Genomic DNA, 68,179 nt, shown 5'->3' on the forward strand with positions numbered 1-68,179 from the left:
CCATCCTCCTTCCCCGCGCCGCTCCCGCGGCTCGGGCGCCCCGGGGGGCTCGAGGGAGGCCGCGGGGGGAGGCCGGCGTGCGGGTTCCGCGGAGCGCGGCGACGCGCAGCGCCCGCCGGGGCGGCCTGTTCGTCCCGCTGCGGTCACCCCCTCCCCCCGCCGCGGGGAGCCGTCCGTTTCTTCTCCTCCCGCCCTCCTGGCGCCGCCGGGAGCGGGGACGCGCCCAGCCGCCGCCGCGGGGAAGAGGAAGCGCGGCGGGCGCGCGCGCGCTCCCCCCTTTCTCCTCCCCTCCCCCCTTTGCCGACCTGTGGCGCGGCGGCGGCCGCGCTCCCCTCCCCCTCCCCGAGCGCGCGTGCGCGAGCGGCGGGAGGGGGCGCGCGCTGCTCGCCGCGTGGGGCCTGCGCGCTCCCGCGCCGCGCGCCCGGCCCCGCCCATGCGCTCCCCCCCCCCCCCCCGCACCGCCCGCCCCTTCCTCTCCGCCGGGCCGGGCTGGATCTTTCCTTCCCCCTCCCCTCCGCGGGGACGACTCCCCCCCCCCCCCCCAAACTCGCGGCGGCTGCGCCTCCTCGCGGCGGGCGGGCGGGAGCGGCCGGAGTTGCCCAGCTCCCCGCCGCCCGCTGAAAAGGGCCTTCCCCTTTTGTCCGTGTCTCCCCCCCCCCCGCAGCAGCAGCCCGAGAGCTTCCGCTGTGCTGCAGGGACGGACGGCGGGGTGTTATTTCTTCTCCCTCCCCTGGGCGCGGAGGGTTTTTCCTTGGCTGCTGCATCCTGATCCTCAGGCTCCTGCCCGCAGCTTTCGTCGGGAGCGCTGCTGGCTGCTCTCGGTGTCGGAACCCGCTTGCGAAACCGTCCTTTATGAAACTTCGGTCACCGCCGGCGTGGCCAGACCAACGTGTTTCTCTGCCCTTAAAAATGAAAGGGGCGTCGATATGCTACTGAACTTAAATCGCTTTTGTCAAACTTTGGCCGCAAGGCTTCCGTTTGCCTTGCAGTTTGTAGTACTGCATGGCAGTCCCAGTTTGCTCACCTGTCAGAGAAGTGGTATAGGCAGCTTTTCTTCAGTTGTGTTAATATGCCATCCTTTCTGGCATACTACATTACAGTCTAACAGGATCAGTGTATGTCATGAAATTCCTATACTGGTCTTATTTTCTATCTGGAAATTGAGCAGAACTCTCCAGGAAGTGTTGAAGTTTGAGACATTATCGGAAATTTTATAGTTGTTAAATTGTAAGTTTCCAGTCAGAGTTCAGAGAGGACAGTAAGTATATTGTAATGCGAAGTGTATGCTTTCAAAAATGTAATGAAGAGTAAGCATGTTATGATTTTTATAGTAAAACATCTTGCTAGAGATCAGGTATGCTTTAGTACCTTCATGTTTCTCCCTTTCAAGTGCTGATGTTGGTTACACAGAATTGTGGAAAAAATCAGTATAAACTTTGAACAAGGGAAGAATAATCTTTCTTCCAAGGGAACTTTTGTATTTTATTTACTTATGTATATAACACAATAGTTTTCTTGCCCTTCATAATTTTGCATTCAGTTTTCCCAAACAAAGTAGCTAAGCTTTTTATTGTTTTCTTTCATCATTCCATGTGAATTACACTAATATATTTTAGAGTTTTACTGCCATTCATAAACCAGAATAGTTTTGAAGGCGCCATTAGATGATAGCTAATTCAATAAAACCTGTAGAGACTGTGTGTTTAAGAAATAAAACACTTTCTTTTGAAATAATTTACTGTGTTCATGGAAATGGCTTAATTCAGTTAATTATTTTGCTCATATGTATTCTGTATATCAATACCTCTTGCTGCAAATTCTGAAGTGTGTTTAAAAAAAATCTGTATCGGCTTGGCTGCTGTTGAATATCTAAAAACTTTGTGCAACTTATGTTTTTTAGACAGGAAATGCAATTTTACATCAAAGCAAAATGACCTTTTTAGTAGTCAAGCACAGAGGTTTATAACAGTGCCACCTAGGGCTTTCCTTGGATTGGATATTATCTGCTTGAAATTCTTTTCTTTTGTCTGAGATAGGTCTGCATTCTGCCCAACATAACTGTAGAGGCCCGTCAGAAAATGTAATTCCACAAGATACTAATTGGAGCAGCAACAACAGCTAAAGTTCCAGAGGGTCTGTTTCCACATACAGTGGTGTTCGTTGTCCTTTCAGTTATGCCACAGTAGCTCTGTGTGGGGCAGGATAGTAGTGTAGAACATTGAAACATTTCATTTAAAAGTAACACTATTTTTGCCTTACCTGAATCATTTTCAATATTGTGCTGGCAGTAGTCTTGTAAATACTGTAAAAGATTGAGTGGTTACCATATGGCACAGTGGCCGAAATGAGCAGCATGGTCTTTAGGCAGAAGTCAACCTAAGGGAAGTATTTGCCATGGGGGTGTTCAGATTAGAAGCTTGGTCGAGGAACAGTGAGGTGAGAGAAAGGATATTTGAATTGCTTTTCCACCAGCTGTGGAGGGAGCTTGAGGTCACATCTAACTTATGATGCAAAAATCATCATGAAGCTTGGAAAGGGGGCTATGATTTGCTCATCCTGCTAAAGGCTTAAGAGTTATTGGGGTATAACTTAGGTGGATTTTTTAAACATTAGGTAGATGCAACTGTATCAGCTTTAAAGCACATTATGTTGTCTAGACTAGGGATTATATGAACTAAGACACATCTATATAGTTCATAGTGTAACTTTTCAGACTGTTTCTCACATTATTTCCCATTTCATCACCCAGTGGAACTGATTGTAATGAAACAAGATAAAAAAGACAAGAAGGGAGGAGTAGAAGGGTAAAATAGTAGCAATAATCTGTGTTAGTGATGGTGATATGAATATACTTTGGGTTTGAGTGGCTGGTGAAATTCAGAAGATGACGCAAACTGTGAACTAGGGGTAAAGAGAAATGCATATGAACATATGAAATTTTATTTCTCCATATCAAGGTAAAGGCATTTAGTGAATGTTTTTATATTAATTGCATATTAATGTGATTCTGTTCCAGTATGTAACTACTTGGGTTTTTTTACTTGCAGAGTCAACTGTTCATTTTATTTCAAAATTGGAGCTTGTCGTCATGGAGACAGATGTTCTCGGTTGCACAACAAACCAACATTTAGCCAGGTTTGTTTTCCTTTTGTTTTTCATGCTTGTGGAAGTATATTCTTGCCTCTTTAAAACATAAATTCTCAGATACAAGTCAGTAATTACAGAGCTCCAGATTAACTAGTTAACTTACACTTACACTTTCGGCCCCAGTTTATATGGGTTTTTGCTTTTTTTGGGGGTATTCCATTTACTTCTCCCAGCATTTCTAATTATCTCCTGTCACCCTTAATGGCTGCAGGAAGCGATGCTGTTGTAAGCTTGCCTGTAGTAGAGACCAGCCAGTGCTAACTTTCAGGTGAGTGTGCCTTCTCAGTGATGTTTAGGCACTTAAACCATCCCAGATTTTTTTTTTATCACAAACAATGGCAGCGTGTTCCACCTGTCTCAAAGGTGTGAGCTTAAGTCTTTTGTGCATATAAAAGAAGAAAATTAATAAACAAAAGCAACTTCTCTGTCATTGTCTTTGCTCTCTGACCCAGGCTCTTAAGTTTTGAGAGTAACTTACACACTTCCTTTGAATGTGAAAGAATTGTTTCTTGAAAATAACTTGCCTGATTGCTGAGGGTATATCAGCTGACTTTACAGGTTATGTCATCTTTGACTAGATGAATATTATCAGAGACATAGAGCTTGACTGCATGTCTGCTTAAAAAAAAAAAAAGAGGTGGAGTGGTTGATAGGTTTGGTTTTTTTTAATTATTATGATCTCTATAGTTTTCAGAAAACTTCTTTTACATTCCTGAGGAACTGTATGTTTTGCCTTTTTCTATCACTGCTGATTGTCAAGGTATGCAAGTAAATAGATTTCTCTGAGAGTATTGTGTATGATGATGAGTGCCTGTGAAAGTCATTGCATCGTCAGCAGTTTTACTACCAAGGTAAAACTTATGCAGCAGTGCAGTCCTCTGCAAGTTTGCTGTAACTGACTTAGAGCAGAATTGACTGGTTTTCTGGAACAGTGGACTGGTGTCCATTTGGGGACAATTAGGAAGGCAAGTACTATCCATGTAACAGGAGAGTAGAGTGGTAGGGCTGATAAAATTAAGCCTCATGAGTGCGTGAGTGGGCAGGGAGGGTTCAAGAGGGGATGAGTATTTGGGTTACTGATCTAGAGGGACCACTGCTGATGTTTAATCTACAAAAACAATTTTCCCATTTTAGGGAACTTAATAATTGTTAATTTAAGTGTTGTATATCAAGAAGAGTATTGCCATTTTAAAAACTACCCCATGCTACTGATATGTACAAACAGTATGCTGAAATAGCATTGGTTATTTAGGGACTTGAATTTAGGTCATTGGCTACTGGAAAATATTTTTAATTTAAACAACTTCCACAGTAACCATCATAATATTATTATTTTTTAAAGCACTCAATCTATTTTGTTAAAAAAAAAAAAAAAATTGTATACAGCAAGTTTCCTCTGTCTGCAATCTTTAGTTTTGCTTTAGAAACAGCAGTGACAAACTGCAGCTGAAGTGGGTCTGCAGGGCATGTCAGAGTCATCTAGTGATGTCTGGGATCACTGGGGCATTGCACTTGGCAGACGTACTGGATTGTTCTGTCTCTAACAGACCTGACAGTTGTATAGAATTCATTATAGAAATCTTTATTTGTATGCAGATTGGTAATCAGCTGTGATAGAAAATAGAAGAACAGATATCTTCATTAATGGAAAGTTATTGCCACAATATTTCTATCTTGTGTTGCTATTGCTGGTGCAGCTATTTTATTGAAGTGCTGTGTTAGGAAAGGTCATGCAATCCAGAGTGATCGAATTACCACCAATCAGCAGAAACACTGTAACTGTATGCATATTTCTGTCTCTCTCCAACTGTAGACTAAAACATGTTATTTTAAACCTGGGCCACAGAAACACAATAGCTTGCATTAGTATGACCATACCCATAATAAAACAAATATGTGATTCAAATGTGATATTACAGATTCTTTACATGTTAAGTGGGCAGCATATGTAGGTATGACATTGCTGGTCCTGTGACTTCAAGCTCTGAATTCTTAGTGTGACTAATAATAATGTGTAAGTTAAGCTTACTTGTTTGGGGATTGCAATTTGTACAAACTAACATTGAGCTTGTATTTAAGTAATCAAATCTCAATTTTTGAGCTGCTTACAGTGATATGGACATTTGGAATTTTTTGTAATATTAGTTTACTAACTTAAACATGGTTTGTTTTTTCAGACAACTTGATTTTAAGAAGAACGGTACAAATGTAAGGTTTCAAGTCTGCCTGGGCTAATTCTTCAAGTAAAAAGCAGAAGGGCTAAAAGGATATTGTCCTTATTTGAAGGATCGGAAACATGTGAACCTATGATGCTATTATATTATTTAAACAGAAATTCCACCAAGAAATGTCTGATGCACAAAATGAGATGTAGCCAATGCCCCAAAACCTGATTGCTTGGTGTAACATTTTAGACTCCGTGGCATTATGTATTAAATGCTGTGCACATAACTTTTTTTTCCTAGATTTAGAAATGAATCTGATCTTAAAATTAAGATAAAACTAGGCATATGCATAATAGCAAGTAGTTTGATGTTTCAGGGTACTGTGCCTCACAATTCCCATTTTGAGGGTAGCTTATGAGACAAATGCAGCTCTTTCTTGGTGGTTAATTTAAAACTGTTTTCATAATATGATGGTCTGGATGCAATTTTGGAAGATATTCTGCAAATACAAAAGGAAGTCTTGAGAATAAAATATTACCTATAGCTGTTTGCAAACAAGTTGTCTCTTTGCAATTGTCTATTATATGCACAGCAGCCAGTAGAATTCCCCTTTTTATTTTTTTTCCCCGCAGACCATCTTGATTCAAAACATCTATCGTAACCCCCAAAACAGTGCACAGACGGCTGACGGCTCACACTGTAAGTCCCACAGTTGGAGAAATTTTTTTAAAGAATGGTGTTAAAGAGCCCACTCCTAATTATGAGAAAATAATGTTGGCTTCTGAGCTGCTGACATAAAGCTGTTGCAAACAGGACAAGTGACGGAACTCTTCTTGCGCATATATCAAGAACTTGTGAAATGTATGCAATTCAGGATGCAGAAAGTGACTTCATAAATTGGACCTGATTCTCTTTTACAGTACAACCTCAAACTCAATTGCTTAGTGATACTGCTTTCTTTTTAAATAGCTAAACTGCAGACATTTCTCAAATTCTTGATTTAACCAAAAAATAGGTGTATTTGTGATGTACGGTAAGTTTCCCAAAACTGTGGATTTTCTTTCATCTTAACTCTTCTAGGAAAATGGAGATTTCATGTTACACTGCGATTATTGTATTACTTTTTTTCCCTTTCCTGGGGTTTTGCTACTAAGAAACCATTCAGTAAAGCCAAATTCAAATGAATTATTATGCTTATAATTTGAATTTCACCTTTGAGTGTCATTTAATACATTTCTGCCTGAAATCATGTGAAACCCTTCATAGCAATATTGGTGAATAAAATAACTTTAAAAAAAAATACAATAATGGAGTATCATGAGATCTCTATTACTTTACAGTGTTAGGTTGATTCAGAAAGGTCACCAGATAAGTGAAAGTTCTCCTTCTTGGGAGAGAATAACCACCTCTTTTTCAGCACAGACTCGGCTAAAGCGACCCTAAAGGAAACCGGTTTCTTGTTAAAATTATTTTCCATAATATAAAGTTGTTGCGTTTTGTATTTCAGACCATTGCCCTCTTGAACATTTACCGTAACCCTCAAAACTCTTCCCAGTCTGCTGACGGTTTGCGCTGTAAGTTCATACAAGTTCCTTCACTGGTTCCCTGGGCTTGATTGTCAGAGCTCAGTGTCGACTTAAGCTGGTCTACCATTTTAGTTTAATAGATCAAACTGACCACATTTCATTAAATGTATCGGAAAAAAAAAAAAACTTTTTGTCCCCCTCACCTTCTTCCTTACTCCCACAAATTTGAGGGGAATCTGGATACCACCTATTAAATCAAAAAGGGTTGAAATTGTACTTCCCTTGTAAAGCAGTCTAGATGCACTGCTTTCTTTCCTCCATTTTCCCTGCCAGTTACCTGCATCCTAGGAATGCTTTTCTGTATGTTTTATGCTATTCATTAGACTTCACTGTCTAAAGAGCAGGATAATGTCATATTGACTTCATCCAGAACAAATTTCCTGCTCTATAAATGTTAAGAGAACTTGAATTTGAAACTTTTTAGGCTTCATGCAGAAATATATCCTAGGTTAATGCAACTTCCATTTAGAGTCTACATTGAAAGGATACACTTTGACTGACAAATGTTTCCCTTTTGGCAGCTGTCCTTTTGGATAGTTGCCTGTTTAAAATTCCTTCCATGCTTTGAAAATTCAAATTCCAGACCATGTTACATATTTATGTAGGAAAAAGATATCTTTAAGTACATTGGAGGAGGGAAAGCCATTTGGGTGTGATCATGAACTAATTTAATGACTCCTCATGAGGTAGGAATGGGCAAAAGAAAACACACCTGCTCTAAGACTGGCAGAAGTAAAATGACCAAGATTGTTGATCTGCGATTTGTCATTGTGAATCATCAATATTAGAATAAGATACAAAAGACTTTAGGACCAAAAAGGATCGGTGTTATTTTCTAACTAATATTTTTTGTTGAAGTGAATATTGACTGTGTGGTAATAAAGCTTTGTTTGGCTATTCCTTTTTTTGACTGTTGGACTATAGACTAGTTCAGATTAGTTACCAGCATTTGATTAAACTGACTTTTTGAAATCAGCAACTAACTTAAAAGTCAACGGTGTTTTTCTGTTTTGTTTTGTTTTGTTTTTTAATAATAATAATGCCCCAATTAAGTAGCTTGAGTTTTATGTCATACAATCAAGCTAGATACATAATGAATTTTGTAAGTTTGTCTAGGTGCTTAAACAGTTTTATTGATCTGTAGGCCTTTTTGTTACAGATACTTAGTTGTTAATGCTGTTCTAGTATATCAAAAATGTGCAGTTGGGTATTTTCAGTATGTCCCTAAATTTTCAATGCGCTGGTAACTAATTTGCACAGAGTTATAGCAGTTTGGTCTGTGAAGCTGTTTAGATTGTACAGCTGCAAGAGTCTTTACTTAAACAGATTCTCTAGTGTTCTAAATACTGGTATTAAACTTTAGTTTGTCTTGACAAGTGGGTAATTGTTTAACAGAGCCTAACTGTACCTGGTGTGGTAGAGTTGGAACTCTGTAATCAGTAGGTTCGCTGAAACTCCCTGCTCCCTGTTTTTTCGATTTTTGTCCCTACTTAAGTACTGCATGTATTTTAAATGGATAACTTGGGTAGCTATTTAATGCTTTTGTTGTTGTTGCTTAACTGTCTTCCTTTTTATTGCCGTCGTAGAGGATTAACCTTAGTTTTGAACAGTAATAGTTTTCCTGACTATTTTGATCAGTAGTTGGGCTTCTCAAGGTTCAGATACCAGTAGCCCTGGAATATGAATGTTTGTAAAGCCTGTGCATATGTATGCTTCCCACTTTAGAAGGACATTCAAGTAGTCATTAACTAATTGTTGTTTATCATCTCTTAGTTTGACAATGAAATCTCCTTACAAATTGTTAGCCCTTTTCCATTTGGTAAAAATTAATTATTCCCTGTGTTTCTCATGAAGCCCTATCTGATACCTTTTTAAACAAACAAACAAATCCTTAGGTGTTAGTAAGCTATCATCACTGGTGTTGGCACAACCTTGGGAATATAGTTGTTTTAAACTGTCTAGAAATAGTGGTTTAATGTTTGGTATTTCCTGAATTTGCTCTATAACCATGGGGAAGTGGTGGGGAAGAAGAAAGCTTGTAAAAGCAAACACGTTTCAAATCCAGAAACATTGTCAGCCTAAACTATATAACAAATGCCCTTTCGCCACCTTCAGGAGGTGAGCAGGGTGGAAGAAAAGTAATTATAGTTCCAGAGAGTGTGGCTGGTTAATATGAGATTCTTTGAACAAAAACGTAAAGTTCTTCCAAATGGTAGTTTGTACTGTTAGCCAGAAATGACTGAGCCCAAAGCATCTGTTTTTTCACAGCAGCCTGAAATGAATTAACTTAGCTTTGATGGCCCAGTTTCTTGTCTTTTGCATTCTGGTAACTGAAGCAGTAGTGTTTGTATTTTAAAAGCTAGAATATTTTTCTAGCATAAAACGCAAGGTTCATTTTTAAACTGCTCTGCTTGATCTTAATAAAGCCACTTAACTGCTGAAGAGCTAATACATTAAGCTTTAATGTATACAGCTTAATGTACATTAAAACACAGAATGGAAGAAATAGATGAAACTCATTTCTATATTCTCAATACTTTGAAAACGCAACCAAACTTATATTGTTTTTTATAGCAGCAGGCAAGCAGCGCTCATTTGTGGAGTCCAGCTTGGAGCATGAAAATAATCTTAACACAAATATATGGCTGGCTTCTCTTGCACTAAAAGCTGATATGCAGGACTACAGAAAAATAAAGTGATACTCAAAATTAAATGAGAAAAATGCTCTCTATTGTAAAGTGTTATGGTATTCTTTGAGGGCACCAAGAAAACCGTGTCATTTCAATAACTATTCTGAACAAATTCTTTAAACACTCTGAGCTGTGTTACATTATGAACTCTCAAATTCTAGTTTATATGTGCTGGAGAGGTGGACATCTTAAAATGGCATTCTGCCTTTAGGAAGAGAAACACTAAATTGTAATTATGCTGTAAAGCATGCTAATCTGACAAAGCACTTGCCTTCTGTTTAGGTAAAATCATTGGTAGATAGAGGGTGGGACTGTACATTAGATTTAAGTGATATTTCAAAGTAATTCCTTTCCCCTTCCTGCCTTTAAATTTGTAGCACATTAGTTTGGTTCTGGTTAAAGCTTGCCTTGATTTGACCATGTCAATATAATGTTTTGAGATACTACTTTGGAGACTAAAGCTGCTCACAGATACTTACTTTTAATATTCCTATTAGTTAGCGACATGCTCTATGGTGTCTTTTATGCTCCAGGTGGCCTCTCTAGATTATATTTTGTAGTAAGATCAGAATCTCTTCATCCCTAATTATGGATTCTAATCAGTATGACTCTTGATTCTTGCAGGTGCTGTGAGTGATGTTGAGATGCAGGAACATTATGATGAATTTTTTGAGGTATGTAAAAGAGTTAATGTTTGAAATGCATTGAAATGTTTTGGAAACTGGAAGCAAATTAGTTGGATGGATTGACTGCATATCAGTTAGATGTATTCAGAGAAGTGCACTTTTTTTCCTCAGGTGTTCATATAAAACTTCCGACTTTCAGTGCTAAATATTTCCTGGTGTAACCCTTGGGTAGTTTGGCTTTAACTTTACTGTTCATAATAGACTTTTGTTTATTTAAAAATCAGCAACTTAAGCTATGTAGCATTTTGATTCCATAATCCCCTTCTCTCCTGTAAGCTTTTTTCATTCTTTTCATTCATTTTCACTTTCATTCATTCTCACTTTTTTCATTCCTTGTATAGAAATGAATATAAGGAAAATTGTAGCAGCAAAGCTTATTTAGTGTTTTCAGTGCATCTTATATATTTTTTAAATACTGCATGCTTAATGTTTATATAGCTATTTGTTGTATCCTATTAGCACCGTACAAGCTCTTGCGTTTTGGATGGACACAGCACTGCTTCAGCAAGTACTAATCTTAAAACCAGAAATGCAAAAAAGTGTTTTAAGAAAGGCCTGCTTTTGTATTCAGTAATAGTTAAATGCATTGCATGTGTACTTTTAACTAATGTGCCCTAAATTTTTAACTGGTTGCTTTGTGTTTAGGAGGTCTTCACAGAAATGGAAGAAAAATACGGTGAAGTTGAAGAGATGAATGTTTGTGATAACCTTGGAGATCATCTAGTTGGAAATGTATACGTAAAGGTAGGATACAAAAAGAAATTTGCAGTATATCATAAATAGAGATGGTATTTATTGATTATAATTAAGAAGTTGCTATAGTCTTGTAGTTTGGGGGAAGTTAGTTCTTAAGGATTTAAACTTCTCTCCAACTTCATAATATAAACTAGAAAGACTGAAAATCTAAATGGAATGTAAAAAACTTTAAGAACTGATGGAAAGCTTTCTTAATATTCAGAATCTGTGCCATTTTATGAAGGTTACACAATTTCATTGCTTGGTTGTAAAGGCAGTCTCCATTGAACTGTTCAGTTTACCAAGATTAATTTGGGGTATTTCTTTCAATTACCCTACCTTTTAAGCATTTCATTGCTGAGCAGAGATTTATTTTCAACAGTTGCATTTCTTTTCTAAATTCCCAGTTAAACAAAATGTATTGTAAGTTATTTCTGACAATAGCTGGGTGGTTTAAGGTACAAAACTGGAGCGGTTAGGTTTAGCTTTTAACAATCATTGGTATCAGTTTTGAATAATCAGTACTGAGCTATCACTTAAGAAAATTGCATTATGCATATATTTAAGGAGATTCAGTTTGGATATTTTTATTGTACATTCCTTTAACTGGAAAGAATTACCTTGAGGCCTAAAAGTCTTAGCTATGTAGGCCATAATAATCAGAAATAAAAGCTGAATTTGCAAATGCTAAGTTTTGAAAAGGAATCTTGAATCCTCTAAGCTTAACCTTTGTTTTAAAACAGGATCAAATTTTCATAAATCATTTGTGTTCTGCATGAATGAGAGCTTCAGTTCTCATACAGAGGTCTCATTAACGCTTGAAAAAAAAGTTACATTACATTTGGAGTGTTGGTGTTCTGGAAAGTACTCTAAGCATTCCTCCTTGTTTAAAGTTGTATTAAGAAAACATAATCTCAAATCTTTTAATACAGGCTGCAAAACTTAAAGACTAAATATAACATAACTCAGAAAAATATCAGTGTTGTGATTAACTCTGAATCCCAATTAAAGAAAAGCTAACATCTTTACACTTGATTTCATGGATTTTCCCAAGAATTCTGAAGTAGCTTCTAGTTCGGTGACTAGCTTAAAGCCATGAGTATCACACAATTGATATTCTAGGAATCTTTGGTCTACCTCTGTTGTTTCTCTATAACATGAGAAAAATGTTAATTTTACTTTTAGTTTCGCCGTGAAGAAGATGCAGAAAAGGCTGTGATTGACCTGAACAATCGCTGGTTTAATGGACAGCCCATTCATGCTGAGCTCTCACCTGTGACTGACTTCAGGGAGGCCTGTTGCCGTCAATATGAAATGGGGTAAAAAGTTGCTTCCTGTTTGTTTATGATAGAAGGCTCGCACAGAAAGGTGGTTGTTTAGGTGTGGTTTTTATATGCATCTTATGGGTAGGAAAAAAGCACTTCAGGTAACAGTAATACTGAGGACCTGCAGTCAACCTCCTGAATTTTGCCATCTTTCTAGGACTTTGATGTACAAGTGAGTCATTTCCAGTAAATGATACTTGCATTTCATTGTTTTTAGTGTTAGAGTTGATTAACTTTAGGTGGCTAGATGACCACTGGGGCTTAGGGCAAACAGATATAGCGTAGAGCAAGGAATTTTAACTGTATTTCTCAATTTCTGTTTCAGGGAGTGTACACGAGGAGGTTTCTGCAACTTTATGCATTTGAAACCCATTTCTCGGGAGTTAAGACGCGAGTTGTATGGGCGTCGTCGTAAAAAGTGAGTTTGCTTTTGAACACAATTAAAACAGATAGATTAAGGATCAGTAGCTGAATATTCTGAAGGCAAAACTTGAAATCAAGTCCTGTCTTCCTTTTTCCAGTGGAGTTCTGATAGATGCGCAAATGAAAGGCATCAAGTGAAGTTAGCAAGTGGCCAATTTAGAACAAAGGAATAGTCTTTATAGAACAATTTAAGTAAGGTGCCTCTTACTAAGGGGTGCTATGGATGCTGAAGGCTGATGTGCATTTAAGAGAAGACTGGGTACAAGGAAAAGAATATCCACTGAGACTTACTAAGTACATAGGAACTATGTCTGCTTCAAATCCCCTAATTACAAGCTGTTACAGGCTGAGAGATTATTCAGAAGTCTTGCTTCATGCCTCTTCTCTGCTTATCCTCGTCTGTACATATTTGTTGCTGGTCTCTGGTAGAAGCAGGATACTTGGCTTGTTGGGCATTTTGTCAGAATCAAGTCGGTCACTTTTAGCATTAAGTACAATCAGTTGTATCTATAGATACATTCCGGAAGCAACCTGATTTGTTTTTACTGTTTCCTTTAGTTAGTTTCAACAGTTACTGGCTCATTCTTCTACTTCCTTATTATTGGTAACAGGAGCTCACTGTCTTGAGCACTTTTTATTAACACTAGTCTCACAAAATGATACTCCTTGATAGGAATGCTTGACAGGGCAAAGGGATAATAATTTCACTTATTGGCAAAAAAGGTTGCAGTAAATACACATATGTAATTTAGTATATATAATACAAATAATAATGTGTCAAGATATCTTGCAGAAAAGCTTGTACCAGTGCTGTTACTATGACACCTCTTTTGTGGATGGTTCATTCTGAGCTGGATTCAATCTCCTTGTTTTTATGAAACTTGTGATATTTAAGATAGGCACATAAACTTGTTGAGCTTCCTTTATATGTAGTGCAGCTTCGTAGGTGTCCCTTTCCCTCTTTCAATCACAGAAGAAGCCTAAGATTATGCAAATGCTTTTCCTGTAAGTGTCTCTAGTTGGCCAAATATTGCCCTTTTCACAAATACTCATTTTCAATGCTGTGAATATTTTGCTGTGTTTTGGGATCTGAAAAGATGAATTTAACTGTGGAAAATGCGGACTGCATTGCTTAGGCACAAGTATTTGATTAAATACTTTCCTAAAATATCCTGGTTAATATTAATTGGGTCTTAAATGTAAGCTTGTAAAACATTTGATTTTTTTGGAAAAGAGAAAACATGCTCTTGTCTTTGCCTTATGGTTACTCTTATGAATCCTGATCTCTCAAACTCAGTAAAGCACTAGGGCATTATCTCTTCTTGCAAGACAGATCAGACTTGGAATATGGTTGTTTTACCTGTAGCCCAGTTTCAGTCAGTGATAAAACAAATAGTTGAGTCCTCCCTCTAGTTTTCTTTATTGGCCCTATTTAAATTCTTTATGAAGCTAAAGTTATCACATGCTGGCAGTAAGGCTTGATGTAAAAAAATCAGTCCTTGAGTCAGTAGAGTTTACGAGTAGAGTATATAATTTAGAATGACCTGAAAATAGTTCTACACAAAATGAAATATGCAAAAGTTTCAATTACAAAAAGGGAGAGTACACCAAAACTTCTGAATAATGGGCTAATTTAATAATTCTGGACAGCTCAGTGGCACACAAGTTATGTGTCTCTGTGTCATAGTGAAATTTGCCTTGCCTCCCCTCCCCTCCCCCCCACCCCTTCCTCCCAGGAACATCTCAATGCAGAACGATATGCTGCAAACCTAGACTTTTAGAAGTTTGTGCAAACACAAATGCTAAGTTCTGCTGTATTTCTACAGCTATTTAAAATTGTACTGAGCTGTAAATTCATAGCAGCTGTGTTAGCAATACCTTCTGGATGGTTTTGAGCTTAGTGCCTGATGTTAAAAGTCATGATCCCAAGAGGCAGGGAGGATTACTTGCAAATGCTGATACCTTCCAGAAGTGAAAAAGTCAATAGAGAATTTGTATTTTTAACTGCTAGTTGATGCAGCTGATCTCATAGGAGTGAACTTGCAAACAGCTGTAGGCTTTTGCTGTGTATAGTTAAGACTACAAAAGCAGGTGTCCCCTTTTCTTGCTGCTTCAATTAGAAGCTGTGTAACAGTGCATTTAGTTCCTCTATGTGCCTTAAGTTTTGTACATCCATTCTAATGAATGACCAGCAGTCAACAATTGTCTTTTCACAGTATGTGCTGACTCCTCAGTATTAAATTTGTTCAGTGTGTAAATGCATGGTTTCACACCCTGAGTGTCAGTTTATCAATACTTTAAATCCCACATCATCTTCCTTCTTCCCCATTACTTACATCCTTGAATATTCCATTGCGTAGTCTGTAAGTTACTGAATGTGGTGAAACAATAAAATGTTCAAACTTTCTTTAAAGGCATAGATCCAGGTCAAGGTCCCGTGAACGTCGGTCTAGATCCAGAGATCGTGGTCGTGGAGGTGGTGGTGGAGGAGGAGGAGGACGTGAACGTGATAGGAGGCGGTCAAGAGACCGTGAAAGATCTGGTCGATTCTGAGCCATGCCATTTTTACTGTATGTCTGCTAGAAAGTGTTGTAGTTTGACCAAACAAGTTCATAATGAGATTTTTTTTAAAAGATGGGCTTCTGAATAAAAATTTGTAGTGATACAGTATTCTTTGTGTAACTTGTTTCTTGTGGGGGGAGTCTTTTTAATTGTCATTCTTCTATCTTGACAAATACCTGGATTAACTATGCCTGAGGGAAAGGTGGTAAATGTATTGGAGGAGTGCCAGTTTTTTTTTTTTGTTTTTTTTTTATTCGGGTATGATTTGAACTGTTGATGCAAATGTGTGTGTATATAATATAAAATATTATATACATAGTAAAAATAATATACTGCTTGAGAAACAGTTACTCACATAAGTTTCCCTTTTCTGCTATGCTGTCTGCTTATTTAGGTTAGTTTAGGCACATTTAAAAGAAAGGCTGTGCGAAGTGCATTTATTTACCGAGTAGAAATGCTTAGTTAAAAAAATGTATGTTTGTTTGTTACCAGAAGTCTGTGCTCTGTCTATCAATGTGACTGTGGCATTTATACAATAAATCCAATTCCTTGATGTAAAATCTAAAGCCTATTTTCTAAGCACTCTGGAGTAGTTGAGTTGCTACTCTTGGCTGTTCCAGAGTTCATAGTTCAATTTCTTGTGATTCTTGATTAAATCCCATGTCTTTGGCTAGAAGGAAACTACCTAGTGCAGCTTGAAGGATAATAATCTTATTGCAGTGATTCATAGTAGGCAGGTGAATTGTTCCAAAATTCATGCTCCATGCAGCAGGATATATTTACATAGGATGTATTGAAGGAAGTACAGGTCCTAAAACACAAGGACCAAATTTGCTAACAGATTTTTTTTTCACTCTGTGTTCTCTCAGCTGTCCTTTAATAGAAAGCTTTTCATTAGTGTTCAGTATCATACTAAACTAATTGGACACTGGTGGAAAACAAGTCATTTTTTCCAGCTTCACTCACTTGCAAAAGGTCTGAAGTGGGATAAAAGCTAATGGACAGATGGGAGTTTCTTCACAAAAAAGACATTTTTCTCCTGTCTTTTAACTGAATTGCACAATAGCTATAATTAGTAATTTGTGCATCTCTTAAGGAATTAAAGCTCTAATTGACATGTTGCTGGAACATCTTGAGAGACAATTTGTACAATTGCTAACTTTCAGTTTAAATTCATTCATTTCTGCTTTTATTCAATTTGCTTGTGAGATAACATGAAGTTTTGGTTAATGGTCATATTTCTGCAAGATACAACTTTACATACATGAAGTTTCCTAATACAATGTAGCTTTCCAGTTTAGGAGAGAACTTAACTAGTGCTCTGTTAGTTCTCAGAGTTGGATAACTTGCTAAATGATAGATCTGTTCCTCAATTATTTAAAAGGAAGTGCAAAGGATGTGGAAGCATTACATAGCCAGATTAACAAACCAGTTTCTCCCTCCAAAATAAGCATAAAACCATTTTGCTCGCTGGAACTTGGAACTGGGAAACAAAATACTGAAAAATGTGGCTTTTTAAAATTAATCTGTCTTGCCTCTTAAAACTTTTTGCACCAATTCAGATTGAATTTCTTATGTTTGTACTGGATGGTTTTGTCAACCAGATTATGAAACTTCTTTTGCCATTAACCTTTTTAAAGAACTGTATCTTTACACGAAGATGGCTTCACTGTTTACATTGCATTACAAGTAAATAAATTATGCTTTCTTTTTTCACTTGAAGAAATTGAACAGTGCCTAGAATAGATGGCTAAAGTGAAACCTGTGGTATTTCTGCTAGGCATTAGGAATTTAACATTGATAACTTAGTTCTTGCAGTTTACAGCATATTAATCCAGTTCCATTTCCTCTTCAGTGAGGTTTAGGATTCTTAGTGAGCTAATTTAAATTTCAAGCTCAAAAAGGTGAGGATAGCCTTTCTGTTTCTTAACACAGCATCTAGTATAATGTGGTTACTATGTTTAAGACCCTGTTTTACACAGAGATGAATGATGCAAGCTGATTTGCTCTATAAGCAGATTAGCTTTAAACTAACATAAATGTGTCCCTCTAATGGTTTTCACCAGTTTATCTGAACCTTATTAAACAGCAGATGTATTTTTGTATGATAGCAGAATTTGGATTTCCCCTCCCCAAAAACATTTATTTTTATTTTTTTTAAAGAAAGCCCACTTGAATTCCACTGAATGCATCATTTTGTTTTCTGATTCCACATCTGCCTAAAAATTAATGACATAACTGGAATATGTCATACAGGGCATTGAAAGCAATGGATTTTACTGGATACTCAAGGGGAAAATATCATACATTGATCATTACCTGGTAGTCTGGTTAGTGACAGCATTCAGCACATAAACTAAGCTCATGATGTATCTTTTGCTAGGTTCACCTTCTATACAACTGTACGCTACCAGTAAAATGTATCAAATCTGAAATTTAAACTGCACAAACTTGGTTAAATGCTTATGTATTTGTCCAAACTGGACAGGTTTATTGATACAAAGAAAGTGGAAATCCCACCTCCTCCTTCCATTGTTCACAATGTCTTAGAGTAAGAATTCCCCTCCTCCCCAAAGGTACCTACTCTTACGAATATTTCAATGTCAACTCTTCTGTTAAACAGTGGATCTTAATTTATGGAATTCCTTTACCTCAAATAAGTGACAGCATACAGTATTTTCTTAAATCAGAGTCAATTTGATTGAAACTGTTAATCCCAAGTGGCTTCCTCTTATTTGTATTTGGCTCTTATTCTGTGAAAATGCTGCTTGTCCATGAATATGATGTATGTTGAGACTGTAAAACCAAATGGAGAAAACTTGTTCAAAATAAAGCCTTTTTTATAAGAATGTGACAAAAATAATCCCTTTCCTTTACACGGGATGCTGCTCTTTAAATGATTAATAAGAACAAAGACTACAGTTTTTAAATTCCCAGCTCTTTGTTTGAGCTACTTCTTTGAGTGATACTTTGCCTTCTGTTTTTTAGGGCTGGTGGAGCAAGCCTTTCCTTCAACTTAAAAAAAAAAAAAAAAAAAAAAAAAAAAAAAAAGCTACATACCTAATTGATAAAAGTTAAGTATCAAAGGAGTATGACTTTTATTGTTTTTAAAAACAAGGTTTGTAGTCAAGGAAAGCTTGCAAATTTCTATTGTGGATTAGAAATAAGGTGGCTCCTAATTTTGACAGAGGACCTTGCTTAGTTGAGTAACTGAGAGGGGATTCAGCTTTTCAAAGATGATTCTTCCAGTGTTTCATGGCTCAAGCTGCAAATCTCTGAGAGTTAATGAATGTGTCCATTCGCCCTGTTGTACTAATACTTTTACAATAGCAGCTTAAGCTGAACATTCTGTCTTTATTTAACATACTAGAACTGGAACTGCTTTAAGAGTAGTACTTTGGGAGCATGGGGGGATTAATCATTCTCCAACACTTGTAACTACTGATATTACACTTATGACTGCTCTAAAAACAGTTCTAATCAGGAAAAGTCAGAGTTAAAAAAACAGCACAGAATTGCTGTGCAGTTATTTTGGGTGATAAGGAAGTACTGCCTGCTAGTAAGGCTGTCATAGAAGAGAATGTTTATAGCCTTATTCTTTTGCCATTGACTGCAGGGATGGAGCAGAGCTACAATACTATAGAGCACAACTTTACCTTAGCGTGTATGAATTTCAATTTTAAAAATCAAAATTCTAGCTAAATACTTGTGGAATAAACCAGTATATCTTCATGTTGTATTGATGCTCAACAAATTTTAAACTACGCACAAGCATTTCTGGATTCATCCAGTTAGTCGGTGGCACTTTATTTAGAAATGTCTACAACTTCTTTTTCTTTTTGCAGTTTTCAGTTTATCAAATTCACATGTATGGATAACAAAGCATTGATCTATGTGGATGATTCTTCCTTGTCAGTGATGTGCTCATCAGTCACACAATCACAGAACAGTTAGGGTTAGAAGACACCTCTGGAGCTCATCTGGTCCAACTCCCCTGCTCAAGCAGGGTCAGCTCGAGCAGGTTACCCAGGACTGGGTGCAGTCAGGTTTTGGCTATCTCCAAGGTTGGAGACTCCATAACCTCTCTGGGCAATCTGTCCAAGTTTTCAACCGTCCTCACAGTGAAGAAGTGTTTTCTCATGTTCAAGTGGATTTTTCTGTGTTTCCGTTTGTGCCCATTGCCTCTTGTAGAGTCTGGCCCCGTCCTCTTGACAGCCTCTTACCAGATATTTATACACATTGATGAGATTGCCCTGAGCCTTTTCTTCTCCAGGCTTAACAGTGCCTGTTCTCTTGGCCTCTCCTCAAATGAGAGATGCTCCAGTTCCTTAATCACTTTTGTAGCCCTCTCCAGTCCCTTGAGCATCTCGGTCATAAACATCCAGTTCCCTGTTACTAAAGTCATGTTGTTTAATTCCTCATAAAATTGTAACCTCCTGCAAGAAGAACCACTAGTGAAAGGATGGAGCTCTCCTATACCACAGTTCCATATTTTTGCAGCAGAACCAGTTAGAAGGTCACCATTTTCCTCCTGGAGGTTGCTACCAAAAAAAAAGGTGTCAATTCAATTGTTCTAATGCTTCAACAGTAAACTAGATTTGTGAAATCGGGGTGAACAGTGGAATCTAACAAACCAGTTCTGCTGCCCAAAGACCTGACCTGGGTAGCCAGCACCTTCATTTCAATGTGCGCTAAGTGGGAAGGGGGAGGGTGATGCTCGCCTATCTCATCTGTAACTGTTAAGACTACTACCTACTTCTTAGCAATGCTCTGATGATCATCTGATCTGGACACAGACAAGTTACATGCACAGGTACATTAACAGAGCAGAAGGGCAACAACTTATGATGTGGTGGGATGTAAGTGAGGCTGGGGACAGCAACCTCTCAGATGAGCTGGAACCACATAGAACAGTTTGTGCATGTATTGGTGCCCCTTTGATCCAACTACCTTAAAAATATTCAGAGCTCTGCAAGCTATTTCCATTAGAGAGAGAAATTGGTAGGATTAGGGTATTCCTTTAGCACAATGTGATTTATTTATGAAGAAGTTATGTGTAGTGCTATTTTCCTGAGCACTGTAAAATCAGTAAACTGTAGGCTATTCACTTGCTTCCAACTCACAGTTTCCAGAGCTGCTCTTTTAGTTAGATCGGGGGGGGGGAATCTGTTCTTGCTCTGGTTTTAGTGAGCTGTGAGAGAAAGTGGGAAAAAGCCAGCAGATAGCAATCAAACCAGTCTCTCGGCCCATTCATTTTCCACAGAAAAACCTGTAATCAACCTGGTTTAGGCCTGCTGTGCCTTTGCCAGTGTCTAGCTTGATTTCAAGTGTTGCCACCTATGCAATTGAATTTTGGCTGTGTTTCAGATCATTTTCACTTTCCCACTGGAGCTGTCTGGGATTCCAGCCAGGAGGAGAGAGGAGGGAGGAAACTGCTTCCATTGCAGCCTGCTGCCTGGCCAGCCTGCTGTGCCTGGGGGGTGCAAGAAGAAGTGGGGGGAGCAGGCCTCCTTCTCTAGCCACACCTGCATCCCTCGAGAGCTAATACTGCTCTTGTACAAGGGAAAGATCAGACAGAAGAGCTAATACTGCTCTTGCATGAGGGAAAGATCAGCAAGAGTTTCACAGCTCAATACAGTCCTGCATCTTCCATCACTTGCTCTTCCTTCCTCCTTTCTCTTTACCAAAAAGAGAGAATGGTTCCTCTCATCTTCCTCTCGTGTTGGGGGAGTGAAAAGCCCTGCCACCACAGGAGGAAGAGACTTCATAAACGGACTTTGAGGCAGGTAGGGAGAAGAACTAATTTCTGGACAAAGCATAAGTGGAAAGTGAGCAAACTGCCTTACGACTTTGGGAGTGCAAGCAGCATTAATTGTTGCATAGCTGGGCTGGGGATGGGCAAGGGAATTTCCAGAATTAAAGACAGGCCTAAACCAGGTTGACTACAGGTTCTTCTGTGGAAAATGATGTGGCTGGGAGACTGGTTTGATTGCTATCTGCTGGCTTTTTCCCACTTTCTCTCACAGCTCACTAAAACCAGAGCAAGAACAGATTAAAGACAGGTCAAAATGTGACCAAGTAAGAGACTCATGAGTGTCTGGGCCAGTCTTTTCATTCTGGGGGTGTTTGACTCATGATTTTTGACCTTTACAGGCTGACCATGTTGACCACAACAAAGCGACATTTAATTGCCCTTCTTGCCCAGCCTCCAAGGAGCCAAGCCCTTGGTCTGTGATTCTCAAACCCTTGTGCAGTGGCAGCTGTAACACCTTACAGTAAGACTGTCTTCAGCAAAGGGAACAGATCTGTAGATGAGGGGAGAGCAGTGGATGACATCTACCTTGTAGTAGTAGTACATGACTTGAACAAGCTTTTTGAAAGAGTCTCCCACAGCATCCTGGTATCTGAGCTGGGATGTTGCAGTTGGATGGGTGGATTTCTAGATGAGTGAAAAACTGGCTGGGTCACTGGGGTAAGGAGCAGTGGTTAATGGTTCATACCCTACCTGAAGACCAGTTACAAGTGGAGTACCACAGGGGTCTGTCCTGGGACCTGTCCTGTTCAATATTTTTACCAGTGACTTGGAGGAGGAGATGACTCATCAGGTCTGTGGTTGATACCAAACTGGGGCAGTGCAGTTGATGCACTGGAGAGCAGGGCTGCCCTCATGAAGGACCTGAAGAGGTTGGACAATGCACTGGCACGGACCTCATGAAATTCAGCAAGGACAAACACAAAGCTCTGCCCTGGGAAGGAGGGAGCCCTGGCCATGGTGCAGGCTGGGCACTGCCTGACCGGGGAGCAGCTCTGCAGGAAAGGTCCTGGGGGTCATGGTGGGCAGTGAACTGGACATGAGCCCGCAGCATGCCCTGGCAGCAACAAGCAGCCGTGTCCTGGGCTGTATGAACAGGGGCACTGCCAGGAGAGCGAGGGAAGTGACTGTCTGCTCAGCACTTGTTAGACCTTGCCTAGGTACTGTGTCCAGTTTTGGGCTCCCCAGTACAGGAAAGACATGGATAAATTGGAGTGAGTTCATGTGAGGGCCATGAATGTGGTTGGGGGCTGGAGTACTCATCCCATGAGGAGAGGCTGAGAGAGTGGGGCTTGCTCAGCCAGGGGAAGGGATGGCTGCAGGAGTACCTAACAGCCAACCCCCAGTGCCTACAGAGAGGTCATCAAGAAGATGAGACCAAGATTTTACAGAGGTAAATTGAAAGAGAGGATAGGAATACAGGGATATATCCAACTGGGTATAGGGAAAAAAATTTCCCCATGAGGACAGTCATGCACTGGAGTAGGATGCCCAGAGAAGCTGTGCAGTGTCCATCGTTACAGGTTTTCAAGACCCAACTGGACACAGCCCTAGGCAACCTGGTCTGAATTCAGTGTTGACCCTGCTTTGAGCAGGAGGCTGGACTGGAGACCTCCCTGGGTCCTTTCCAACCTGGGTCATTCTGTGATTCTAATGTTCAGTCTAAATCTTCAATGCTGCAACTTTAACCTCTTCCACTTTCTCCTGTTCTGAAGGAATATGGGAAATAGTTTATGTTCTTCCTCATTACCCTTTAGCTATTTGAAAACAGTTCTGTTTCTCTTCAGTTTTCTCTTCTCTGAACAGCTCCATTTCTTTCAATGTTTCTGCTTGGGTCATGTTTCTTCACACCTTCTTGTTGTGCTCCTCAGGCCATGTTCCACATGGGCCATATTTTTTTTGAAATGTAGCATTCCAGATTGGACATGGTATCTCAGCTAATGTCTTACCAGTGCTGAGCGCCATGTGTCCTACAGGCTATATTCCTGTTTGCATAACCCTGTATGATGTTTGCCTTTTTCACAACAGCAGGGCATTGTTGACTTACACTGAGCTTGCATTACACTATAATCATATGTTCCACTCTACAGAATTGCAGTCTAGGTAGTGGTTACTTGAGCAGCAGGCATTCCTGCCTGGCGATAAAATTTGGCATTTGTCCTTATTAGCCAACATCCTATTTTACTTTTCCATTTCATTTCTCCAGTCTGTCAAATATCATTTTGAATTATGATGTTGTCCTCCAAATTGTTTGCAGCCTCTCCCACTCATTTAAAACCAATCTGGAGTGGCTCCTCTTCGGCTGCTTTTTCCTCCCTTTGTGTAAATATGTTTCCATGATCTTGTGACATAGCCTTGTGCACACCCTTCCCTAACAGGCTCTGGGTACCACCAAAGCACCACTGGGTCTTCATTAGTTGCTTACAAAAAGTCTCCTACACCTGATCTTCCTCCTTTAGTGATCCTACCACAACAGCACTTATCTTCTTTCCCCTAGGACCACTGCTTGCAGATGTTCAAGGGGGTCTCTCTCCTCTCCTTCTCAGTCTTCAGCAAGTGTATTCATCACTGATATGAGAAACAACATTCTCTGCTTGCTATTCCTGAACAAGCTGTTTATTTCTGTATTAATACTCCTGTCACATCATCACAACTCTGCAATGCACTGTTACAATCAAATCATAATTTTACTATATACCAACACTTCCTGCAAGTTCTCCTGTTCTTCAGAAGAAAAATAATCCTAAGTGTTGTCAGACGTGTGAATCCAAGGAAAATGGCTTAAGTAGCTCCACTTATGATACTGGTAGTGACCTGCTGATTTATCGGAGTTATTCACAAGGCTGGGTTGAAGATTAATCCTGGTGTCCCACTGCCTGGGACCAGCCATAATGGTGCAATTAGTGGGCAGTGTTGTGGAGAAAAGCTTTGTGTATTCATTCCCAGCCCCATGACTGATTTTAATGCCACCAATGACAATGGGACACTGTGGGTTTCTCTTGCCCTGGATACACTTTAAGTCAGTTTTTTCTAAAGTAAAATCCTGTCTTGTAAGTGTTGCCAGTTTTCCTTCACCTTGCTGCTGCTGTAGTTCCTGGCACTGCAAAAGGAAGCTTGCCCTGCATGACTGGGCTGAAGGAGACCAAATTTTGAGTACAGATCCACAGTGCACAATTGAAGATACCTCTAATTAGCCTCACACATTATGTTCAGATCATTTCCAGCATGCCTCACGCTGTCACTTGGTCTTACAAGCCAGCTCTGCTTTACAGCTTAAAGGATCTTGCAAATCCATCGATGCTGCCAATCTTGTATCCCGAGGCCCATCTGCCTGAACTTGCAGTGGTTGCTGCAAGGCTGGCACTTCTTCAGACAAAATAGCTGACTCAGTGCCTCATTCCTTCCTGAAAGGCATAAAAGGTGTGGCTTATTCCTCCCTGGCATCTTTGGATACTACCTCAGTTTTCAAACAGTTGCACTCATTTTATTGCAGTTGCAACAATGTTAAAGGCCCAAATAATCATGGATTTTTGATTTGCTGTGCTTTGTGGCTAGGTCTCATGTTTGTCGTCATGTTTCTGTAAATCCCCAGTTTCTCTGATATCCATTTCAAAGTGCCAGGCATGCTTAATGTCATCATTTTGATGGTCTGCATTCCAGTTGTGCCATTCTGTAATTTAGCAGCATCAGATGCAAACCAGAGCCTGATTCCACAAGCTTTTTCAATTGGTGTTTTTCCACTAGTCCATTGGGACTAATGGCTACCTGTGCAAACCTTGCTATATATTGCTTCACTTTACATGCATATTTCAGACATTATTAATCAGGCAAATTGTGATTTGAGGTAAATAATCACCCTGTTTAACAGCAATATTTTCTAGGAGATCTTTCTTTAGGAAAATGAGAATAACAACGTAGAATAATATGTTCTTTCAGAGTGAGTAGTTGTATGTCTACTTTGATCCAGAAAGGGGCAGGGGAAAGGCAATGTATTTTGTCTTTCAACAGGGTTTTTTCTGCGTAACTTGAGTGTGGATTTTTAGCATATGTAATTAATCAGCTTAACAGCTGCCTCAGTGTTGCTGCGTATTTAAGGCAAATATAAAATATACCTGGCTCTTCCCTTAACTTGTGTTTAATCCTTTGGTGTTCTTCCTGTGCTTTTTCATAAATTTCATCTCATATTCTAATCATGGTTCAGTTTCTTACCAGAGAGACCCTCAGCTCTCTGTAACACTAAGATTAGCTGTTCAGCTTCAGACCAGTCACATCCAGTTGTAAAGTGTATTTTGTCATTTTTAGCACTTCATTTCCTTACTTTTATTTTTATACAGCGTGCAATGTTCTCCAAATAGCTACACTATGTAGTATCTACACATATGGATGGAGATACATAGTTATCTCCACTCCTTTGATTACCTAAAACACATGGATTGCTTGAGGGTGAACCATGTTCTAAAATAAAGCTACCTTGAATTGCTTTTCACTTTATTGGTACTCTTTAGAGCTACAGAAGAAATTGCTGCTTGGACTTTGTGTCATAAGCTGCGTTTTCAAGATGTTTCATTCTAGTGAGCCTTTTCAGCATTTCATGCTTTGCGGCAAGGATTTTTGCCTTTTTTTTTTTTTTTTTAACTTTCTACCTAATCTGGAGCACCTTGCAGTAGTCAGGAATTACTCTGAGACAACTTGCACCGAGTGTCTTAAATCCACCTGCACGTCTGCTGCATGCGATAAAGCTCCACTTGCAGCAACGCTGGTGCAACCACCATGGCGCTGAAGCGATTTCCCAGGCTACAACTCTTCCTTACTGCATTCCTGGGCAACACCATAAATGCAATCATTACACCATGGTGCAGTAATTACCCACGGCATCAGTGCCACAGGGGCTCGGGGGAGGAAGCTGCTTTCCGCAGGGTGCACCGTGCCCGGGTGAGGGACACAGCTGGCCCCAGGGCCCAGCAATGGCAGCAGAGCTGGGCAGCCCACACAGCGTGGACGGGGGCAGGATGTTTCGCTCTGGACATCCAGGAAAGCAGGCCACGTTACAGGCATGCCGTGGCTGTCCCGAAACCCCGTTTCTCCTCGTTTGCAAAAGGAACCTCGGCTGCCGACAGGCTTCCTTCCCAAGGGAGTTTTGATAGCAAAATCCTCTCATTTTTAAAATGGTTCAAGGGCCCGAAGAAGCATCTCTGGATGCTTTTACACTGAACTGTGACAAATCCCTAGTAACCAGCCTCTCCACCGTGACTGTATTTCTCTAATTATTTTTTTTTCCACGTATCATTTTTTATATATCTATATATTTTTTCAAATTAAATGAACAGTAACGCTTGCTCTGCGTGGGGGTTAAAAACAGTAACTGCGCCGGTTCCTATGCACACACTGGTACCTATTTAAGCGGCCCCCAGCAAAGCGGAGCCTGCGCACCCCCCGCGCCACGCGCGGGTTCCGCCCCCCGCCGCGCCACATGGCGGCGGGCGGCAACGCCCCGGCGCCGCGCGCCGCCTCTCCATTGGCTGCCGCCGTCCCACCAACGCCCCCGCCGCGGCCAATCGCCGCGCGCACTCCCCTCCCCCTCTCCTCGCGTACCCGGGCGGGCGCCGGCGGCACGCGCAGGGGGCGGGGCGCGGCGGGGCGGGGCCAGGGGCTCCCGGGCGCTTCTTAATCCCCGCGCGGCTGCCGCCTCCCGCTGCCGCTTTCCTTTTAATTTTTGTTTATTTTTATTTTATTATTTTCCTCCCGCTTCTCTCTTTTTCTCCGTCGGTCGCAGCGCGAGTGGGGACGGTGCCCTCGGTGAGCGCCCGGCTCGCGGAGGTGGGGCGGCGGCGGGGCGAGGGCAGCGGCGCTCATCCCGTCCCTCCCCGCTGCCCGTTGCATCAGCCCGCGCGGCGGCGGGAGGAGAGCCGAGCCGAGCCGGGGCTGGCGGTGCCCTCCCGGGGACGGTTTGGGGTGGGCTGCACGGCGCGTGCCGGCCCCCCCGCCCGCGCCTCGGGGGGTTTCCGTTAAACGGCTGCGGGGAGGGGGAGGGGTCTGCGTGCCCTCATGGCGGGGCGTGCGGGCCGGACGCGCTCCCCGGGGTCGTGCGTGTGGGGTCTTTCTCTCTGGAGTGGGCGGAGAAGGATGGAGGGTGGCAGGCTGCTAGGCAAATGTGGCTGTGTTACATGAGTGGGATTTTTTTGTTATTATTATTTAATAAAAAAGAAATGGCAGCTTCAGAATAATTCTGGGTAAGTGGAAGTTGTCTGCTGCTTTGGAGTTTGCTGTTGTGGTAGTTTCCCCCCCACACACACCCGAAGGGAGTACAGGCTTAAAAAAGGTGCTTGCTGGTGGGGGTGCTCTCGGGGTGGGGGGTGAGGGAGTGGTACCAGTCAGAGATGCAGAGTAGGTCTCCTGGGCAGGGAGGAAGAGGAGGAGGGATTGGCTTCCATTTATAAAGACTTGCGAAGTGATATCCCCTTTTCTCTCCTTGTCTTTCTGGGCTTGGCACTGGTTTTCTGGCTGTTCCTGGCCTGTTGTCCATTGTTCTCCCAGGTACCACAAGGATCTTCAATTTTTTTTTTTAACACTTTTTAGCAAGTCTGACAAGCACACTGGACCAAGAAGCTTCTTTTATTACGTTTTTATCTTATACAGTGCTTGATATGGGAAGGATCTGAATTTGACTGAGGCTCTGAGAGCTACCTCCAGTAGCAGTGTTAATAATGCTGATGGCATATTATTGAACCAGCCATTATTTGGAAGATTGGTGATTCCTCTCCCACCCTTGTCTGACTGTCTGATCTTCTGTGTATCTATCTCTTTAATCCTAAAGCCTTTGACCGTGAAGGTTGCAGAGCACTCTGGCCCTTATCCAGCAGAGTTACTCAGCATGTATTTACCTTTTAACTGAGTGTATTTGCTGAATTGAGGCACGAGAGCTCCATGTTCTACAAAACTCCTACTGGAAAAAAGGAGGAAAAAATCAAGTATGGAGATAGGTGAAATCTGCGGGGTTTCTGTGTGAGGAAGAGGCCTCAACTACAATGTGGTACCAGGGGAAGGTGTTTCCTCTGAAACAGACCTGCTCAGAACCTGGTATTTCTCAGCAGGAGTACAGCTGTATGGAGACAGTTATTGCCAAAGTAAGGCTTATGTGATAATCCAGTATTTGGGACGTTGGACAGGTCATCTTTTCCAATGTTATTTGGCAGCTCTTTGGGTATCCTGTCGCAAACCCCCAAGTATGAGTTAACCAGCCTGCTTTCCTAAAGTCAGAGCAGAACTTTTAAAATTGTGGTAGCAAGGTCATAGGGGACTTGTCATGGACTGTGCATTTCAGCCCAGGTACATCATTAATCTGGTGTTGGCAGCATAACAGGCTGTCAGGAAGGTTTGGATGAATTGGGCTCTTGACTCTTGGCAGATATTTACTGTCTGCCTGCGAGACACAGGACTTAAGCAGATAGTAGGGTGTACCATGCTCATGGCTGCCTTGTGGCTGCCTGCTAAAAGCTCTACAGGTGTAGTCAGCGGGCGGCAGCTGGTCTTTCCCACCAAAAAAACATGTCAACCAGAAGGCTGACCTCCTGCCCAGGCTGTGGTGGCTGGTGTTTCTCTGCCAGCTTTTATCAAAGGTCCTTTGCTAATAAGACTAATGCCTTGAGGAAGCACTGCAATACTGAGGAAGGGGAGCTATCATCTTACCTACTTTATATACCAGGACAGAAGCTGAGAGCAATGCTCTAATTCCCTCTTTCTGTAACACTGGGAAGCTGCTTAATTTTTGAGCTTTTGTACTCTACCTGTACAGAAAGAAATAATGCTTCCCTTTCTGTACTCAATGAGCTTGGCAGATGGAGAGCACTTTTCTGACTCTAGTGTTGGCCCATGTTTGTGCTGACTAGGGAGAGGGAACTAGAAGCAGGGAAAAAGTGTGTGTGTGTGTCTTAAGTTCTGACTGCAACAGGTAAAAATGCAGATTAGGTATTCTCCAGACTTTTCTCTAATGTTCTTACCTGTGCTCCTTGAAGATGTGAATCTTCATTCAGAAAACTTCTCAGGGGGGTCCAGACAGGGTTGAGGGGGTGAACTCAAAATGGACGAAACATCAGAAAACATCTTTAGGGCTGAGTATATGGTTTTCTTTCTGCACGGACTGGGCAGACTGAACACTCCTGTATTTTCACTGGCTATTTTTAAGCATAACATAGTGCCATAATGACAGGAGTTGCTTTGCTGTTGAAGTTTTAATGTCTTTGCAATGTTTCAGAGGTAGGGACATTAAAGAACTACAGGCTTCATATCAGGAGGGTTATGAATATGCCAGTCCAGCCCTGAAAGGAAGAGTGATGACTGAGGGAGTGTCTGTGTATTCATCCTCTTTGTAGAGGAGAACACTAAGAGATAAGTCTTTTGATTCTTGAAGTACCTATTTCTAGGCATAATATTGTTATTTTGTATCCCGGTTATTTCATGTTAGTTGGTGGTTCCTGACTGACATGAGAGATGTCTGGCTGCTACTGATAAAGCAACAAAGTGAAAAAACATGGCTGATTGTCTCCTGAATCATTCATAGCTATGGTGTTTCCTAACAGTTTCTAAAGGCTATATTTGCTGTATGGGTACTGCTACATCTGGTAACCCATAAAGACCCTAAAACTCTCTAAGACCCTGTGGTGCCATAGGGTGAGCAGAACAACTGTTTCCCAGTGGGTTACTTGTCTAGGGAAAAAAGTGTCTGCTTAAGGTCAGAGTTCCCATTCTCAGACCACAGCACAATGGAATCCCATATTTTATCTCTTACTGAGTAGTCAGCCCTTAGGGCATCTCTGATTCATCACTTACACCTACCTTTTAGACAGCTTAATTTCTGCTTCAGACAGGAGTAAAATTAATTAGGTTCTCACATACATGATACTATTTGCATGTTGTCTGCATTAGTGCTGACATACTGTGAACAGCCTTAGAAACTGCAGCCCCTTTTATATCCCCAAAGGGAGTTCAGCCCAGGTTGTTTGAAGATTAATTTCACTCACTGGCCTTCAACCCTGTTTTGTAGAGTCCTTCTGTAGGAGTGGGGAAATAGTTTAGACCTTGAGTTCCTTGTGGAGATGGCTGCAGAGATGTGAACACTTGTCTATGAGGCTTCCTCAAACTCCTATCTCTGTACGTATCCCAGTTCCCTTCATGACTTAGATTTAAGCAGTTTTTCTGTAAATTAGCTTTCTGATTTTTCTTCTGCCTCGTGTGCTCTGCAAATATAATGACAGAAGTTAGTCAGGCTTTTCTAGTTAGACTCTCCTGTATCCCCTAGCTAGTTATGGGAGTGTTCATTTTTACAGGGAACTTTAATTAAAGTCAGGCTGGCAAAGTTTAATCTCCTGAAGACAGACTACTTTCTGCGGCTTACTTCCCTCAGACTCTTCTGTGCAGCATTCAATTGCAGTTAGAGCAGCAGAGTCACCATTTACTAAAGAAATTGTCCTGTCTCCCCAGTCTGCATTGCCAGAAGAAAGGCTGAGAGGATGGCCATGCTAGTGAAGGAGAGAAGTTTCTGCCATCCTCTGTTTCGGTGACTTCTGCTCACCCCCTTCCCTTAGTCCATCAAAGGTCTTTCCACTAGAAGAAGACACTGACATCTTCTGTCCTGGTTTGTGTCTGTAGGCAGGATCATAGTTGTGGGGTGAATTTAGATGTCCTAGACTGACCAACTCTGCCCTGTGTTTTGCTGAAGTAGCATCTTCAGTTAGGGCTGAAAGTGGCAGCTGGGTTTTAGATGGTGTGTCAGGAAGCTGTAGTTTCCTGGTGCAGTAGCTACTTCAGCAGTAGCACTGATGGGTGGAGCCTGAGGATCTGGGGTCCTCCTGGTGGTTTTGACCATATCAAGTCACACTGGGCTTCTGACCTATTTTGACCTTACGCAGTGCAGAAGCTATTGCTGCTGCCCTTGCATCTCCGCTGAGGGTTGTACTAAGATTTTTTTTTTTCCTCTCTTTAGAGGGCAAATGAGTCTGTCTTAGGGTTTATTCCTTAAAACCCCTAAGGTCTTAGATGGACCATAGTTGGGACTGATTCTCTATTAGCATCATTAGTTTGTGACTTTATTAAATGCATGTATGCATATAGACTCTTGGGGGGAGGTATTTAAAATCATGCCTAATAAAACATTTTGAAGGGACTTGTTGAACAGGAACATGCATTTCTTCAGATGAATTATGTTGCTTAAGATCAGTATTGTGCTGACAGGATTTTTGTTGGCAATGCTGCTGAGCTTTTCTTTCTAGTCTCGTCTTTTGTTCAAAATGGGGCTAGAATTTTGAACATTTGATTAAAAAAAAATCAAAGTATTGACACTGCTCTAAATGTATGAGAGAATCTCACAGCTTAGTTAAAGGCAATAAATATAGCTTTTCCTGTTTCTGCTCTTTCTAGCTAGAGTGGTTCTTTGTTTTTGTTTTTGTTTTTTTGATGGTGGTAGACTGGATTTTTTTGCCATACAGTAGAGGAAATGAGATGGTGCTGTCTTGCCCAGCCACTAAGGGAAACGCTGAATTCCAAGGGAAATTCTCCAAAAAGCAGTTTTTGAAGAATGATATTTGTTTCTTCCCTCCAGACAATACAAAGAGAAAGTACTTAAACTGCTGAAAAAATTTTTGCTACAACAAACTTCTCCCCCTGTGTCTTCAATTCTTTTGGACCCTCTTGGAGGACACTGAGGTTTGGTGATTTGAAAAGTCTGGTTTTACACCCCTATTTTGAGAACATAAGGGAGTAACATATTTTATTTTCTATCTGTAAACCCTTGCTGCTCTCTTTCTGCATGTTGAAAAGGTTTGGCCCCTTGAGAACAGGATACTCTTAATAGGTGGGCTATGCAAACACTGTCAGTGTTACCTCTCATTGAGACAAGACAGTGGGTGTCTATGCCCAGTATTGCTGTGTGCATACTAGCTGTCTGAAGGAACTTGTCTGTGCACCTCTCACTTCAAACTTCTCCAGTATCTCTTCTTTACTAAAAAAGGTGCTGATATTTTGAACTGTGAACTAGGCACCTTCTAGAAATAGAAGTGAAGGCTGGGTCTTCAGAGCTGGAAGCATCCTCTTTTCTGCCAACAAACACTGGTGTTTAACCATTTATTTGGGATATTAGCTTTGTTAGACTGTTATCTGTCTCAGTCTTGTCCTAGTCAGTAGTCTAGGACAGACTGTGCCCTGTCTTGGCCCTTGGCACATATTACTTAAAGTAGAATGGTATAACTTTGGTGTGGAGAGGTTTCTTGCATCCATAAGGAGAATTATTTCCAGCTTTAGTCTGAAAAGTTGGTACTTCAGAGGCTTTTTTCTTGAATGGGGGTGGTTAAAATGGGTTAGAAATTTTCTTCAAATCAGCCTGTGAGAAAGGAATTGTTGTGCAGAAGGCAGTAGTGATTAATGGTGCATGATAACTTGCAGAATCAAATGCTGAAGTTCACTGATCCTGTGATTGAGATGTTTTTCCCAGTCTGTTGCTAGACCTTCAACTCTGTTTTGAGTTGTATCTGTTTTGTATGTATTTGGCAGAAATAGGGGAATGAGGCCAGAGACCCTTTTCAGGTCCAGCACAGTTCAGCAATGGAAAGAGCCACAAATTCTGCTTCAAAATGGTGATGACAAGCCCAAATATTAAAAAAAGACAAAACAAACATTTTCCAAGACTTCAGCCAGATTCCTCTTCAGTAGAAAGGAAGCTAGCTATACAAGCATGAAGGCTCAATAAACACCTGTCTAGAATAGGGGAAACTAACTTATTGATCTCACTTTTATATTTACAAACTTCTGAAACACAAGAAAACCTGCTGGGAACTCTGCTTCATTGTGGTTGAAGTGTTTGCTGTGTGCATGGTATTCAGCATCACTGCAGCTGTGCAGTCAACACCAATTCAGTGCTGGGAGGAACTCAGAGTTAAGGATGGAGAGACCTCTGCAAGTGTTCCTGTACAGAGCCTTCTCCTAAATCATGTTACAGGATCCCCTTTCTCCTTTGGTATTGGCTTCATGAAGCCCTTTCACACTTGGTGTCTCTAATAAAATATATCCTGCAGACTGAAGTGTTTTTGTTTTTTATGGCAGCCAGGCTTACGGAAAGGCAGGCAGCCAATAAAAGTTGTCTTCTGCTTGCATTACTGTAGCTGATCCATGGAGGGAAGAGCAGTGGGGAGATTAGGTAATACAGAAAGAACAGGGTCAAAAGAGCTTCAGTTGATCTTACTTGATATCTCTGCTTCATGATTTTTTTAATCCTGCCTCTACAAGTGATCTTTACTTCCTTCTGCAGCTTCCTGTTTCTCACAGAAGTGGGACGTGTGTCTTCTCCTGAGGAGAAAGTCTGCTGAAGAAAGTCTGTGTGTTCACCTTTACCTAGGAGCATGGAGAAGTTAATATCTGAAAGGCCTGTTTCTGTTCCCAAGGTACTGTTTGGGTGAGGCTTTAAGCTGCACAGAGATCATGAGAAGGGTCCCTGTTTCTCTGGGAAACACCCTGGGAATGTTTCAGTCTCTAGCCATGATAGTTTCTCTGATCTGTGTTAGTTGTTACAGTTGTCAGTTCTGGAGCCAACAAAACACTGGTGCTATATGTCAAAGACTTCTGCTGTCACAGCTCAGGTATTGTCAAAAACAGTCTTTATAAAAAGTTAGCTGGAGCCTAAAGTTGCCTTCTAACTTGGGCTCTGCTCTGCAGTCACAATCTTAGAAATGGAAGATAGATTAAAACTAGAACCTCCAGATTCCTGAGATGCAACCTCCACAGCAAAAGGCAAATATAAGGCATAAAAAGCAATGGGTTATACTTTTCACGAGTTAGACATATTTCATTTTCAGAATCTCTTTTCCAAGAACTAAGGGATATTAAATACCAACATTAATGGTGAATCATTTCAAAACATGAAAATTCCCTTTTTAAGATGCAGCTTGCCTTAAAAATCATTATTACTCTAACCACTTGTGGAATAGCTTCCATGCCTGCTGATGCTAAGGCATCATACAGTGAATCTAGCAGGAAACCTAGTGAGTGAAGTGATGTCAAGCTCTTCCTAAGAGGTTTGTGTTGTTCCTTGGAAAGCTCAGTAAATGGTGGAGTTTTATTAAAGATCTTCTGTTTATCTGGTTGAATGCTATCTCCAAGTTAATGTTATTCTTTTGGGGAAGACTGCCTGTCTTACTATTATCAGAATTTAGGAAAGCGCTCTTGATTTTCAGAGGGATTTCTAGACTTCTGCCATACCTCTCTAGAGGCAGGTCCTAGTGAAACTAAAAGCCTTTTTGAAAGCATTCTCCTTCATGACCGCAAGTAGCAATGCAAAGTCCTTCAGCACTGTTTTCTGATCAGTCATTCCGTGATCTTATTCTGTTCCTCTGTTTGGAATGAAGAGGATTTTGTTTGAGGGCTGTTTTTTGGTATGGGAGCAGTGTTCCCCATGGGATTAATCTTGTTTTTTATATTTTTGGAGGCTAGCTGCACTAAGCACATGCTTTAGTGTGTTTATTAAGTTATCTTCATGTAGGGCACAGTCTTGAGCTGTGTGCTTCAGCACTGTGGTGCATTTGAATCAGGCTTCCTATTTTGGTGATAAGTGCTTGACAAATCAAAATGATGCTAAAATGCTTCCCTCCTTTACAGTACTATGCAAACATCAACTGATCATTAAAATATCCATTCGTTCTGGACCCTTTTATACAAGGTCAAGGGCAAGACTTGGATACTTGAATGGGATTTGCCTGAGATTTATTGTGCTTTCTCTCTTCACTGTTGCCCTGTCTTACATAGAATGCTAGGATCTCTTGTAGCTGGTGGCAGAACCTGTTCTTAGGTGTTAGAAACATCTGCTTACTAGCATCTATTGGTTGACATTGCCCATCTTGACTTACAGGGCCATGCTGCTCTCTGAAAATCATCAGCAGGGTAGGGTGGGCAGGCCTGGCCAGGCTGCCCTCAGGAAAAATTGCCTGCTGAAACATTAGGCAAGAAGTAGATAAATTTTTGAAGGCCAAGAACATGAGGTATTTATTAGTTAGTGATTTTAGTTATAGGGGGATAGTGGTGTGACTGCAAATGGGTATCTTCCTATGGTGTCTCAGAACTCGAGTAACTTTGATAGTCTCAAAGGATGTGCTGGCTCCTTTACAGCAGGATATATGAATAACAGTAGGCTTTTCTTTTTCAAGGATGAAGTGCTTTCACTTCCTTCCCAGGCCAAGCCAGATACAAACTTGTGTCCTCGCACACCTGGCAAGTATTTCCTCCCTGGTGGGAGGGACAATGAGAACTGTAAGGCTACTGAGAATGAAAGGAAGTGGATTCGCCCCGATACACCTAGCAAATGCACCTGGAAGCTTGGGAAACCCCTCTCTGCCTCCCCGCATCGTCATGCCTCTTTGTAAGCATTGCTTTTCTTTGCTTACTGGCCTTCAGTAAAGGGCTAATCCTGATCCCCTCAGAGCCACATGGGTTTAACAAGAGGTAACTGGTTTAAATTGGTGCTGCTTTGCTTATAGATGTGCTGGTGCTTTTTAATTTTCATGAATAAGCAAAACTGAGAATCCAGACGAAGCATGGGAGACCAAAGACATTATGCAGTGTGAAACTGGATGAACTGGAACTAACTTTAAGTAACCTGGCATACAATTCTCTGACTAGATGAAGAATTGCACTATTAATGCCTTTTGCTTGGTAAAACAGTTGACCAAACAATGCTAAGCTACTTGATGCCAGCAGGAAGCATAGAGCACATCAGTCTTGGCACAGTGCTTGGCTTGATGTCTGATTAATCCTTGAGTTTTGGATCAGGGATTTGCTGTTTTATGAAGCTGTCTCTAATAGTTTATTTCTTTTAAAAGAATGTTCAAGATAACTAGCCTGATAAAGGGGAGGGAAAAAGTTGGGTGCAATAGAAAGCATCAGAAATGCTATGTTGCTACTGTGTGATCTGCCTGTGGGTCCCTCTGTGAATCCACTGACTTCATTTGTGTGTGTGCTAGGTCAGAGCCTCCAAAAATCCTGCCAAACATCCTGAATAAAGTTGGCAATACACCCTTGGTGCGAATCAACAAGGTTGGGAAACACTTCGGGCTGAAGTGTGAACTCTGTGAGTACTACTGCAGGCAGAAGAGCAAAATGAGACAGAATTTCACAAACATGGGTAACTTTATTTCATGAGACCTGAGCACATAAGGAATGTAAAGACCCTGTAGAAAACAGGAGGAAAAAAACTCTTTTCTTTGGCAGATTTTCAGGTTTTGGTTGTCTAAAACTTCTTCCAGTTTGCACTTCTTGAGAACACTTTCTGCAAATTTAACACTTCCTGCAAAATTTCTGCTTTCATGGAACAGGTCGAGGAGAGAAGGGGGTCAGGGGAGAAAGAATGCATGAAGCTTTTGACTGCCTCTGATATTCAGTGTTATCACCAGTGCCTGTAAAATGAGGATCTGCAGTTGAAGATCACTGAAAATGATGATGAAAGGGATGAAATTATGTCAATGAAAATCTAGTATGTGTGGAATTTAAACAAATATATATTAATTATTTGGAAGCTCTAATCAGAGTCCTGAAAGATGGTGTTTAACAGCATTGAAGGGATTAAAGCTGGGAGCACTGAAGTGAAAGTGGGCTGAACAAGGGGAGAAACTTGCTGTTGGATCAGACTCCCTTTGGATGAAGAATGCAGCAGGGAGAAGGCATGGGTAGAGAATCTTCCCTGTGCTATTGCATTGGAACAGCTGTGGGACTTTTGATTCTTCTGATTAGGCTGTAACAAGGAGAGGAAAGATAAAAGGAGATAGGACTTTTTTTGAGATTGACAGAGTGCAGGTTCCTGTGGCTAGCATCAGAGTACCAAACTTGCTATGTCACAGTGATGTATGACTGGAAATGCTGTGAACTAAATCCTCATCTCCCCTGCTATAAGCAGGGAGGTGAATTCTGCTGACATGTTAACCAAGTTGCTCTTCAAGATATGTTAGAGATGAGCAGCCTGTTGGCAAATGACTGCTGTTTAAAAACTTGGCTTATTTTCTTTGTTCCCAGTGGCAAAATGTGAGTACTTCAATGCTGGGGGCAGTGTGAAGGACCGCATCAGCCTGAGGATGGTAGAAGATGCTGAGAAAGCTGGAATCTTGAAGCCTGGAGACACAATCATAGAGCCAACTTCTGGAAACACAGGTAGAGGATGAAGGGGTCCTGGCAAAGTGGAATCTGTGGAGGCTTCCCTGGAAGAGGCAGACCTAAGACTGAAGCATGGAGGCTGCCTGTGCAAAGGGAAAAGGGGGATCCCTTCCTGCCTGGATGGTGTAAGGAGCAGCTCTGCAGCATTCCCTATGTATGAGAGATGGGAAGGAAGAAATGAAATGAACTGTGCTGACCAGAATACCTAGGAAGGAGGTTTACTAAATTTGCAGGGGCTCTTTATTTTCAAAAAGAAAAAGGTGTTAGACCAGATTCACTAGGGTTTTTAGATACTATTCAGGAATTAAAATGTGAGATTACTGGAAATGAAGCACCAAGACTGGTGTGAATCTGGGTCTTCTTCTGTTTGGGAAGTTCTGCAGTCCTTGTCCCTGCACTCTGTCAGGTGAGGTGGGTCTGATCTGAGAAACAGCCTTTCCAATAGTTTTGCAATTGAGATGAGAGTTGAAGTAATCCTCTATACCACTATCTGCTCAAACAGCCCTTGCACACCTTGATTTTTTTCAGCAGATTTTCCTTGGGCCAGCATCTTGTCCTTGAGGAAGACTAGAAGAAGAAACAGCCCCATCAGTCAGGGGCCAGGGAAGAATCTGATGGATGGGGTCAGACTAGAGTTAACTCTGGTCTCCTGTGCTGAAGCTGTTATACTTCTGTTGGGCTGCTCTACTTGCAGAGAGTAAATATACCTGGAGTTCCCCAAAATAGCAGAGGGCCTCCCACTTAAGCCACTTAAATATAAAAATAAATATAATTATGCTGTCTTCTCTGAGGAGGTCTTTGAGCTACAAACTGCTTATCTGCCTTAAGTATACTGCAGATGTGTCACCAGATGCCTTAACCTGTTCTTATGCTGTTTCCTGAGTATCCACTGTTGCCCACTGATAGAGGATAATTAGGCCAGACAGACCTTTCTTTTGTTCTTCTGACCCAGTCCGGATTTTGGTATTAATGGAGGGACTGGGATGAGTGAGCTGATCCATGACGGGTTCACTTGCCTTCAACAGAAATAACTGGGAAGTCTTCTGTCATTTGTTCAGCAGGTTGCCCTGTGAGAGGTGCAATGCAATTGAAGCTTTTGAGTGTGGCTGTACCTCTTGCCTGAACAGTGGCATCTCCTGCAGTGCTGAGCCCTCTTCTGAGGGGCTGGTTTGGTGCTGAGCTTGACACTGTATTTGGCCTACAACGAAATGCCCCTGTGTAGCACATACCTACTTGACCTCGGTTGTGTACTGGGCTCTACCCTGTTGGTAAGAGCTGTGAGCTGTACTGAGACAGCAGCTGCATGCAGCTCTGCAGCACTAGCAGGAGTGAGGTTTGCAGAGGGAGGAAAGGTCTGTTGCCTATATACCTGGTATATCTTACAAGGAGGATAAAAGGGGATAGAGCTCCATGACTGGCAGCCAGCCTCCCAGTGCTGGACTGCAGTCCGGATTCCAGTGCAAGATTGAGAATTGTTTGCATATCTATATATAGATGGACAAAGTTATAATGTATATGTGAGATTTTGTGTGTACATACATATACATGCACAGATGTGTGTATGTATAGGCAAGGAGAACTATCTATCAAGTACTGCCTCAAGAGGCTGGATGTCAGTGTGACCCACTGGAGGAATGCAGTACATATTGTAACGTGTAATACATTACATTATCATATATGATAATGATCATTACATATATGATAATGATCATTACATATATGATAATGATCATTACATATATGATAATGTAATGTATTACACGTTACAATATGTACTGCATTCCTCCAGTGGGTCACTGACATCCAGCCTCTTGAGGCAGTACTTGATAGATAGTTCTCCTTGCTGCAGATTCCAAAAATAAAGTGGCTTTGGAGGGGATGCAAGGTAATTACTTCAGAAAGCTATCTTGATTCAAAAGCAAAGAGCAGGATAGACAGTAACCTGAGGGCATTGGCTTTTGTTCCAGGGCACTGCTCAGCTATTAAAGTACAAGGCTTCTCTTCTCTGCATCTCATTTTTCTTTCAGCTGAAGTCCTATTTTGAAATTTGCTGCACTTTCAAGTCAGTAGCAGAAAGTACAGTGTTAGAAGTGGGGTCTCAAAATGCTGCCTTCATCCCAGATCATATCTATCACACAATTTTTGTTTTTACTGCAGCTATACAATTTTGTGCACTGTAGAAACAAAGCCAGCTCTGAAGACACAGCTTCCTGCGTAGGGTAAACTGCTTGTGAGGCATTGTCATGGGCCAGTGTCTGTACTTTGTCTGGTACCCAGAATAGCAGGGGCAGTGCTATTCAGCCCTACATCAGGCACAGCTCTGCTAACTTGATCTGTCTAGCTTATTCAGCGGAGTGGTGATCTGATAACAGGTGTAAGCCTTGTTCTATAGGAAAGGTAATTCTGAGATGAGCTCTTCAGGTAAGCTGACAAAGACATGCAGAAAGACAGGAGTCATGTTGGAGGTACAGATTTTGAAACCAGAGGTGAGGTATATGTGTCTCTAACAATCAAACTAATTAACTATTGTAACAAGCAGACACAGTGCATTGGAGCCTCTGTCACACACAGCGTGTAAATCATGTCCTTTAGAAAGGATTTAGGTGCATCACAAATTAGGGACTTAATGCAGAACTGAGTCGATAGAATCCCCAATACTCTTATCCAGGTATCTAAATGATTGCTATAATCCTCTAGCTTAAAATTTATTGCCCAAAGGGTGTGTGTTTTGTTTGTTCCCCCCCCCCCCCCCAAAGTGGTGGGATGGGGAAGGGCCAGGAGGAAGGTGATGTGCCCGTTGTAAAGCCAGTAGTTTGCATATGTTGATTTCTTCCCACCCTTGGCTAAACTTTCTTTTGTTTTTGATCCTCTGAGAACCAGCAGCATTTGTGAATCCAGCTCTCCCCAGGAGCCAGAAACTTTCCCTTTGCCACCTGTCTAAAGCCATCCTACCCAAGCCTCTAGTGAAGATCTGTTATTAAAGCAAGGGCGTGCAAAAGCTAGCTTTGCAGGGTTTTGTTTGGTTGCTTTTCACTTTATGCTCTGCATGTCTTTGCTTGCTTCTAGGAATTGGGCTGGCCTTGGCTGCAGCAGTGAAGGGTTACCGCTGTATCATTGTGATGCCAGAGAAAATGAGTATGGAGAAGGTCAGATCTGCTTTTGTTTTAGAAGTATTAACAAATAACATGTTTGAGCTTGCAGAGTTCCTGGTGCAAATGAGTGTTGTGGCTTTAGCAGTGAAGGTATAGGCTCTTGGCCTCCAAATCATTGGTTAGGCAGAATTCTGCTGAATATTTTCTGGCCAAAGGGCTATTGCCAGTACCAAGAGAAATCAAGGCTGGCTAACCATGGACTGAACTGTGCTGTTTAGAGTCCTGTCCTTGCAGTGCTGTCAATTAGAGGAACTGTCGTAACCGCTTTAAAAAACAAATGTCAAAGGAACTTGAGATGTACATAGCAAACTGAAGTGACTGCCTGTCCCTAGGTTAGTTTTCAGTTATGCCACAGAGGAGTAGGGAGGAAGGTAGGGGCTGAAGCTTTGAATGTTCTGCTGTTCTGGGCTGAGCAAGGCCATGGGAGAGTCTGCTGCGTTCCTTCAAGTGAAACCCTGAGGTATGTTGGCAAGTATCCAAGTTGTGCAGCCACAACAACAAAGGGAAAGGAAAAGCCACCTGGGTCACATCAGCTTATCTTTGCTGTGGAAAGCATAAAAACATAAAAGCCTTGCAATATTATCAGCCCAGACTAGGGCCCCTCTGAGGGTAACGCTGCCCCTGAAGTCAAGAGTGCTTTCTGGATGGTGGAGAGAAGATCCTCTGTGTTTTGCAGTTTAGGACAGTAAATCACTGTCAGCAAAACAGTTCTCAGTCCAAACCTTTGCTGTATTCCAACTGAATGGCAATGTTCCCTGAAAGCCTGGGCCCATTGCTAGTTCTTTTCCACCCTGGAGGGAGAGGCAGCACACTGCTACTGCTGTGCTCCACACACCAGTGCCAAAGGCCTCCCCTTTGAACGCAGACCTTGGCATAGCTGAGTGTCAAAATTTCTTGTCCTCACAGTGGCAGAGTGAGTGAACAGGGCCCTGGAGGATCTCCCTCTTTGCTGCCTATGTCCAAAGGAGGACATAAATATACATAATTTGTATTTAAACATAAAATGCTGGGGTATAGCACTGTTTCAGAGTGCAGAATCCCCTGCAGAACATACGTGACTAGTGTGAGAGGAGACCGAGTTTTGCCTGAATAAGGCTCCTCAATATGGAGTAATGGTTTCTAGAAACTTGGAGGCCCAGACTGAAAACAAGATTTTGAGCTAAGAGACTAAATGACATTAAGATTTTGAACCCAGTGATACACTGTGAGACAGGTGCATGGGAGAGCTGCTAGAAGCTATTCCAGACTGAGTAAAAGAGAAGATGTAAAACATCTTCCTCTCCATCCCAGTGAGGTTTCTGTCCTGGGAGAAAGTTTTGGGGTTTTGTGACCACCTTTGTTTGCTGCAGGTGGATGTCCTGAGAGCTCTGGGTGCTGAGATTGTGAGGACCCCAACTACTGCCAGATTTGACTCTCCTGAATCTCATGTGGGAGTAGCATGGAGGCTGAAAAATGAAATTCCCAATGCACATATCCTAGACCAGGTAAGAGCTGGGTGTCAGAGGTCTAGCATGGGAGGAGGGTATTGTAGCTTCTTGCCTTAATGTCGCTGGCTAAATTTTAAACAGCCCATGTGAGTCTGTGGAAGCAAGGATGTCCCAGATCTGGAAGTGTAAGCTATTGAGCCATCACCATGCTGCAGTATCAAGCTTTTTATTTCACTAGAGGGCAGTAATAAGCCTATGTTTGCAGAAATTGCAAAAAGATTAAGGTGGCTTTCTCCACTGAACTGGCAATCCTGTGTAGAAAAATGGGTACACGGGTCATTTATGCCTTGAAAAGAAACTGCCCCACAGACAGGGCTGATCTTGATGTTGGAGGATGCTGGCACCTTAGGAATACCCTTAAATTAGGTCACTTTGGGATGTTGCACTTACCCTGAGGCATTCTGCCTAGGTCCAGATAACAGATAAGGAAACAGTCTGAAAGGAGAATATGCAGCTGTTGTGGAGCTTGGAGAATGTTTGTCATGTTTTTGCAATGCCTCAGGATGCGAAATATGTTGTCTTTCTTATTTACTTAATGGCTCTGTCTTTCAATATAGTATCGTAATGCCAGCAACCCCCTGACTCACTATGACACCACGGCTGAAGAGATCCTGCAGCAATGTGAAGGTATGTTTGCTATTTTAGCCCTCTCTTTAATGAGTCCCTAGTATTCCATATTGTTATTTGACGTTTGTGAAGAAAGAGGCCTGGGGTGGTTGAGAAGTGCATGGATTTTGATATAGCATGTCCCATATTCTGTGTGTAATTAGAGAGTTGCCTTATTTCAGTAGTCATAGTAATAAACTATCTTTTCCATTAAAGAGGGCTGTTTTGGTTTTCAGATTCCTGTGCTTGTGACCAGGTGAACAAAGCAGTTATGCTTAACTCAAAAAATGCTGTAGCTGAAGTGGCATGAAAGAACAGGATCATTTTTTTTCTGTTCACAAATACAGAAATAAGGATTTTTACATGCTCAGAATCCAAACTGTACATGGAGGCAGGGAAGAGATTTTTGCTTTCACTTAATATCCATCTGGAGTTTGCTACAGGTTGTAATTGTAATTCTGTTAGATATTATGTAAAGACCAAATACTCCATTAGACTGGAATTTTCTTCACTTACTATTGTCTTCAGGAGCACAAGCTGCTTTACTCTGCAGGGGTCCTGTCCGTATTAGCTCTAGGCTGGCTAGCTGGAGTACTGGAAATGGCTGAACTGTGGCAGTAGAGAGCTTTAGCTGAGCTTTAGAGGAGCTAGCTTTAGCTCCTCATCCAGCTGAGGAGATCCATTTGAGAGCTACCAGAGGCATTCAGTGCAATGCTGCAGTCTAGCATGTAGGTATTCCCACAGGAAGTAGAGGGAGATTGTGTAGGATGCTGCTGACCTGCCCTGTAAAACCGTACAGTTAGCAGCTTTTTTTTTTTATTATTGATGGGACCTTGGCTACTGGAATAACAAAATTGGCTATTAATTTTCTTAATGAAGATGAGGACCATGTGCAGTGTTCTTCCCCTCCCCCCAAAAGTATCTCTCCCTGTGCTGCAGAGGATTTATTTAGCCTGTCTTTCCACTTTCTTCTAGTTTGAGTTAAAGTGAGCATACTTTAACAAACTGACATCCCACAAACTTAGAGTCAGGATGAATTCTAACTGTAGGCTTCATTCTTCTCTTGTTCATGTTTATTTTTCCTTGTAGTCCAGGCACTGTTCTGTCAATACTCGTCAGCTTACACCAGTCTCAGGACTGAACTGGGACATGCTTGGTGGAGTGTTGTTCTCTTGACTCTGGGCACCCGTTCAGTAAACTAACCTGCATTATAGGCTGCTTATTGTAAGTTAAAGGGTGAATAAGTATCTATCTACAGTAACAGGAAAACTGCAAATGTCAACTCTATTGACCACCTCTCATCTCTGCTGAAAGCCTTACAAATTGGTGCCTTGTCAGGCTGCCAAAAGGATGTTTCAAAACTGTTGCTGAAGTAAGTGGAGATAGAGCAAAGTGGCCTCAAGGTAGGTCTCCTAATACAGCTATTGGAAAGCAAGGATCCTCATATCTTGTGCCTCTTCTGCCATTTTCTGCATTTTTGTTAGAGAAAAAGGTCCATACTTAGGTGTAAATAGAGTTTTTAATCCATCACACTCAGGGAGGTCTCACAGCTGCCTTTTGATTTCTCACCCTTAATCAGGAAAAATAGACATGGTGGTGGCTACAGCTGGCACTGGAGGGACCATCACTGGCATTTCCAGAAAGCTGAAGGAAAAATGCCCAGGATGCAAAGTAGGTGGCAAGTTTAAAACTCTTTAGCTGGGAGAGCCTCAAACTGCTTCACTGGTGTCACTCCCATTCCTCCCAGCATCTCCGCCTCCTTGTAAGCCCTCCCTGGGTTTCTCTTGGGGAAACGCTCAGGTGTCCTCAGCTCAAAGGTAGTTCTGAGCAGCAAAGAAAGGGTATCAGAGTCCATCTGAATCTATCATGTTCTGGTCTCATTGGTGACCAGAGTCAAGGTTTGGCTTTGCAGGTGAGAACTGGCTCTGAGATTCCTTCCTGGCGTGTGTCTGAGACAAATCCTTCTCTCTGCTGGTGTTCTGCAGCCTTGTGTTTCTTCTCTCTGACTGTGCCATGGCTAATCCTCAGGAGCTGCTGAGTTTCCAACAAGCGAAACTTTCTCTGCAAACAGATCTGTATTTGTACTTGTTTACTGTTTTATATTTCCTCACAGAAGTTGGTATCTGTTTCAATCATGAATATTTTCTTACACAATCAGGGAGGAAAAAGCAAAGGGAACATACCTTTCTGCCTGTACTTGGCACAAAAAGTATTGACTGTAATGATACCTGACATGTGAATAGCAACAACTTTGAACCAAACAAAAACCATGTAGAACACGTGGTGCCCATCATTTGCAGTGGCCACAACCTGAGGAGGTGGGATGGGTTGCTAAGGGCCAGGAGCACCAAAGTATGTTAATCACAAGGGAGGTGAATGTTGCCAGGAAGAATTGAATAGGAGACCAGATTGCCATTAGGTTCGCTCTGTGTGTGCAGCCAGTGTGTTGTCATAAGGCCTGCACTGATGAGTACATAGCTGTGTTCTCGAAAGCAGTGTGTCATGGTAGCCAAACTGGAAACTTCTACAGGTCATAGGTGTTGATCCTGAAGGCTCTATCCTCGCTGAACCAGAAGAACTGAACAAGACTGACAAGACAATGTATGAAGTGGAAGGAATTGGGTATGATTTCGTCCCCACGGTGCTGGATAGATCTGTAAGTCATGCTTCTTGATTTATCTGCCCCTTGCTTTCCACTGAGATGGAGAAGAAACTTGGGAAAATATTTCTTTGAGCTGGAAGGGGAGGGCTAGCAGACAAAACTATTTCTATTCTTTCCCATCAAAGAAAGCAGTCCTTAGAAGACTTCTTTGCTGAACAATTTCTCTGTTTTACAATGCTGGGTAGAAACACTGGGCAGATAGCATTTTCTAGAACATAGTATTTCCCTTTATTAAAAAAAAAAAAAAAGCTCCCACAAAAGTAGTATGACAATGTCAGGTTGTGAGCACAGCCTGTGTCCCTGAGAAGCCCTCCAAGAGGGGAGGAAACTGATTCATGCTCCCTGTGGCTGTTCTCACAGCAAGATGTCAATGTAGAGACTGTTTTGTTAATGTGGTCATCTTATCTTGGCAAACAAAACCACCCAACATTTGCAGGATGGAAACCCAAGCACATGGATCAATAGGACAGCTATTACCTCAAAGAGCATGGGTTGAAGCAACACTGATGTAGTTATATAGTTGCCCAGCCCTCCTCATCTCAAGAGCTGTTTGTTTCTCTCTTCCTGCCTCACCCCAGACAGTGGACCGGTGGTACAAGAGCAACGATGAGGAGTCATTTACTCTTGCGCGCATGCTAATCCGAGAAGAAGGACTGTTGTGTGGTAAGAGCAGACACTAATCCTTTGGGGTTCTCTGTGAGTATGTGAGAGGATGAGGCTTTGTGAAGGTCAGGGAGGCCTCTTTGCAGTTCAGAAACTGTCTTCCTCAACCTGGGCTCCAGAACTGGCCTCCCCTCTTCTCTTTTGCTCTGTCCCTTTCTCTTTGTCATTTCCTATATGGTATTTGACAGTTTTGTCTCTGATCCACATTTTGGCAGGCGGCAGCTCAGGCAGTGCCATGTCTGTAGCTGTGAAGGCAGCCAAAGAACTGAAGGAAGGTCAGCGCTGTGTTGTTATCCTCCCTGACTCTATCAGGAACTACATGTAAGAACCTACTTGTTTCCTCCAGGAGGAGGCAGAGGAGGCAGTCCCTCAGACCTCTTTACATCAGTGGCAAGTTGAATATGTATCTCAAAGCACCCAGTTACCAAAGCAAGGAATGTGTTTGGGGCACAACTTCTGAAGTACCTAGAAAGGGTCTGACATGGTGTAGACAAGAGCTCAGCCCTCTGAAAGCAGAGCTCCTTGTGTGTGGCTTTGGTATCTAACCATCACTGGTTAGTTAACTGGTTAGTTAACATCCCTCTAGAAAAGATTTGCTTCCAAGCTTTTCCTTTATTGGGGACCATCAATGCCATCCCATTTCTGGAAGGGTCTCTTTTAAGGCTGTTGTCTGCTCTCTTTGTATGTGCTGACAGCTGGACACAGCAGTACTGTAGCAGCAGCCAGTGTTGATGTGAATTTGCAGGTGGCGGGGTGAGAGCTTTGAGTTGTGCTTTGAAGAAATTCCTTTCCTGCTATTCTGAACGTACCCCTGAACATAATGTCTTTAGCTGTGCTTCATGACTGTTGTTAGATCCAACACAATGCTGGATGACTTTAGAAGCTGCAGAAAGGCTGAGTACAGGTTGGCACTTCTCCATTCCAGGCTGTCTTTGTACTGTATTGCAAGGGAGTGATGTAGTTGAAGCTTTGTATCCTATGGGATTCCTTTTTCTTCCTATGAGGATTTCGTCTCCATGTCCCTGGCTGGTGAGCTTGGTCGGCAAATGGCAGTATATTCTCCAATTACACTTTAGTTGTTAGTCATAGTGGGCTGTGCAGTTGTCTTGTTTGATATTGTGTTTGCTGTTGTTAGATGTTAGTCCACTAATGAGCTCTTTGCTTCCTGATGCTTTCCAGGTCTAAGTTCTTGAGTGACAAATGGATGATTCAGAAAGGGTTCATGAAAGAAGAAGACCTAATCAAAAAACCTTGGTAAGCATGTCAGATCCGTTTGTTTTTTTGTGAGTCTATTTCATTGTCATTGTGGCAGTTGCTAATTTGAAGATCATTGGAATTTGTACCATTTCCTTTGTTTTTTAGCTAATCTTTTGTGTTGCTGTGTCAGTATTTAATTGCAGATAGAATCAAATCTGCTTTTTGAGTTAAAAATTCCTTTTTCCTTGAGTTGTATGGTAGCAGAAAAGACTTGGTACTTAATGAATGAATGGTACTTGGTACTTAATGACTTTTGAATGAAAAGGGTCATATCTAAAATGAAAAAGTAGTATCCAGAGAACTCTACCAAGACCAGAGTTCTTTGGTGCAAAGCACTACAGCTGTACATGGCTGGAGGAGGATCTTTCCTAAAACTATTACCTATAGTGACTGCAAATATGGCTAGCTTTTTGAGCAGAGGCCCAGAATTTTCCATTTAAGATAGAAATAATGAAACTAAGGAGACTAGTACCTTCCACTAACCAGTTCCATCCTAGGAAATAGATTAAATGAGAAGAGAGTTTCAATCATAATGTCTTTTCACACCTGAGTGACTCTTTGATGTTGGGGAGAGAAAACCTGAAAGCTTTAAAGTTTAGTAACTGTGACTGATTCCTGACTCTTCGTTGCAGTCTCTTGTCATTCCTCTAGTGTTGAAGGCCATGGCACATGAGCTACCGGTTCTGTTCTCCCCATAAGACTTGCTTGGTTTTATGTTTGGTTTTGTCCCTAGGTGGTGGAACATCAGTGTTCAGGAATTAAGCCTCTCAGCTCCCCTGACTGTGCTTCCAACTGTTACCTGTGCAAAGACGGTTGAAATCCTACGAGAGAAAGGATTCGACCAGGTACCAGTTGTTGATGAATCTGGGTATGTCCATATACATACATACATATATATATCTATATATATCTATATCTATCTCTCTCACTGTCACACATATATATCGCCTCCCTTACCTGGTCCTACAGGATGTCTTTAAAAACTTACTAGAAGCCTAATATTCCTTCTGTCATCTGGCTTTCTTCAGATGGTGGTTCGCCATCTGAAGCATGGTTCAGAAATGTTACCTTAAACATACCAGTGCTGGACTTAATATGTTGTCATGTTAGGACTGTTCTGCCCTTTATCTAATAAGTTTCTAATGATTATTATGATATATTCAGTGTGTCTCTTCAGGGTTTTTTCATTTTTTAATAGTAGCTGCTTAACTTACCAGAGCAAAAATTCACATTTAAAACAAACTAACAACCTCAAACCTATCCACCTTCAGCACAACTTTCACCCAGTTTCTTCAGAATGTTTTGCTATAGAGCAATGAGGCAGTAACTGCTACTGGAGTCTCCCAGCAGACTGGCATGACTTGGTACCCTGTGGTTTCCTTGTAGAACAGGCTGAAGAATGAGCAGAGTTTTCTCAGTTACTCTCTGGTCACAGTGCCAACACAAGGGATTAATAAGCCTCTGCAGCATGCTTGTAAGGAAAAGGGGAAAAAGAGCAAAATTGTGAAGAGCATGTCTCTGGCCCTGTTAGGCCTTTCAAAAGGACAGATGAGGGCACAAAACTGTGAGGTCTACTTTTCAGAAACTTGCTGATTGCAAGAAGCTCTCTATGACTGTGAGAGCTAGAGGTGCAAAGAGCCTAATTTGCAGAAGGGTTAGGCACCTGCAGCACCTGCTGACATCTATGTGTTTATCCAGCACTTCTGAGCATTGGACTCTAGGAGTCTCCTGCAAGGGATACAGAATCCAAGTATATCCCCAGTAATGTTGCTTTATGCTATGAAACAGTTGAATCAACTTGTGCAGGCTCACTGAGAGTGGATGCTTTTATCTCCAGCAATAGCTTGCGTTGTTTAACCATACCTCCTCTTATCCTTCTTCCCCAGGGTGATTTTGGGCATGGTTACCCTGGGTAACATGCTTTCTTCGCTGCTTGCTGGAAAAGTTCAGCCTTCAGATGAAGTCAGCAAAGTAATCTACAAGCAATTCAAACAGGTAAATATATTCTACAATTCCCAGTTCTCTGGTTTAGAGTACTACTGTGATACAGTTTAGAGTACTACTGCTGTTAGCTAATTTCACATGTCCATCCAGTATGGTGTGCCAGGATATCACTAAACTTCCCAGCTGTGTGGCTGCTCTTCTAAAATATGTAAATATTGTTTGCTGTTGCTTTGCTTTGTTTACAGGAAAAGGCCCTTTTTTTGGCATGGAATGCTTGATCTGGCTTTCACTAGGCTTTTAGTTTCAACATTATCAAAATAAATGAGGTCCTGTATTCAGGAAGTATATGTAATACTTCCATTTAATCTACCAGCTACCAGGTCTTTGAGGTTGAGAGGGAATGCTAATTCTTTGTGGATGAAATGTAAATATATTTTTTCCTTCGCAGACAGATAATCAAGCATCAGGTGAAAATGTGGTGCGTAACAAAGCTGTTTAGCTCCTGTTCTCCCTCACTTGGGCACCTTAAGAGTTTCTGGGGCTGGCATGGTGCAATCACTTTGGTAGCTAGAGTGGTGTTAGCTGTAGTAACCAATTCTCTGCACTTTTGAGGCTATGGGTTTTTTTTCCATGGACACCTTGAATTTCCTCATGCTTCTTCATTAAAGAATGGCTGAAACATCCCTTTTCTCTTCAACACTGACATTCCTTGGCAGAGGTGGAGGGAGAATGACGTTACACAATAGTGGTATTGCTAACATGCCAATTAAAAGCGTCATTCACTGGCTATTTTTCATTTGAAATGATGATTTAATGGAGAAGCATGGTTGAATGCACGTAACCTCAGAAACTTTGTGGATTTTTGCTTTTCTTCCCACTTTGGTCAAGCTTATTTTAATCTCCTCCAAAAAGAGACCCTTCTGCACTGTAGATGTTGTGGACATCAAGCCTTGCATTGTTTAGCAGAGGACTAAATTGTTTAGAGCACTGGCCAAAATCATGCCACCCCTTGCCTGACCCATAAGCCTAAGGACTGACACTTCAGTCTGAACTACAGACCGCTTGTCCTTTAAACACAGGTTACTGGGAATCCTCCTTTTGATCTTCTGTAGTTCAGAGTATGGGAACCAGAGCTGTGTTTTCCAGCTCAGTTGCACTGTTAATGCTGTGAAGTTTATTCCCCAGTCACAAGCTGAGCTCACTGCAGGTTAAAAGCTTTTCTAATCTGCAGTGCAAAATTCTTTGCTGTAAATTCCTTTATCCCTTATAAATCACTTTAGTGATAGTATATCAGATAGTGGATGCTACTGTTAGTTGGGAAGAGTCACCTGGGTAATAGACCTGTTGATGCTTTTAAAATTAGTTAAAACTTGTAGGAAGAAGAATGCAATTTTATGCATTCTTTCAAATGCTTTCAGCAGATGATTAGCTAAGTGTTTCAGAAGGACCTGTATTCCATCTATAGATCCAGTGCAGGGTGTTTACTTGTTCAACTCTAATTTTAAGCTGCTTCACTGAAAAAGAATTCCTGATTCCGAGTTCCTTGACTTGCACCTCAATGGTGTTAGCTCAGCACTCTTCACCCTTGGTTTTGTGTTTTGGCTTGTTTGGGCTTTTCTCTGTCCCCCTGCTACCTTCTCCAATTGTATTCACTTCCACAATGATTTGCAGCTTGATTTGTTCACTTCTTCACAGTCTTGCTAGAGCAAAATCAGTAAGTATAATCTTGAGATTCATGGTAACTTCTTGTGTTAGATACATGGAACACTCCTTTTCACCCTCTTTCCTCAAAAGTATTTTGTTAATGTTTCTCCAGTATGTTTTCAGAGTTTTAATGAAAATTTCATGTACTGACTCATTTTTTTTCAGTTCTTTAAAAATTAGAAATGACAAACTCTGATCTTTCAAATGAACTTTGATTTGTTAGTGTTTCACAATACTTTGGATGTGAGCAGTAGATAAATGCTGTTGTACCATTTTTTTAATACTGCATTGAGTATGTGGGGTTATCTACCACCAAATATATAAAAGACTGTTTCTTTTAAGTTTTGTAACTCTCTCTATTTTTAGATTAACCTGAAAGACAACTTGGGGAAACTTTCTCATATCCTGGAAATAGATCACTTTGCTCTAGTGGTCCATGAACAGATTCAATGTGAGTACTGCTCCTTGCAAAATGTATTCTTTATATGAATAGTAATAAGAAGCAAACACAAACATGAGTGTGTAAACAAATGCTTGAAGAAGCCAAATCCTTTGTGTGTGTAACCATGTTCTACTGACAGTGGTCAGACATTGCCACTGCAATTTTTGTGGTGTAATTGTTAAATCCATCAATAACCCCATAGACTGTAGTGTACTTACTTTTGGAGCAAGTCACTCCTTAGAGGGCAACAGGATGACTGAGTCCAGCCCACTGTGCAGTGAATGATGTGCAAAAATTTGCAGCAGTCAGCTAATGAATACAATCCTGCAATACAAATGATTTTGCTCCTTGTTAGACCTATCGTACAATTTCCAGCAGTTCCATGACAGTGCATGTCCAAGGCTAACTAAACCTCAATATTTTTCTGTTTTTTCAAAGCAAAATCTTTATTTCAACTTCATGAAGTGCAGTAAGAGCTAATGTCAACACTGACATCACCTTCTTAGGTTCCTGTTTATCTCGTATTTAAACTAACTTAACTCCCCTTCACTTGATAGTTGTTTTTTTTCCAAACTCTGTTTTTCTTAATCCTTCTCAAAACTCTTTACATTGCTTCCTCTATGAACTGGAAATGACTAAACTGCTTAAAGCTCAGTATATGCAGAAAATGGCATTTTTTCCTTTAATATCTTCCTCTTAGCAGGCTATCTTGAGAAATTAGAAACACTGAAAAACTAGACTAAAAACAGCTGTCAGACTTGACAGATAAATTTAGCTGATAGATATCTCAAAATTGTAATGGTAAAGAAGAATCTTCATCAAAATTTGGGTTTGTCCCTAATGCACTCCATAAGGATCTGCTCTTGACCCTGTGCCATCTAACAATTCATTTTTATTTAATTGGTGGTCTAGAAGAAAACCTAGAATCCCACTGGAAGTTTGCAGTGAAGCAAAGATTGAAGAAGCAGTAGATAATGAAAAGTTCAGGGCAATCTAGATTACAGAAAACAAGCTGGGTGTATGTAGACCAAATGTCTTGATACAGCCAGACTGGAGGAACAAGGAACTTAGACCATAAATAAAGGGTCAGAGTACTTGTCTCCCAGGTCAAAGACCTTATAGTCAAAATGAAAAATCCCATAAGCTTCATTCAGCAATGCTCAGATAGTTAATAAGGTTCTTGGATGTAAATGGGAGGATGCTGTATTAAGTTTTTATAGTAACTCTGTATCTGGCAGTGGCATAGAAGGCTGGTAATGTCATATGTCCTATTTCTAGTGGTTCCCAGTTCAAACAGAATATTTTCAAGCTGCAAAAGTTTCAAGCAGAGCCACAGAAACAACTAAGACACATTAGAATATATTGCTTTATAACCAAGGGCTTGAAAAGTTGAATCAACCTATGTAACAGAAAGTTAAGGACTGACTTTATACCTCCCTATAAGAACAGAAGTTAGAATAAGAGTTCACTGAACAAGCAGGTGCCATTCAGATGCATGACAAGAGCCAGTGGCTGGAAGCTGAACACATTTGGATCAGTAGTAACCTTTTTGTAAATAACAGGGAAAGTAACACCTGTGGAATGATTTGCCAAGGCTTTTAGTAGTCTCTAGCAATCTTGGAGGTCATTCTAAAAAGTACAGGAGCAGCTCTTGCCTTGAGGACAGTGAGGTCTATCCCTACCAGAACTTTTATAAACCTCACTAAGATCTTTTTCTGTCATACTCTCTGAATAGTGGCATGCAGTGGCAGCATTGTGCGATGGAGGTTTAAGAGAACTGTCTCATAAACAACAAGAATGGTAGAGGTTATTCATTATCCAGATAATACTAATACCCTGAGACTTTCTAGTTTTTTGCTGGAAAACAGACAAAAATGGCCTTTGCCACTGTGAAAATCGGCATGAGAGAATGGCAACCCACACTTATTGTACCATATTGGAGAGACTTGTCACAACATGCAACAAACTTCCACTGACCGAGATAGATATATAGATATATATACTTTTACTAACATTTCAATGAGCTATAGTGTTCTCCTCCATTCACCTTTGCAATCGTCTTCAGCAGGGATTTCACTAGCTGTCCTCATGCTGGCGGAGGCAGGCATGTGGCAACTTGGGCTGAGCATAAAAAGGGATATTCAGGAGGAAGTTCCAGGGTCCTTTAAAGGTGATAGCTATTTTACTGGTTTTCCAATGTAAAGCAAGTAAATATTCTCATCTTGCTAGTATTACCTTGATAATGAGTAATTACTTTCTCACTCTGTACAATATTGTTCTAAGTCTTAAACCTGTATTGAATGGTATATGTGTACATACCCAAGTGTACTTTATGGTTTTCTGTTGACCTTTCCCACCAGCTAAAAACCATTACTGCCACCACTGAAGCAATGTATGCTCTAGTTAAACAAGTATATGCTTTTAAAAGTTCACAGGGTTGTGGTAGCATTATTAGCTACAGCCACTCTAGGTTTTCACTGGAGGAAAAAATGTGCATGTTGCTGTACTACTCATCATCAGTAATACTGAATTTATTACCTAACATTGTATCACAGTAATTTGTTTTTTGTCCTTTCTGCTGCTGCATCGTGCCCTGTCAGAGAGAATTCATCTGTTAGTCTGAAGTCAGTTCTCTTCCTGCATGGAGGTCCTGCTGCAGCTGCTAAATCCTTGCTACTCTAAATAAAAATTTTATGCAAATGTGTCATATGAAGCACTGTTTCACTCTCTTCACCACATTAAGCAAGTTCTAGTGCTAACATGTAACCGTATAAAGGAAGTACTTTGTGTAGAGATGTTGAATTAACGTATACTTGTCAATGGCACAGAACAGGGAAGGCCTCACAGCCTAATCTGGTGTCAGCAGTACAACTGGTGCCTCACTGAGAACCAGTGATTTACTTATATTCTCCTTTCTATTAAAGAAAAATAAATCTGATGGACCCATATCCTTCCTCCCATAATGCTTCAGTTTCTATATCCCTTTTCTACTCCTGTTCTTCTTTAGAGTAGTCTTTCTGAAATGATAGTCCTTGCCATTTCCTGTGTGACTGTCAATCAAGATGACGTTTGGGTTCCACCAGAATATACAAGTCATCAATGATATCTAACTCTACCAACATGCCCTGGTGTTCAGAGCTGGGATGGCTTGCGCTCCTGGTTTTACAAACAGTGCTATTAAAACAAAATGGTGTGTCTTTGTTCCTCCTAAAGACAGAACCCCTTCTTGTCTTTTTATATAGATCACACTGATGGTTCTTCCAGTAAGCGGCAAATGGTGTTTGGTATCGTTACAGCTATTGACCTGCTTAACTTTGTGACTGCACGAGAACGGGAAAGAAAGTCCAGCTAAAGTCAAGTAGCAGCCTGGAGCCTCTTCAACAGCATTTTGCAATCTCTAACAAAGAATCAGATTTTTTCTTAGGTAGAATAGTCTGCTGCTAGGGTTAGGGGTGGGGGGATTTTGTTTTGTTTTAATTCTGAAAATAAGCATTACTATCCTCGTGTCAGCTATATAGCCAGCACATTTTACAGTATTGCACAGCTTCTGGGTGTTCATTTCTTAATCAGGTTACACAATGTTTCTTGTTAAGACAAACTTATTTTTTTACCTATATATATATATATATACATATATATGTAAGAATATTACTTAAATTAACTGGTGTGTTCCTTATCTGTTATGTTTAAAGTCTGGCTTTCCAAAACATTGTTTCAGATTCATTAAAGGTGATGAAGAAAAAAGTTACTGAAGCAGAGGCCCAAGAGAGCTCTGAAAAGTTTTGTCTGTGCAAGGGTGTTAGGTTAGACAATACCTGTGTAAAGACAAAAAACAGTGTCAGGGCTTAGGGTGGAGAAAGAAGGGAAGCATTTTTTTCATGACATCAATGCAAAACAAAGGAGAAAATCCTGAGGGCTGGAATTAAGGTTTGTTTCAACCAGCTGCTCTGAGACTAAACGGACTTGACTGGAAGCCTGACAGTGAAGTGATGAATGTAAAATAGTGACTTAATTTTAAACAGAACTCTAGCTTTCACTGCAAAGACCAACCTTTCTTTTTTTTCAATTGTACCTTGATAAGTAAGCACAAATGAAATGAAAAAAATTAAATCGGATCAAACTTCTTGCCTGAAAGTTAATATTTTCTTGATCATGCTGTGTTACATGTAGTACCTTCCACTTCCCCCCTGCTTTTATCTTATAAAGTTCTCTTGCTTATGCCTGTTTTACAAATGTCAAAGCTAATCCATCAAGAGCTGTAAAGTCTTTAAGTCCTGTTCAGGTGCTTCCAAACTGTAGCTTCTTATTCCAGAAAAAAGTCTTACTTGAATTCACTGTAGCCAAGCTTGGAAGTAACTGGCCAACATGGTGTGAACGTGATCTGTCATAAGCACAAGAGTACTGTGCAGTAGGTGTGTGTAACTACAAATTTTTACCACTTCCAGAACTATCTGGATTTTCAGTTATATTTGACATAGGTAGTCATGGCAGAGTTTGTTGGCACCAGCAGCCCAGTCTACACACTACTGTACTCAGGCTACCAGTTCCTGTTAGTTGGTGGTAATGGTGGTTGGAATCACCATATGGTCAAAGGAGAAAAGTAGCCCCACTTCATCTTAATGCTTTAATCCTCTTCTTTTGACTGGCTTTTTTTCCAGAGACAAAACTTTTGGCCAGCAGAAGTGACACTTCTCTTAGCTTGTCTGTCTTTCCACTGAAGTAGAAAAATACTATTTAGGTTGGGAGTATTGTTGGCAGGATAGCGAGGTTAAAAAAAAAAAAAAAAAGGCTCAAAAAAATGAAAGCTGAGTATCAGCTAAGAGAAAACTAAAAAGGTTTATTTAAAAATCAGTTACCACCCTCTACGCCCTGTACCCCTGTATATTAGTTTCTTTCTACCTTGCTGGTCTCCCTGTGGCAGTGGAATTTGCTTTACATTTTGGAATTGTGCTCAGAGGACGGAGACCATGGAGCTTCCCTGCCCCGCGTCAGTGCTGAGCACAGAATGTCAAGCACAGCCTTCGTGTGGTGCTGGGCTGGAGGAGAGAGAAAAACAGATGAGAGGCAAGAGCTCAAAGACACAGAAGTGGCATCAGTAGTACTGTTTGCCTGCCAGCAGTGTGACAGGCTGGTTTGTGTTTTCTAGCTGCTTCTTTCTCTCTCACCTTAATTTTGTGAATGTTAGGAACTTTGTGGAAATGATTGAAAAGCCTCGGGCTGATTTCTGTTAGCTCTTCAATGCTATGCTGATGGCTGCTAAGCTTATTCTATCCCTTAGCTAGTTTATTCCCTTAGATATTGGCTGTTCCTTCAGGTTAGGGCTGTTACTGAAGTAACGTGACCCATGGTCTTTCCTGAGTACTTGTTTTCTCAAGTAATGTGAGTAACGGAGACTGTAGACTAAATAGAAAGGTTGGGAATTGGAGGTCACTTAGTTGCAGTCAGATTGGGTGAGAAAGGAGTGGCAGAGTCACCAAGGTCACTTTGTTTCTCTGACTTAGGTGGAAGCAGATGGCCCTTATTGATTTTAATTCCAACACCTGCGAGTTGATGCTTTATCCCTCGTAGCTAAACATTCCAAACGACTGCTGAAACTGAGGAAGAACAGATAAAGAATTAGATTCATCTTCTGAGTCTTTGTTAGTGTCTGGATTAATCTCCTCAAATTATCTATGTAAAAGCTAGACATTGAGACTAATCTTGTCAGTTTGACCCAGTGGAGAAAGTGCCCTCCAGGAGTGATTCATCTTTGACACCTATTGTAGAATGGGGTGAATTACACCAGGAGATACTTGCCTTAAACTATGGTTTAAAGATTTAAGACAACTTTTCTTAAGGCTTTGGACTAAACTACTGTAAAGTATAAACATGTGCAACTTAATAGGTTCTGAAGGAATTTTTTTTTTTTTTTAACCTGAGGCTTTGTGGTGATTCATTCCTCATTGTTCCCCTCACTGTAGTTGCAACCCCAATTTGGATGCCCTGATTGACTAGTGGAAAGCTAAACTAATGTATCAGAAGTGTATGTGTTAGGGACGCTGCTTTTGAATCTGGATCAGCTTTTCCAAGCTGGACAGCTCTGTCTTATATCTGTCGCTATTTGGCACAGCCTAGTAAATCATCTTACAAACTGTATTTTTGAGATACTTTCCCCAAGGAGTTGTAAATAATTTCAGACAATTGAGAACATAGTCATTGCTTTTATCATTTTTAACATCCTTTATGCTTTTGTAGACAGGTCTGTGAATAGTCAGTTACATCCCTAAAGACCTTATTATTTCAGCTAAGCTTGTAAACCCCTTTCCCAGTGATTTCAAATACCGTTCTCAGCCATATTTTCATACCTATTCTAATTTACAGGGAAGGCTGAGGAAGACTGTTTTCTTTGATTACTTACATTTTCACTTCATTCTTTGATTCCCACACTTGTAAGAGAACCTGTGTACTTCACTAGATGCCACTAACTGAAGTGTGTGCTGCCATTGTAGCTGTCACTGCTGCTAAATTTTTGGCATAACTGCTGCTCTTGGAAAATTCACTTCACTTGCCTTTATCTGATTTCTCCCCATTTTCCATCTGACCTTTCCTTTGGGGGAAGGGGCTTAAGCATTTAGGATTTTTTTTTCTTTCACCTTTGTGCTTGTAAAAGCTCCATGTCCCAGGATAACTGAATTCAGCAAGAAGTAGGAGGAGGATAGAAGGAGATTCCCAAAGTTGCTATTCAGAATAGCAGTACATAAAAGAAATAAAGTCACTGTGTTAAGAGTTGGGGCAGCAGAAGAATAATGGGTAGCTTTACCTGCGACACAGAGAAAAGTATAAAGATCTTAGTTTGCTCCATTAGTAATCTCTTCCATGTCATGGAAGAAACAGGTGGTACTGCTGATGTGAAAAAAAGAAGGGTTGGTTAGAGCTGGTAAGGAAGAAGGGATATGAGAATAAAGCAATCCAAGTAAGCTCTGAATTACTGCAAGACGATAAACCTCTATCCTGCGTATCTGCTGTGCACATGCAGTTTGTTGAGCATGGCACTGTTTCCCTGTTCTAAACTGGCACGAGGAGGAAATGGTGGTCACCAGCCACTTTTATTCAAAGTAGCAACCCTGTTTGATGAGAGTAATTGGGGAAATTGAGTTGATGAATGACTGAAAAACTTTCCAGAGCTCTTTCCTTTAGTGGCAGCAAGGAGAAGGGGACAGGGAGTCCTGCAAAGCTGAAGTTCCTCTGGTGCAAAAGCTGATGAGCACAATGCTTTTCCACATGTGTAAGAACGTTCTTACTAACCTGGTCCTAGTTAGTAGTGGTAGGGCTGTATTCATGTTTGCCTTATCTCTGTTTCAAATACTGTGAGGACCAAGAAAGGCTTTGCAGTTTGTTTATTTGATCTTTAACCCAAAGCTTAAGTCCAAAGCTTGAATGGAAATATTTTTTTTTTTTCTGAATTTAGTGCCTGCATCTTCTGTTTTACCTGTGCTGATTAAGCAAATGCTGACCATAGGCCTGAAAACTATTTTGCACATGGATATGTATATATCAACATTTTGTGCTCTATTTGTATGTCAATACAAGAGAATATCAGTCCTTTTGGTTTACTCTTGGCTCTGCAAAAATACTTTTACTTTCTCACATGAAGACAATTAATAAAATCTGTATAATATTCTGCAAGGAATTAACAGGAAATGACTTAAGGAGCATTTTGAAGTTGTAGTGACCAAGATTATTTCCCACTCCTTCCCCAAGCTGTGGTGGACTCCAGAACTCCATATAGCTGCGTTTCCTCTAAGCAGCTGGACCAGTCTCATTTGCAGACCAAGCTCATCAAATGGTTTTTGAAAACCTCTGCTTGCTGTCGTGAGCTTCACCCAGCATACTTACTGTTAGGAATTGCCTAGCATTGCCAGTGGCATCCAACAGCCTTTCTGACTGTGTAGTATCAATATACTACAATGACAAAGAGAAGTCTTTTGATGCTTTCAGGAGGGGGGAGAAATCAATACTCTGCTCTATTCATTGCACAAATGTTCACTGTACAATATAAAGAGCTCAATAAAACCTGTTTGATTGCAGAATGACACTGGCTAGGTTTATTTTTAATGGTGGATCAAGTTGAAAGTGAGAAATTTTCATCTGCCACAGAACCCCCACACACTTTCAGTGTGGGGTGCAACTCTCTGCACTCCTTGTCCTCTGTCTCCAAAAAGCTGATGGTGTGACAGGACTGTGTCAGTGAGTCAGGCTATAGTCTGCTTCCCATGCTGGTTTTATTACCATTCTATTTTTACTATGTAGACCTAGGACTCAAATGTCACTGTTAAAGTTCCTACTGCTGTAGGAACTTGCAATTGCCTTGTGTGACCAGTTGAGTAGATATTTGTATATGGGAATGAATACAAGGGGTATGGGCCAGCCTGTGTTTCTGTGAGAATGTGATGTCTTTTTGGAATTACAATGAAGTTATAATGCTCAAAGGTGCATGAACTAAAGTGGCATGCGTGGGATTGTTCTATGGATAAGAAACATCTGGGAGGAACAGCTGGCTGTGTTATTTCAGAGCTATGTATTTGTATTGCCACTCAACTCTGTAGCGTCTTGGTCAATTGCTCAAATAAAACCAGTGTGAAGGTGTTTTATACCTCTTAGACAAGCAAGTAAATCTCTTATCCCTTGGTTTTCAGTCCCCATTTCCTTATGTGGTCACTGCCTGCTCAGCCCCATGCCAGTAACTTACAACCCTACCAGCCAGTTTTGCGTTACTCCATCACCTATAGAGACTGCAGGGAAATGTCAGGGTGGTGGGGAGGTACAGAGAGTTCTGCCTGCCTCAGGTGCCAGCGCAGGTTCAATTGAAGTGCAGGCTGAACACGTGGCCTGCTCACTTACCTGCATGCCAGGTTTTCCTGTGGGGGCAGTGTTGATCTACCTCCTCATATACAGAGACTACTTTATCTTCAGTTTTATCTTTTTACTCCTGATCCAGTTTGCTCTCCAGCGGTATGACTAATGCAGCAGGTGAATGATACATGAAACTTTCTTTCCCTTACACATCCCTTTTATGTTACTAATTGAAACACTGTCCTTGTCTGCAGCAATTGCAGATCATTACCTTACCTTCGCCTTTTGGCAGTCTGCTAAAAAGCAAAATGGATCCTGATATCTCGGTGTGATATGTAGAAGGCCAATATCACTCCCAGGCTCACTGTTGCAGAGCAGGACTCACCGTTTCAGCAGAGAGGCCAAAGGCTAACAAGGCAGGAAGAAGAGCAGGCAGCTCATGGGATCAAGTTCCACCAGTGAGTAGGCTAAAGGCATTCCTGCCCCAACCTGCTGCTGCTTGTGGCACCAAGCCACAGCTGTGGTGCTAAACAGGAAGCTGAACAAGCTGAAAAATACCCTAGCAAGATAGACCAGGAGCAGTTTTAGCCAGTACAGCTACCCAGAGAAGCATCCAGGGAGCCACGAGGTTAGGCTTGGGTGAGAAGGTCAGCTGGATGTGAACATGTTGCAGGCACTGAAAGATGTGCAGAGGTCCTGTGCCAGCCTCTCCTATCTGTGGCAGCACTGGCACGTCTCATCACAGGCTGAAGCAGATACTTGCCAGTCCAGTCAAAACAACTGTCCCTTTTTTTCTGTGTTAATCTTATGCCCTTTTGTGAGTTGGATCTGTTTATCATGGGGTCAGATGAGCACTCAGGACTGTGATAGTTGGGGATAGGAGCACACCGTCAGGTGTGGCACCTCCTGCTTTTCAGGTCAAGGTGCTGATTAATTTTGCCTAAACCGTAAAATGGAACTTCACTGCATCACAGCAAAACAGGAGCTTGTGACAGATCCCCAGCCTGCAGCTTCCAGGCCCTTTTCCAAATGTAGTGCCATTTTCTGCCCAGACTCTTTCTGCCAGAGCTCCTTGGCATGCCCAGAGGGTGTCCCATTTGTAGTGGCCCCCTGTTTTGAGCATTGCATTTGGATGACTGCACACACTCCATTTTTGAAAAAGGAGGCAATGCTTTTCCCAGCGATTAAGGCACTGCCTAGTGACACTGATAAGACTGAACTGTCCTCAGCTATGGAGGTGCCCCTACTCACAGATGCAGGGAAAATTACTGGGTACAATCTGCTGTATCGGCTGTGGAGATAAACGGAGGACTTCAGTCCAGAAAGCTGCTTTACAAAAGCAATAAATTCCCTTTGGAAAAAATGTGTTGCTGATGGAGGTGCCAGGTAAAACTGGAACTGTTTGAGCTTTGCACATGAAATATCCCTGAAGGCATTCTTTAGTAATAAAGGTTTACCAGAAATGTAACTTTGAAGAGGGAAGTGACTGTAAAAATGGCTATGGAAGGAAACCCAGGGTTTAGCCTTCCCTAGAGAAACAAATTCATCATGAAACAAAGCCAGCCTGCTTACAATGGAGGCAGTAGCTTCTCTAGGAGTGGGAAATGGACTTCTTTTCTGGGAATTAAAAGAGTAACTCTCTAGCAGTGGAGCTACTCAGCTCCCAGTTTCGGGTCATGTCCTAAACAGTGGTCAGGATCCCATTGCTTCTGGTGAAAAGCAGAGAACCACAGGGGAATAAGAGAGAAAAGGCCTCAGAGGACGACTTGCATTTGACTAGTGCGTCCATGAGGTCTGTAGTTGCATGGATCAGAAGCCAAGAGAAATCAAAGCTGTCTCTTACTCAGCCTGGTCTATCTCCCCATGAAGCTGCAAATACTGGCAAAACAGATTCATCCACAAATGGCAGCTCAACTCAAGAATCAACTCCTGTGTGGTAGAAGGGGATGGAAAGAAGGAGCACACAGCATGTGGGGTGAAATGGGGAGCTGTCAGGGTCCTCTGGTGTTAGTCATGAGCTCAGCTGGCTGAAGCTGCAGGGCCTGTAAAGCTGAAAATGTGAGAAGGCTGTAGGTTCTCAGAGACGTAAACGTGGTGTCCTATGGCATCGCCATCCTGAACTGTTTGCCTCAGGTTGCCAACTCAGAGGCTGGAGAGGGGATGGGAAATGAGGGACTTCGATATGGGGGAGGGAGGGATAGGAGGGGTGACCCCAGTACAGAGAGGAACCCAGGGAACTAGTGACATGACCTCAGTCCTGAACATGTGGGAGGGGGAACAGAATGAGGATGATGAGAATTTCTGAGGGGAAAAAATCAGCAGTGATGGATGGGTGCAGGCAAAACCCCTGCCAGTGTGCAAAGAGCTTGGCCTACACAAGCTACTGAGTATACTGACCCCACTTACTCCAGGGTAAAATATACACAGCAGGGCTTCTAGGCCTTTCCTTGGGCTGCCTCAGGATGCTTCCTGTGAGTGGATTCCCCAGGCCCTGTTTCCTCCTACAAGCCTTCTGAGCCATTCTCCACATGGTTTCTAAGATAGCGAGGGAAATGGCAGGCAGGCAGGCTTTCTCTGCCCCAGGTGCTTCCAAGGGAAGAGCAAGAGGACATGGAGGCACAGGCCAGTCTGAGGTCCCAACATCACTAGCATCTCACCCCCTTACCAAATGTCTGCAGGAACTGTGGGCAGTGCAGGGTAAGGAACCTTGCTTTAAAGCGTGACATCGTATTAGCTGTGACTGCAGCAATTTAAGCAGCAAAGAAATGCCAGCTGAAGATGGGATGGCACATCTGTAACATGGGAACAGATTCAGGCCGGAAGCACCTCTGATCAAGTTTTTGTAATGGGATCCAAAAGTGAAGAATTTAAGTTCACAGATGCTCTTGGTATTTTAAGGCCCCTGGATAAGTGACTCCATATTTTGAAGTGCTGTGCGTTCAGCTACCTCCACTGAGTTACTGGATAACATCCATTAAAAAACTCAGGGCTACCTGAGAGCGGTGTATCACAGATCCTATTGGTGCTGGCTTCCAAGGGTGCTTCCCTTTGGAGGTTGGAGAGCTGATTGAGGAGGTGAGGTTCAAGGGGGTTACAGGTTGCCCATAGCAGAATCCACTGGATTACAATAGAACTGCTACTTGCTTTACTTGGAAATAAAGCACAGCAGTGGCTGAGGCCACTTGGTGGCTAAAAATCATAACAAATTGTTCAGCAGGAAGATGTGGACTGATCTGGAGCCAAGGCTTTGTTTGAGGAGAATATCTTCTAGCTTGAGGATGTAAACGGACAAGTAACATTTCCGTGACAATTCCAGATTAAATTATCTTTGTGTCAGGGCCTGCATGCCTCGCTGGGCTCAAGGCCATCTCTGATGTCGTGCAGCCTGGGGCCTTGGGTCTGCCTGCTGCAAGAAGGAGCTGTGAGCAGTGGGCCCTGGCCCCCTTTGCTGGGGAGCGGCATTTAGCTCAGGCCCTCACCCTTGTCCCCTGCCTGAGCTACATTGCAGCCATGCCCAAGCCCAGCCTTGCACCTGGCTGCCACCACCAAGGCCCCCAGCTCAGCTTTGGAGCCATGGCTGTGCCTGGTGGGCCCGGGCCCATGGTGAGCCCCAGTCATCGTCCCCAGCCTGGCTCTGCTCAGGCACTATGGAAAGGGCCTGGGGAGAGGCCCCTGCCCTGTTGCCACCAGCAGCTCCTGCTCCCCAGCCTTGCTGGGTGTCTCCTGCATGCAGTGCCCCAACACTTCCCTCTCTCTCCTCAGTGCACCCCCCCCATGTCCTCACCCTGTGCTGCTCCTGCTCCGCACCAACAAAAGTGTTGTACAGCTGCACGGTGAACTGGATTGCAGACCAGGTCCAACTGAAATGTTACTTTTCCCCCTATCATGCATTGCTTTTTAAGTGAAACCCATTTTCCTGGTCTGTTTTCTAGGCATCCTAAGCGGAGCAGGCAATTTATGGAGGGGCTGGAAGGTGGGGCAGGAGGGAGGACTAAAGGTGAGGGTTGCTTATGTGGGTACCACCATGTATAAGTTGCTACTGCATCAAACAGAGGCTTCTGTAAAGCAGGACCTACCTCATGCTTTTGTCAAGGACGGGAGGAAATGGCTGAGGAGAGCCATGCGCCATGGCTAAGCCCAGCTACAGCTTTGCTTGGTGCCCAGTGTCCTGGGTCATGCAGCAGTTGTAATGCTGGAGGATGGCGAGCACGGGAAGAGTGTATAGTACATGAAAGGTGGTGTGGCAGGAAGGAAAAACGCCAACCCACCTGTGCCCCACTAGGTTATTTCTTAAGAAAAATCCGCCTATTTAGGGGCAAAGCCAGGTACTGTTCACACTGCAGGTTGACTACTCTTTTATTAGCAAGCAGTGCAGCCTAGCTTGTCTGAACAAATGCCTGCATATACTTCTTTAGCACCTGCCAGCTCTCAGGCTTTGGAAAGTAGCCTCTTCTTTTAGTGGTGCCCAGCTGGATTTTTACACCCAAAGAAACAGAGTAAACAGCCAGTAGGCTGTTCCTTCTAGTTTCCTCATAGGAAATATTAATAATTAATATTTGTTCCTTCTCTCACCCATCTCTAGAGCATAGCTCTCCCTATAAGCACTGGTAGTGAAAAGACCAGCAAGGGAGACACGTTAGACACACTGAAAATGTGACTGTGTGGGTTATACAAGCAAATAGCGAACTCTTCTGAATTGGACGGGTGCAAATGACTTCTTCAAGGCAGTAATAAAAATGTAATAGTAGTAAAAACTAAATCATTTCCGATTGTTGGGCTGTAATTGGCTTGTCCCTGCTAGCGTACCTCACATGAAGAACTCTGCCAAGCTTAGGCTATTTATGAAACATGCTGCTTCTCAGGGCAGTGGGGTCTAACCACAGGCAGTTAATTTTTTTATTTGTTTTTGGCAAGATTTGAATTATGGGGAGGAAGTTCTCGTAAACTCTGTATTTTTGACAAATTACTTTTACTATATTTCAGCTGGAATAGTTTTTACATTTAGCATGTTAAACAGGTAAAGAATATATTTAACAGCAAGTAAAGTCTTTTCTTTTTTCCAGTTTACCCCTGTAATTCAGATCAGTCAGCACATACTGTGACCCAACTCACTCTCCCATTCAGATTGACCAGCAGTGGTTTTGATCCCATGTTCTTACAGCCATATGGCTTCATCTGAGGGGCAAAGAAAAGCCAAAAGCCAAACAAGGCCATCCTGCTCTGAATTATCTGCTGGGCCTTCCCAGAACATTGCTAACCCCTCTTTTTCCAAAATCATACGAAGCCTCACCATGTTGCTTCAGCTGCTTTGAAAAAAAACATTTTGATTATTAAAATGCATGGGAGGGGAAAACATGGATTTCTCCCTCCTTGCTACACTAAAATAAGGAATGTTTGCAAAACTGACCATCTCCTCTAGGAGAGAATCTATCTGAGGGATGGCTCTGTGGTCATGAAAGATCTCTCCTTACATGCACCCAGAAATAATCCCTAAGTGCTACATCCCTTCCAACCCCAGTGAGATGAGTACTATGAAGTTTCCTGTGCAAGGAGTTTTCCAGATGATACTTTAAAAGTAGATGCTCTCTCCACTGTGCACAGGCATTAAATCCTCTGTAATACCTTCTTGTGAGAGCGAGGAATTTTCCAAGTGCTGTATCATTTCCTTTGCCTTACTTTGTTTTTATGGCTGGTTGGCTGGTTCCCTCCAGTTGTGACTTCCTGGCCTAGGGTCACTGCAGTTTAGTCAGCGGGATCCTGCAGGGTAAAAGCTGCAATGTAACTGTTCAGATAAAATACAGGGCAGTGCAAGTCCGATGTGTAATAAAGAACTTTAGATTTGCAGTGTGCTCGTTTTTTTTTTTTCTTTTTAATAGTGCTTAAACACACACAGAATGGCAAGATAAGATTAGATACCCACGAGCCGCATTTTTATTATATGCATATGCTATGATGTTCCTGGCTTGTTTGTGTGGAATGAAAATACGACAAGGATATCACTGCAAGCTCCAGCCAGCCTGCTGTGGACTAGTTTCTCCTTTACTCATAACTCAGGCATAGACAAAGTATGAAAAACCATGCCAAAACTCCTGCCATCTTCAAGCAACCTGGACAAAACTGGCTGTGTGCAGGTCTGCTCTACCATCCACATATGACTGGCGTTTGCTAAAGAGCTGATAACCTCTCTAGACATGGAGGCTAGAAGTGGATGTTTTTTTCCTAAAAACTAGAGTCATTCCAAATAGTACTTCTGGGGATGGTGGTGGTGGTGGTGTTAAAAATATTTGAGAATTCAGATAAAATTTAGCTAATAGCTTTGCCTTATTAAAAAAGAGGTCAGTTCAAAGTTCCCAAACTTTCCATTTAGACTTTTTCTGCAGAAAACATTTCTTTAAAAAAATTCTCTAAACAAAATATTTTATTTCAAAATGAGCTTCCCTCCCTCCAAATACCCATCCAAATCTCTTTTTCAGTTTAGGCTGAAAAGATCTTAAATTCCCATTTCTTTCAGTTTGGTCACTGAAAACAAGAATCTTATTTTTAAATGTGACTTTACTTCAAGCATGTGCTGCTTCACAGGCTGCTTCAGAAGGTAGTCAAGAAGAGATGGCTGGGTTATTCTGTAACTGGAATGCACAGAAAATGCAATTCTTACTGAGTTTAGGATTATTTATAGCTTCTTAAGAGAGACCTGCATGATCTATGTCACATCAGATAGCTCACAAGATTTTTCTACAACGGATTAAACCTGGCAATGTTTTCCAGAGATTTCATTTATTGCAAAAAAGACCAAAGGTAATGTAATTCCTGTGCTAATACCCATAATTGTCATGTCTTTGAAAGGTTTAATTCCAAAATAAGCATTCCAATCCACATTATTGTCACTTGATTACCTGAATAGCAGTTAAGTTTCCCTCATGACAATGTTGTGGGTGAGCATGGCCCCAATCTGGGCCAGGCGTCTGTGTACTGCACTGACTGGGGGAAGGAGTAGAGAAGGGAGGGTCCCACATTCGCCTAGGGCTCACCCTCTTCAGATAAATCTGCACCCAGATAATTTTATAATTACACCAGCCAGTGTTTGGGAATCACTGTAGAGCTGCAAATGTTTGCTGCTCTTGGATGACTTAATAATAAGAGTCGCGTAAAGAACTGGAATTAGCATGAGAAAGAGATAGAGATTTAGGTCTGAAGACTAACCCTCGGTTCCCAAATGACACAGAAAGTCCACATCAAGCAGCACCTAACTCTGTATTTCATTTCTGTTACTACTTACACCCTATTCAGCAAAGCACATCCTGACATAAACTAGAGCTGGATTTAAGCAGCAGTTTACGTATGAAGCCTGAAATGAGATCAGAAATGAAGTTCTGAAAAGATCCCAACATTGCTGGGGGATGGGATGAGAGCACTTAAGAAGTTTAAGTAAAACTGAACAATAAATTGCTTATCATCTTCTTTATATCCCAATCATTTACGCTTGGAGAGCAATCAGATGCTGCGCATAATCAGGTACAGGGCAGGACCCAATCAGCACCTCTCCACAGAGCGCTCTACTGCTGCTCATTGGCGTTCTCTATCACGGGGATGCATATAAGTTCAGAGCTGAAACACAGGGAAGGTACTCGGCTAATACACTGAAAGTGGTAAGTATGGCTTATCTATTACTGAGCATGCTTCTTTCCTAATAGCAAACTACATGGGAGCAGTGCCTACTAACCAGATAACATTGTTATCATGGAAAGGCTTAAAAAGTAGAAATACTGTAGCCTCTGCTTCTGAGCCTATTCAAAGGTTGATTGTGATCCAGGGAGCGTCTGTGTTTTTGGCAAGATCTGAATATATCTGAAAACCAGGGAGATTCTGATTTTGCACCATAAGGTCAGTTGGGCAGTGCAGTAAGTTGCCCAGAAGGTTGTGCAGTCTCCATCCTTGGAGATTTTCAAGACTAACTGGACACAGCTCTGAGCAGCCTGATCTGAACTCAGTGTTGACACTCCTTCGTGCAGGAGGCTGGACTGGAGACTTCCTGAAGTCCCTTCCAAACTGGGTCATTCTGTGATTTTGTTGACAAACTGCTTTTGCATTTGTCTTAGTAAGAGAAACACCATTTCTTTAAA

General features: G+C 41.7%; 2 protein-coding genes across 7 annotated transcripts in view; both read left to right on the top strand.

Moving 5' to 3' along the window:
- The window catches only part of U2AF1 (U2 small nuclear RNA auxiliary factor 1), an 18,277-nt gene extending 109 nt beyond the window's left edge, over positions 1–18,168 (top strand). Inside the window, exons 2-8 of one of the 3 annotated variants that reach the window (XM_067298223.1) lie at positions 3,048–3,135; positions 5,945–6,011; positions 10,213–10,262; positions 10,920–11,018; positions 12,195–12,328; positions 12,660–12,752; positions 15,172–18,168. In XM_067298223.1, the coding sequence (XP_067154324.1) occupies positions 3,048–3,135; positions 5,945–6,011; positions 10,213–10,262; positions 10,920–11,018; positions 12,195–12,328; positions 12,660–12,752; positions 15,172–15,310 (670 nt within the window). In that variant the 3' untranslated portion in view covers positions 15,311–18,168. Of the gene's footprint in view, positions 1–3,047; positions 3,136–3,399; positions 3,416–5,944; positions 6,012–6,819; positions 6,887–10,212; positions 10,263–10,919; positions 11,019–12,194; positions 12,329–12,659; positions 12,753–15,171 lie in introns of those variants that run through there. The other 2 variants (XM_067298214.1, XM_067298229.1) reach the window with 2 other exon arrangements.
- Positions 18,169–26,785: 8,617 nt separating this feature from the next.
- LOC106483673 (cystathionine beta-synthase-like protein) lies at positions 26,786–59,301 on the top strand. Of its 4 annotated transcripts, XM_067298239.1 has the most exons (18): positions 26,786–26,927; positions 33,427–33,559; positions 35,315–35,526; positions 36,128–36,234; positions 37,173–37,307; positions 40,377–40,456; positions 41,812–41,946; positions 42,507–42,576; positions 44,135–44,226; positions 45,086–45,211; positions 45,796–45,880; positions 46,096–46,201; positions 47,060–47,134; positions 47,871–48,005; positions 49,024–49,132; positions 49,530–49,559; positions 51,152–51,236; positions 54,470–59,301. In XM_067298239.1, exons 2-18 carry the CDS (start codon positions 33,518–33,520, stop codon positions 54,577–54,579), a joined length of 1,734 nt encoding a protein of 577 aa, XP_067154340.1. In that variant the 5' UTR covers positions 26,786–26,927; positions 33,427–33,517; the 3' UTR covers positions 54,580–59,301. The 4 variants fall into 4 exon arrangements, with proteins under 4 accessions (XP_067154340.1, XP_067154348.1, XP_013797106.1 ...); XM_067298247.1 differs by lacking the exon at positions 49,530–49,559; XM_013941652.2 differs by lacking the exons at positions 26,786–26,927; positions 33,427–33,559 and having other exon boundaries at positions 35,401–35,609.
- The last annotated feature ends 8,878 nt before the right edge of the window (positions 59,302–68,179 follow it).

The sequence above is a fragment of the Apteryx mantelli genome, chromosome 1, assembly GCF_036417845.1.
Source record: "Apteryx mantelli isolate bAptMan1 chromosome 1, bAptMan1.hap1, whole genome shotgun sequence".
NCBI classification, from domain to species: domain Eukaryota; kingdom Metazoa; phylum Chordata; class Aves; order Apterygiformes; family Apterygidae; genus Apteryx; species Apteryx mantelli.

Bases quoted from the DNA above. Each gene is read 5' to 3' on its own strand.
- LOC106483673 (XM_067298239.1), top strand. From the start codon at position 33,518: ATGGAGAAGTTAATATCTGAAAGGCCTGTTTCTGTTCCCAAG. The intron at 35,527-36,127 runs GTAAGCATTGCT...TGTGTGTGCTAG, and splicing joins CCGCATCGTCATGCCTCTTT to GTCAGAGCCTCCAAAAATCC. The intron at 48,006-49,023 runs GTATGTCCATAT...CTTCTTCCCCAG, and splicing joins CCAGTTGTTGATGAATCTGG to GGTGATTTTGGGCATGGTTA.